This window comes from Oculina patagonica, chromosome 3 (genome assembly GCF_052425735.1).
Source record: "Oculina patagonica isolate OP01 chromosome 3, crgOcupat, whole genome shotgun sequence".
NCBI classification, from domain to species: Eukaryota; Metazoa; Cnidaria; class Anthozoa; order Scleractinia; family Oculinidae; genus Oculina; species Oculina patagonica.
The window spans coordinates 5,095,208-5,166,644 of NC_135760.1; the positions used below are offsets into that span (position 1 = coordinate 5,095,208).

Below are 71,437 nucleotides of genomic sequence, written 5' to 3' on the forward strand. Positions count from 1 at the left end.
GAATTCAGCGATCATGACTCACGTGCACCAAAGTCGAAACTATGTTGTTATTGATAATGTGGATTCAACTTACACGAAGATTTACTTTGCCGGACTTTTTTACTTTCAGATAGTAATCGCCGTCCCCTGAACGGTATCTCAAGGCGTCCGCTTGTTTGTCATCACTCTTTTCCATGTGGAATTCTGAAAAAAATCAGATTAAACAAAGTACAATGATTGGGTGGTCACGGATAACTATGACTTGCTGATCATATATGTACATCGTGAAAATTCGTTTTATAAAACAACTATTCACCAAAGTGGATGTTTTAGTATAGTGTAATAAAACATTAGTTATTGGGATCGTCCAGTGGGGTAGGGGGTGGGGGCTACCTCAACATTTTTTTTTTGACCGATATGGCTCCGCCCCAAGGACCTTTTCATACTATTAAACCTTAACTTTCTACCATATTTGACCTGAGAAGCCTAAAGGCAACCCATTTATATAGAGTTTTCCTTCAAATTGGCTTGGCTGATAACATTCTCATCCCCAGAGCCCACGATCCTTCTGGTCTGCACAGACCTGTAGGATTGTGGGCTCTGGGGACGAGAATGGGCTGATAATCGAAAAAGAACACTCTGCGTATGCTCAAAAGATCGAAACCGGCCGAAGGTCGTAATTCTTTTTGCGATCAGGTGTTTAAATACCTGTTGCGGGATCGTTCGGGTCAGTACCCGTGAAGTCCACATTGATTGTTTCCAAAGTTCTGTCAGATCCAGCCTTCAAAAGATTTCCGTAAGCTTCCCCACGCCTGACAGGCCGATCACGACGCAACACCGACTGAATACAACACGGCTGATCTTTTTGCGTCTAAAAAAACCATTTAAAAAAGTCAGGTCTTTCAAGTTAAACACATCAACTGGTGTAAAATAAAGCTAGATGTACCCTGGTCCCAATCGCTCTTTTTTTCCTTTCGTCCAAATTCAAGAGCCACAGAGCTGGGAAGGTTGCTCTTGTGATAAGGAAGTTGAAAGATAGCATTTGAGACAAGAGTATAGCACCTCGATGTGTTTGAATGACCCGCTACTTGCCTGCTACCTTATGTTCAACACCTGGCACGATTGGTAGTAAGTAAGTATTCCAGCCAGCCAGCTAGTCAGTCAGTCGGTCGGTCGGTCGGTCGGTCGGTCGTCGGTCAGTAAGTCAGTTAGTCAGTCAGTCAGTCAGTTAGTCCGTCAGTCAAACAGTCAGTCAAACAGTCAGTCAAACAGTCAGTCAGTCAGTCAGTCAGTCCGTCGTGTTCAACACCTGGCACGATCGGTAGTAAGAAAGTATTCCAGACAGCCAGCTAGCCAGTCAGTCGGTCGGTCGGTCGGTCGGTCGGTGAGTCAGTCAGTTAGTCAGTCAGTCAGTCCGTCAGTCAAACAGTCAGTCAAACAGTCAGTCAGTCAGTCCGTCAGTCAAACAGTCAGTCAATCAGTCAGTCAGTCAGTCAGTCAGTCAGTCAGACAGTCAATCAGTCATTCAGTCATTCAGTCATTCAGTCATTCAGTCATTCAGTCAGTCAGTCAGTCAGTCAGTCATTCAGTCAGTCAGTCAGTCAGTCAGTCAGTCAGTCAGTCAGTCAGTCATTCAGTCAGTCAGTCAGTCATTCATTCATTCATTCAGTCATTCAGTCATTCAGTCATTCAGTCATTCAGTCATTCAGTCAGTCAGTCAGTCAGTCAGTCAGTCATTCAGTCATTCATTCATTCATTCAGTCATTCAGTCATTCAGTCAGTCAGTCAGTCAGTCAGTCAGTCAGACAGTCAGACAGACAGACAGACAGACAGACAGTCAGTCAGTCAGCCAGCCAGCCTGTCATGGTGTCCCCCTCTTATGTCTTAAGACGCCTACATCAAATTAGTCCTTCTATGCCTGCAAGACATCTTCTCCCTTCCCCCTCTCCCATCCAACAGGGCGTTTCTCTCTCCCCTCCCCTAAGGTGCAGCTTATCATGAAAAGTATGATCGCGTAAGAACACTGAAGCAACTTAGAAATTGATGAACGTTTCTTACCCCGGTGTGAACATGATTGTGTGAAGACACTGGTTCTTGTTTGATTACTTGTACTTGTATCGACATGTTGGCCCCATCTTCTGAATCTGCTTTGGTTGTATCGACTTCTCCTTCTGCCATTTTCCTCTTCTCTGGACCTCCATTGCCGCCCTGTTCGCCACTTCTTTTTCTTGAAACTTGCTGATGTTGCAGTTGCACCACTGATGCCATTTTTTCAATGTGTTAGATTAGAGACTGAATCCACTGGCAGGTATTTCTTCAAGGCTGTAATAAATGCAGAGAAACTATTAAAAAACCCTTATGGGAAAATGAGCTTTTACTATTGTACCTTATTCTTACTAATTTTCGCGATTTTCGCGTTTTTAAAATAATAGCGAAATTTAATACGCGCGAAATTTAAACACGCGAAAATTAATACCATATTTTATAACAAAACAATAAATTTAGGAAGTGCAACTAACTATCCCGTGAAAATATCGTTCCGTCTTGTTTTTGACTACCACCCTTCCTGTGATGACTGTTTTCTTCAGCTTGTAAATTGACCAAGATATCTTAAAGCACAGTCACATAAGTTTCTGTTTGCAGTCTCCTTGTAGTAACAAGGAGTTAGACCTTTGTGTATCTCCAGTGGTTCCTTAGTCTTTCACGACTGATCCAGAAAACACTGACAAAATCGCGAAATTTAATACACTTTTGTTTTAATTTTTCTTGCAATCGCGAAAATTAATACTCGCGAAATTCGGCTCCCGAATTTTTGCGAAATTAAGTACGCGCGAAAATTAGTAAGAATAAGGTAGTGTAAATCGAGACATCTGCATTTGCAGCTGCTTCAGGTCACATGACATAACGTTTCCCTAAATTATAACCTGAAGAAACTTAGCTTCAGCACAAAAAAGCATTAGAAATGGAACGCCTGATAAACAAACAACATCGGTTCCAGGCGTTTGGTTTTTGGGGGAGTAGCGCGAAGAACGGCCAGCGAAAAAAAAAACCTCATACTGCGAACAGTCTCTTGGTCTCTTTTACTCTTTCCAGAACCTCGTAGCGTGCGACGCGAAAACACCAAGATAATGCGAATCGAAATCAAGCAGCGAACAGGAAGCGGCAAACTCGCTTTCTTCTCGTTTTTTCCGCTCACTAGCATAATTTATGCCTTTCCGATCACGTAGGGTTTCAGGAACAAAAGCCAACTGATCGCAGTCCACGAAGGCCTGGAACAGGCTAACAACATTGCCAAGTTTAGGGTTGCCAAAGTTGAAGTAATGTTCTGAGGCGTTTTGAATGTCCGAAGATCTAGATTAGCCCAGGTAGACTTGTATGGAAGTGAAATTTTGCAAGAGAGACCTTGTTTTACACTTCATAGCGCTCCGGTCCATTTTGTTGTATTCTGTGTTGACGTGATCTCCAGCTGCATGCAAAGGGCTTTTCGATCTTGCTGCTGTGACATGTGCCGTAATTATACTCATGCTGCGGAACAAGCGTATCTGCCTTTCTATTGGCCAGTCCCTGGGTACCCAATATAAGCTTTATACGCTGTTGTTTTGTGTTTCTTAACGACAATTTAAATTACTATGTTTGACACGTGTCGATTTGTTGATAACACGGAGCATTTTTTTTGTGTGGAAATGCGCAAAGCTGTCTTCTTCGCGTCCATCCACCCCGCCTTTATGAAATAATTTTTGGTCTTTTCGCTTTTTTATGCACCTTTGTTATATCATTGCCAATGCTAAAGATTTTTTAACAACCTGTGTTATAGTTCAAATGAAATGATTGTTGAGAATCTATAAACGGCGAAAAATTAAAGTGATCTGTAGAAGGAAAATCCTTCGGAATACTTATCGGCATGAATATATACGTGTTTAAGCTCAATTATTATTCTTTTGCGGTGTTAATATCGATCACTTTCAGTCACAGTCCGTTTATTTACGATTGAGAAGCCGGAACCCATAATGTAAATTCGATTGAAAGTTGAAATGGTCACTCATGCACACTGAACTAAATTCTGTCCGCTTAAATAATTTGCGCTCCGGTAAAAGGACAGAAAATACTGAAATTTTTCACATACGTTTAAGTCTGAAAACCCAAGTTTTTCCCTTTTGAGAACGAAGGTAAGACAAAGTTAAGTTTGTGTGAGCGAAGCAGCATTTTCTGATTTATGTGTCATACATGGGCTACTCTGGCATAACATTAATTTGTTTTACCTGAGGGACTACGCTTAGAACACGGAGAATTTATGCATTATTGGCTATAAATATGGCATAAAGACTAGAGCTACAGTAAAGGCTATTTTCACAACACTGACTTATTATGAAACAGAATCGTATTTACATAAAACTGCAAAAAGCTGTTGTACTTACTTGTTTAGCTGCTGCTTGGCCGACTTGAGTCTGTTGAGTTCAGGTGCTATGATGTATAATAATAATAAGTCAGTCAACAGAGCTACACATCCACAACAAGCATGTACCACTTGTGGACTGGCTAACTGGTGAAATGCTCTTTAATATAAATGCAAAACGTTTCACTACCTCCTACGTGCTGTGATTTTACCTTGACTATTTGTTGCGTACACGCGGTTATCAGACAACGATGTCAATATTGTGGATTTGTTTGTTTCGGGTCAATAACTATTATAACTGTTTCCGCTTTGATACCCTTCAGAAAGTTTTAAGTTGATATTTAGGGGTGGACCATTAACAATATCAGGGTTGAAGGTTGGATGCGTGAAATTTTTTCAAGCCATCGCAGCCCCACAGGTAACAACCTCGTTCCCAGGGCCTCTCTCTCCCATGAGTGTTCAGTTAGGGGCAACGTAACACTTGTATTTTTTGCCGCATTTTTTTAATTATTCTTTGCAGGGATATATTTTTGTGAAGTTGCCATTCCGATTTGGTCCTACCCTTTAACTAGACCGGCGTTAACAAAGGCGCGCGTGGGAGTCATAAATTAATATCTGCTAAAATGAGAATGCAATACGTGATACGCAATTTCACTTACCGCACAGTCATGCTAGATATACAGATATACGCATTTAAACCAGTTTTTTCGTCATTGTGGCACAATATAAATACCTGTTATCAATATCCATGTGAAATTTCTTTTGCATGTAACGGTTAATGCCGTTAATCAGCGTGCGTTGTGTGGCTAGATTTCAGTGGCGCGGCGTCGCCTAAGGGACCAGATTTTAAAGATAAAATTAAACAAACTGAAGAAATAGAGCTCAAGTAACTTGCAAACAAACTAGTCTGAACATCTTCCTGTTTGCATTTTTTTGATATTGTACTTTCTCTTTTTATTTTTAGCATTATTGTCGTCTGTTTATATCTGCGCGTTTTTGTGACGCGCTCATTCTTCCCACGCCCGTAATTGTGTTTTCATTTCCTGTTCCTTTGTTTCTTCTTTTACTTCCTGTTTTTGTACTTCCAGGTGGTGGCTAATTTAGCGATTTCGTCGAACAGATCTCATTCGGAAAAAAAGCTAATAAAAATTAAAAGCAGATATGGCTGCTGATTAAAAAAACAACAACAAGAATAAATAAACGAAAAGAAAACGCGTTTTAGTTTCAAAAGTTTCAGTTTTCTCGCAGGCAGCTGAGATTCCCTGGGAACGACGTCGCAAGTATTTCCACTTGCAAGGACCCCCTCGGGTGAGGATTGTGAGTCCTCGGGGTAGTACTGTGCAAAGTCCTGTGCGGACGAAAAACACATTCCACAACTTTCTGCATGCCATGAGTTTACAAGTACCGCGGGAAGATGCTACTTGTAGCTAAGGATGGGCCGATACTGGTTTTTCAAAACGATACGATATCGATACGATATTTGCCTTTTTTCTCGATATCGATCTCGATATCGATATTATGACGTCATTTCCGTCCTGATGTCATTGGTTTGTCACGTGACCATACAAAGGACAGACCTGCCATTATAAATGTTAACCAAGAATGCTGATTTTGGTCTTTTTGTTTTACTGTTGCATCAGCAATGTGTGGACATAAAGTCAAGGCAAGAAAAATTCAATTATTGACAAGAACATCAATATTTCTTTGAGCAAAATTGTATTTTTCAACCGCAGGTGCTGACCAGAAGACCGCAGGCTCAGGTCACGTGTGCAGTATCGAAATCGTATCGAAAGTGCGATATTTTTCGAAAGTATCGATACTTTTCAAAATTGTCAAAATATCGATGTATCGAATATTTGGTATCGAGTATCGGCCCATCCTTACTTGTAGCTAATCGGCAGTTTTCCAGAACAGCTCTTGTGCTGATAGTCGTCTGTGTAGGTAAGACTTTAAAAACTGTAATTTGTCGTTGTACGAAAGTCTTGATGAAGTAACGTCAAGCGAAATAAGTTCAAACGTGTTTGCAAAGTTCTCGAAGACAAGCTAATTTGCATTCATAACAAACAGGAATTCGCATGTTAATTTATGTTTCCTTAACTAGTAACATCTATAAAACTCGAGTGAAAAGCTCTCTGCTAAAGTTATTTTAAACACTAAGCAAATTTGAAGCGAACGTCAAGCAAGATGAGACAGTTTCGGTGACCTTCACGAACTTGCATGACAAACCAAAATTTATGGTCGACTCACACTTCAACACATTGCACTAAAGCGGAAAATTACTCTAGGCACTAATTGCTTTCGAGAGAAACAAGACACAGTTACATATACTCGATCGAAAGTTCGTGATCTGGTGTAAATAAATCAAATGTCATTTGCCAGGTTTTTTTGCATCAGTCAATTCCAAGCGAGTTTATCCCCCCGGGCAGCCCCCGGCATTTGACCGCTACTGAGGCCCAGATAGAGGGGAATTTGGTCGAACAGAAGCCCGGATGGTCGGGCATTTGACCGTTGAAAAAAAATGTGTCATAAACTATAAAACCCTAGCAAGCTCAAGCGTGTGAAGTTAGGCCATAATTCCAATAAAATGTTTCGTTTCCCATTGCCCCCAGGGGGGTACTTGCAGTATACATGACGGGGAGGTCCGACATATTTTTTTGGGTTGAAAATTTACACCCTCGGTATTTTTTTGGGTCAAGAGATCTGTCATGTATTTTTTTGGGACTTAAAGTCTGTTTGATTGAATAAATCAGTATCGAGGTGCTCGGTTTTGTATTTTTGGGGGTAGAAAATTTTGTTGCCAGGTATTTTTTTGGGTGTAAAATTTCAGGCTCATGTATTTTTTTGGGTTCGCAATAAGAAGCTCCGTCGGACCCCCCCGTCATGAATACTGCAAGTACCCCCCCTGGGCCATTGCCCTGTCTCTTGTGATGGTGGGTTGGTTGGTCGGGCAAAAAAAAAAAAAAGAATGAACACTTTAAGGGGTATGGGCTATTTTAGAAGCCAGGAGATCCAGAATTGAAAGATTTTTTTTCAGTCGATTGCTGAGGATGTTGGAACAATCGCTAATGCTCTTGGCACGAAACAGCCTTTGAAAAACTTAGTATCCATGTTAATTTAAGACAAGGACATCACATCATCACGCGTGTCATATATCAACCTAGTAAATGGCCCAGCTCACAACGAGTCTCTCGTAGCTCAGTTGGTTAGAGCGCCCAACCGGTATCTGGGAGGCCATGGGAGGGGTCATGAATGGTCCCTCAAAATGTCGCAGTGCTCGCAATGCTCGCAAATGCTCGCAAAATTTTAGTGGGTGCTCGTTTGCTCGTGCTCGCACAATTTTACAAGTGCTCGCATGCTCGGTTTTTAGTGAAGGTAGGTTTTTGAAAAGTGCTCGTTGCTCGCAAGGCTAATTTTTGTCAATGCTCGTGCTCGCAAAGAAAAAAGCTGTGCTCGCATGCTCGCAAATGCTCGCAAAGACCATTTGATACCCCTCATGGGTTTGATTCCCGTCGGGGACTCAGATTTTTTCTTTGTCCCATGCTCGTGTCATGTTGAATAATTTCTCCACTATAGCAATTGTTGTTAATAAAACAAGATCGTGTGCTTGTTAATTAAAGTACTTGCCTCTTTGACTAGTGAATCTGGAATTTTTTTTTTACATTTCGAAAAAATGGGTCGGTCGGGCGATGGGAAACGAAACATTTTATTGGGATGGCCTTAGTATTTGATTACGTCAATGTAAGTTTCAACGTATCTTTTGCTATTAAAATCGGCTGATTAATAGGGCATGAGTGTCCGTTAAGACCAAGTGTTAACAAGAATTCTGAAATTAAACTCATAATGACATTTCAGCCCCGAGCGGTGGGGCATTTGACCGTGTAACTGGCCCACATAATAATTTGTAGAGAATTTGATCAGACATTTGAAAAAAATCAGATGCCTGGGGGTTTGCCCGGGGGGACATGATCTTGCTTGGAATTGACTGATACATAACTCTTATGAATTGCCTTCCTAATAGATCAGTGTTGATTGTAAAAGTAGGGTAGGTAAAGTCTGTATTCTAGCCTAGTGGCCCATCAAGCCGGAGCTTATCCCGGTTTCAGTGGGATGAGGTGACCAGGAGTATTTCTACACCCTCCTGGATGGGATGCAAGTCCATTGTAGTGTTACCCCCCCCCCTCCCCAGCATTAATTTCACCGGTACTCATTAATTGCTTATTTAATACACCTGGGTGGAGAGAGGCATGATGAGAGTAAAGTGACTTACCCAAGAACACAACACAGTGGCCCAGCCAAGGCTCGAACCTGGACCACTCAATGCTGAGTCTAGAAAGCTAGCCATTTAGGCCTCCATGCCTCCCGTGTTTTTTGTACATGATTAAAAAAAATAGGAGAAGTGGGCTAGCAGCCCTAAGCAACTTTTACCATTTCAGCTTAAGCAGGCAACTTTTAAGGCTGGTTGACACTTGTGAGATAAGCACAAACAATAATTAAACACATCAAGCATTAAATTAAAGGGGCTATGTCATGCAATTTAAGGCAATTTCGGCACTCACCAACTGGTCATAGAATTAATTGAAATATTACAATAACAGTTTAAAACGGTAGAAAATTCAAAAGAAACACAGAAAGGCCAATGGGCAAATTCAAGAAGATTAAAACGGATTGCCTTTGGGTAAAATATCATGAAAAATGTCAGGCCAATGTTTTTCAAGATTATCTCAATTTCTATAAAAATGTCATTTACAATCTCAGAAATCATCCTTTTTTGTTATGTGGCTCTGATTTTGCCAAAAAAGACTTTTGATCTGCCAATTTGACATTTAGAGCTCTTTATGAATGGAATTATAAATAGAAATACCTAAAGTTGCATGACATAGCCCCATTAAACCACCAGACTGTGTTTTCACTCTTGCGATTAGCACATGTATGCAAGCACAAGACAACATACCCAAACATTATGCTTTAGAAATTCTGATGAACACTGAAGGATAGAAGTCATGTCAACTGCCAAATCTTGTATTTGTGCATGTGCTTTAATTTATTTCAGTGAAATTTTCAGTGACACAGGTGAAATCTGGGGTTTCAGAAAATAATTAATATTTATACCCTCCCTGAACCCATGAAAGGTTATTGGAAGTCCTTTTAATTAGGGCGTGAGAGATCGAAAAAGCCAAAATTATTAAAGGAAATTAAGTAGTATATCTTAACTGGAATAAGCCGGCAAGCACAAGAAAAAGAAAAAAACATGCTTGCAGTGCTTATTTTACCCCGGCGTATGACATAGAACATGTGCTTTAATTATCAAGAATTAGATACAATGAACTCAAACAAAAAAGATTATTTAATAATCCTAATTCCTTGGAATTTTGTAAACTGTTCATGTAATAACCATCTTTTCCATTAGAAAAGAATATGCTAAATTATAAATAAGCTATTTTGTATACAAAAATTATAATTGTACTGTGAAGTTGGCCTCGTGTACATCTTACAGCTTTAGACTCTGTTCTTTTCACTTCTATATAATTTTGTTGTTTATTTTGGTCACCTCCTAGTTTCATTTCACTGTTTACAGGGTTGGCAGAAGCTGAGCATGCTGCGGTCAAAATAATCAGTCCAGTAAGAAACCAGATCTTCAAGTACGGAAACCAGTCTGTCTTGTTCAACTGCACAGTGACGCAAGCCAATGGGTCGAATTTCCAATGGTTTCTAAATAACACAGCCATTAATCCTGCTGGTAAGAGGGACACTCGTTACTGGTCAAGTTTTAATCGCACAGCACAACATGAAGGGGAGTACAAGTGCCGCTTTGGTGAAAGTGGTATAAAGCCGGCCACTGTTAAAGTGTATCTTGCAGGTAAATTATAAACTTAGTCTAGTAAAGTAACTAAAGCATTGCTTTGCTTTCTGTAGCATAGTGCAATTATGCAATTATGATGTTGTGCAACATTAGGCTTATTTGAGAACACAATTACGTGAGCACCAGTAGGCTTTTATGTGGAATTTGATCTACATATATTGGTCTAAAAAACGTGTCTCAGATTTTTCTTTTCTTGCTCCATTTATTTTTTATAAATTTTTAAACTTTAAAATGGCATTTTTAGGGCTTCTTCTAAATAAATCAAGATAAAAAAATTCTTAAGCAAGGTGTATACTTTATACCTTTATTGGGGTTACCATTGATGGTTTGCACGCAATTTCACTTGTAACAAAAATGCCAATTTTCCTTCCGATGCCTGTTAACTTTTAAAGCAGCCTAAAGATGAACTGTTAGAGCGTAAGGTTGCAGTCCTTCAGTGCACGAGAATGGTCTTTACAGGGTCAGGCTATTTTGCCTACAAGCCACTTTAAAAATCCCCAATGTCGTTATTTCACTGGAGCATCTCGTTGTTCGTCGTCATTTCAGCTCCTTCATGTCGCCATTTCAGTTCCTTCATGTCGCCATTTCAGAGCTGTGTCGCCCGTCGGAATTTACCCTAACAGGGCCTTATGAACTGTACATTGTTTTAAGAAAGCTTCAATGTTCATCATGTCACTGGAAATATTTTAGGACAAAATTCTGGTATGTTTCAAAATAACAGTCCTGACTGTCACTTTTACATCCCTCCACCCCTCCCTAGTAGGTATAAGGGTTTATAAAGGGTTATTGGCATGCAATGTTGGATGTTAACTAGTGTCTGCTAGCCTGTAGACTGTTCACAGCCCTCTTTTTTTTTTTCGTCTTTTTTTTTTTCTTGCTTCATTTGCTTTTTTGCTTTGAAAAACGAAGAGGCTGTGGACAGTGTAGCTATAGTCTGGAGCTAGTGAATTTTGTGATCAGCTAGTGGAGTTAATCCATCACTTGCCCAACAGACAAGTGACAGGGTTCATATGGGTCCTGGAAAACCTGGAAAGTCCTGAAATTATTATTGTGGCACTTTCAAGGACTGGAAAGTCCTGGAAATAGACTACCGGTACTGCAGGTCCTGGAAAGTTCTGAAAATCTGTTAGACTCAAGTTTAAACACCAGAATTCTCAGAACTAGCATAGGATTATAAGATTACGGGCAGACCTTAAGGAAAAATAATGTAATTGAGATCTTGGGAGTGAAAGGTTAAATGTGAATTTTGGAGTCTTGGAAAAATCAATCTAAGTCCTGGAAAAGTCCTGGAAAATTGTTTGTAAAAAAGGGTAGGAACCCTGAAGTGAAGCATCATGGGAAATTTTTTTTTTGGTGGGGTGGGGGGGGGGGGGGCACTAGTAAAAATGACTTGCAGGTTAGTACATCCTGCAGGCTTCAATCAGCTTTTTTTGCACCCTGGTTGTATTGTTAACATCATGTACTGATACTTATTTACCTTTTATTTTTTGCCCATGATTCAACAGCAAAACCAATAGCAACATTTTATGACACTTCCAGTCCATTCTCTGTGAAAGTCAATGAAAGAACTACACTTAAGTGCTTTGCAACAGGATGGCCCATACCAAGTATCACATGGTTCCGAAATGGTCGAAATGTGGCTGAAATAAATCAGAACAATCAGTATGACTTGAAATTCAAAGCTCGTCTCTCAACACTGGGCATTATTGCTACTCAAAAGAAGGATGGAGGGGAATACATTTGCATGGCTAAAAATGCACTTGGAGAGAACAATGCTACCTTTCTGGTGCAAGTTGAAGGTAATTATGATTTTACTCAATAAAGGGAATGGAGTCACGGTGGCCAAATAGTTAGTGCGCTGGACCCTGGATCAAGTGGTCTGGGTTGAGCCCTGGCCACTCAAGCACAGCCACTGCCAGATACTCTACTCTCATAGTGCTTTATAATTTTTATAATTTATATAATTTACTTCTGCGGGTAACCCTGTGATGGACTAGCATCCCATCCAGAGGGAAGTAGAAATACACTTAGTCGCCTTATGCTACAGAAACCGGATAAGCTCGACCTGCCTGATGAGCCACTTGGCTCAAGGCTGACTAAAGGGAAACTTTTTCTTTTCTTTTTGCCATGTTAAATGACACTGGGAGGGGGGTGGGGGTAAACAGGGCTGGGGTTAAACACTAACCCAGAATTAAAAGTTGATCAAGGGTTCAATTTCCCTTGGATAAAAGTATTTTATTGCTTTTTTTTGGGGGAGGTTAAGATTAATTGACATCAAAACTGGAGGACAGAAAGTATGAACAGATCTAGAAAAACCTCACTGAAAAGTTAAAAATACTGAATCTATACTAATCCTGAAATTGCTTAATTGTGCTTTGAAAAACCCAAGAGGATATACCTTGCTTAGGAAAATGTCTGCACTGGGACAAATTTTCCACACTGCTAAAAACAACTAGGAGTATTTTTTTCAATCCATGGTATGGGACGCTAAACTACAGTGAAATCTCGATTTAACAAAGTGCCAAGAGACTGCGGAAATTTGTTTGTTATATCGAGGGTTCGTTTAATATCGAAAACCTCGAGACAATGTATTTGCGGAAAAACAACCAACATGTTAGTTATATCGAGGAACATGTATAGATAATAATAGTTTTTCACGCTGTGACATTGTACTACCCAGTATTTAATGATCTGAACGACTGTCAAAAATTACATTAAATTTTGTGCTTTTTAAATGTTTAATTTCCACGTAGGTATGGACATATGTCTTTGACGTTGTTTTCCTGTTAGGATTAAAGTATTTCATCCTTGTTGGTCTGTTCAACTTTCATCTTTTGTCGCGTGTTAACTGAAATTTCGTTATATCAAGGTACAGTTTACGTTTGGGCTTCTGGATTGTGTGCGTTATAACGAGGATTTCCTTATATCGAGGTTCGTTATATCTAGGTTCTGTTCCATACATTTTACTGTAACTTTGGCCCGGCTGAGGAATATCGTTCGTTATACCAAGGTCTTCATTAAGTAGAGGTTCGTTAAATTGAGGTTCCACTGTATTGCAGGGTTACCCCTCTGTGCACACTTCACTGGTTCCCATTTATACACCTGGGTGGAGACAGGCACTGCGAGAGTTAAATATGATCTCATTCAAGACAACGACACAGGGAACCTCACCCAGGGTGTAAACCTACGATGCTTAATCCGGAATCGAGGATGCTAAAAAATGGCTACTGTATTTTGACTTTCGCATAATTTTATACCATAGCAGTTAAACCAAAATACCTTTTAACAATTACCCAAGAACTTACAATGTTTTCTATGATATACAAAATTTATCGTCCCTCAGATTTTTCTGTACAGACCCTGGGGGAGACTCCCATATGAAAGGGCAGGGATCCTCGTCGAAAATTCTGAAAAGAACCCCTTAAACGATACCAATTTGGGTGTGGCTCAAGCTTTTCTTGACCCCTAAAGAGACCAAAAAACTAAGAATAGAATTTATATTATTTTGTATATTTCTTCCCGTGCAGCCCTAAATGAGACTATTGTGGCTAAAAATATTGGCGTTTTGCCCAGAACACCCTAAGCGAGACCAAAAATCCAAATTTTACACCCCTAAGCGAGATGACGAGCATCCCCGCCTCTTTCATATGTTCCCCCTGTGGGTACAGACTTCGCAGTGCTTGATCCATACATACATTTATACAGCCAAGTCCTAAGGCCAATAATTATTCTCTCTGGTGTACAGGACTGCAAATAACAGTCGGTCATTGGACATTGGCCGACCAAAATTTGCTCACGCCCGCCGAAATCCCAAGTGTGGTCGGACATGATATCCGGACAATTTTTTTTGTTTGTAAATCGTTTTACTGTAACGATGAATAGTAATAAGTAACAGAAGGGCAAAGAGATCACTAGGAAAGTGATAGCTCAGTAGTTTTAAGAAAATAAAATTCAACCTTTTGTTTTTGGTGATGTCCGACCACAATTTTGTTTTGTCCGACCAAGATGGTGTCTTAGTATCGATTAGTAGGACATATGTCCTTTTAAGTGAAAAAAAGATATTTGCAGCCCTGGGTTTATAAGATATATTCATAATTTCCAGTTGTAATTCAGATACAATTACAGACTCAAAGTATGGACTCTACTCACACAACTATTTGATCTGTAGATGAACCAGTTGAACCTAAAACAACAATGAGAGCAGAAAAGCCAAAATACACTGCTGAGCTTGGATCGAACGCTACTCTTGTTTGTATTGGTGATCAAGTCAAGGATGATCCTCTCACATTCGTATCGTGGAAATTCAATGGAACAAGGCTTCATAATTCCAGTGGCCACTACGTTATTACGATTGATTTCTTCACCATTGAGCAAGGGAGTACACCTAAAGTTCGCACAAATCTCTATATCCTTAATGTGAGGTATGCAGACAGCGGCAATTACAGTTGCATTGTTAATTCTGACAGAGTGACGGATGAAGGCGATACCATTACACTTGAAGTGAAAGCAAAAGGTATGAAACCGGTAAATTATGTATATAAGCCCAAATTATGAATATAGGCTAAAATATTTCATGCACTGTGGAAGATCAGATTTTATATTTTGTTGAATGAATTGAAATTTGTTAGTGTAAACTAAAGTCAAAACCATTTCATTGATATACGTAGATATTGGGCAGTCGTCGTAACTGTCCGTAAAAGATTCGGGGATGTTCGTGTGTTCTTCGGAAAATCTTCTGGAAAGGCCCAGAAAAGTGGCGGAAACTGTATTTTCAAATGCAAATAAGATGTGTTTTTTTCTCTTTCGCATAAGCATCCATATGGGAACACGAGATTCACTCACAGAAGGGATGTGTCTAGATTTGATAGAAATATATATTTCCGTCTGACTATAAACCATAGATCTTGCGAAGATAAAAGACCGGTTGATGATGTTGTCTTTGTGTTCAGAACTACATGAAGACCGAATGTACAGCTGGTCTTTAACGAGAGTGGGCTCCCGTAACGACGACACGGTGAAACAATAGAGGCTGATCGCTCAGCGGAGCTTTGAGCATAAAAGCCTTCTACTTCAGTCTAAGGGCAACAATCTTTCTCCAGCCGTAAATCATCTTGAACTTTTATTTCGAAGGCCACATAACTTGGTGATCAAGTTGTGCATACGGTTAACAAAGGGTTTTACTAGCACGAATTAGAATTTTTGGCTGGTCGCTTACGAAAGGAAAAGACCAGTTGGTAGTTCCCAAAGTTTGTTACAGAGTTAAAATTGACAATTCAAACGGGGTTTTTCGGTGGTGGTCGTAAGTAAAGCTTTTCGCTTAGTCGCAAGCCCGGGGGAGGGGGGGGGGGAGTTACTACCCTTATAAGGGCTTATCGGAGACGTGCGGCCCGATTGGGTATGGTTAACAGGCTTTTTTGTTTTGCACGGGGTATATATTTCACTGCTTTTTGTCTTAAACGGGGTATCTTTAAATGAACCAATGTTCAACACGATAGGTAAATTTATACAAAGTTAGCCACAAGCCGAATTTTCAAAATTCTGAATCGTATTGCTGACCTTCTTTGATTTCAGCCTCCGAGGATGATTTCTGCATTGATACTTAGCTTTATTCACGATTACAACAAGGACAGTGAGATGTACTTGTTTATGTCTTAGACGGGGTATCAAAAATTGGCATTCTGTCTTAAGGGACGGACCATTATTGTTTGGAGGGGGGGGGGGGTAATGGAAAATGTTAAAAAAATTGTTTGCAGGGCCTAGAAAGACACAATAAATTGTTTGCAAACACGATATGTAAAACAAAACATAGTTTGCATTTCGGAAAACAATGTTTGCAGAGGTAGGTGCATAAACTTAAAAAAAAAGTTTACAAAGGAAAATTTTTCATACTCCCCCCCCCCTCCAGAAAAATAATGGTCTGTCCCTAAAGGAAAATCAGAGTTTCGTGTCTTAAACAGGGTCAGGGTTTAAGAGGCCGGGCCGCACCACGCTACCCGAGATTATGTCCAGTGGGGGGGGGGGGGGGGGAGGGGGTCGCAAGGAGGGTTTCGACTATGCTAATACTAATTAATTGCGTTTTGATCCACAGACAAGGGAAAGAGACTGAAAACATGGATGATCATCGTCATTTCAGTGATTGCAGTAATTTGTTTCTTGTTGCTGGCAGCGGTCATCATTGTCATGTGCTGGCGAATGATGAGAAAGAAGAGGCTTTTAGCACTTGCTCAAAAATGTGAGTGACTTCAAGTCGAAATTTTAGCTAGTGGCATACACAGTACAATCCCGATGTCCCAACTTTCGATTTCTTGAACCTGCTGATAACTCAAACTAAACGTTGTTACCCTTGGATCTGCTTCGCTGAGTCGAACTCTTCAATTTTGTCCCTGAGTTTTCGAAATAATCTCCAATCAGTTTTCGTTTCCTTTGGCGCTTCGAGAGATCGGGATAACACTGAATAAATTCTGCAAGAGGTGATGCGATAGTCTAATGGCCTAAGTGCACTGACTTCAGATATAAAGGTTTTGGGTTTAAGCCTAGTCAGGGCCTCTCTCTCCAGCTAGGTGTATAAGTTAAGCGGGTACGGACCAATCAGATCTGGAAACAGTGGATTAAGAGCCACTCTGTGGATGTGCCACTGCAAATCTGTATCTATTCGAGGAAACCTCGGTTAAGGCCGGGATATCCCATTGATTGAATCCCATCCTACAAATGGGGATAGTAGCAAAACTTGCTGTCGCTTCTTGCTACAGATGCAAGCAGTAGTACAGTTCATTGACCTCGAACAGAGAGGTATGAAAAGGGAAAATTTGACCTTTAATACACACTTTATTTTTATCTGGATTTGTTTCTCGGTTGTCCCGAGTTCAAATCCTCGATCACGCTTTGTATATAGCCAACTGGTCTGCCTCCTGCCAGTTGGGATTTTTAACCTTGTTATGTTCATTTATAAATTATTTGTTTCCTCTGTTTCAGTGGCATGCCTGTAAACTAGCTATCTCGTTGAGATATGAAGCTAAGTGCATGACCACTATAAACACATATTTATTTATTTATTTATTTTATTTTTATTCAACATAGTTAACAAAATGTTGTCATTAACATTTCCTTGAACAGACGACCAAGAAGATAACCACGTTTTTGACAACGACTTGTTCATCTCGTACAGTACCAAAGACTACGAGTGGATTCAGGAGTCGCTTCTGACTGTGTTGGACGAGAACCGCATCAAGTACATCATTCATTCGCGCGATTTTGTGCCGGGGAAAGCTTGGCATGACAACATGGCGGACAGCGTGTACAACAGTAGAAAAGTGATCCTGGTCATGTCTGCGAACTACCTCTCCAGCGGCTTCTGCAAAGACGAGATGCGCATGGCAATGCACAGAGATTCAGCGAGGGACGATTCTTCGTTGATCGTGGTGCGAATTGACGACATCAAGTCATGTGACATACCAAAACCTCTTCGTCACAGAACCTTCATCGACGTGACCAGTAAAGAAGAGATAGCCACGTGGCAGCGAAGGATTCTGGAGCACGTGCGGTCAGATAACAGGTCAGAGAGTATGACCTCTGACGAGAGCGTTAACGTGTCAGATACAAGGAGTCTTCTTTCGCGATTAAAGTTGAAGAGGACGAAGAAAAATAACAACGTCGGAAGGGAGCTTGAAAATCAAGCTTGATGATGACCTTAACCTTGAACTCTGATTCAAATGGAGGTAGGAATACCCAATGGCACACAATGTCTAAATTGTGAAGAAATGTTGGTATATACACCTAATTGCAATAACGTAACAAAACAAATTTTCCTCGAAAAAAACCGTGCGCCTTATAACCGAAAAAATACGGTTATTACAATAACTTTTTCATAAAAAAAAGGAAAAAGGTAAATAGGAACCAATTAGCGTAGTTTCATAACTGTTAGCATTTACAGAAAACTGATGAGTTTTTATCTGCACACTTTTTGTCCACTTGTTTATTCTGTAACAAGATAAGTTGATTTATTCGTATTTGGGGGCATTTTGAGACCATCTGTACGAATAAATTTCATGCATGCATATGCGCTTTATTAATTCCTATTTGACTTTTTCCTTTTTTCCTTTTTTCTATGACAACCTCATTGCAATTAGGTGTATGCTAAGCTTGGTTGAAAAATGAAAATGATAAGTAATCAGTTAAAAACACAAGCTACTCGAAAAAAATGTCCAAAACTTCCGCAACAAGAGTAGTATCTATGACTACAAGAGTAGTATCTATGACTACAAGAGTAGTATCTATGGCCTTATGTACACGGTTGTCAAGGAACGCGTGTGTGGAGAACTCGCGATTTTTTCCCGGGTAGTCTGTGTCACTGAGTCATTTATATCTTTCTCAATGTCTGGATATTTTTAGTCATTTTCCTGATGTAAAAAATTAGTATTAAACTGAAGGAAACCTTAAAATAATAGTCTTTTTAAGGAAGAAAAATATTAATTGTTTTTTTATAGAATCGCTGTGACTATATATAGAGCGATTTTTGATCGAGTGTCGTAAAACCAAAACCAAAAAAAAGCAACCAGCAAAGCTTTCGATGGCAAAGTTTTTGAAGAGCGTTCAAATGCTAAGTTTACGGACCGCTAAAGCGAGAAATGCATTTAAAAAAATATTTAAAAAGAAAATAACTTTTTATAAGTGCATGTGTAAATTTTCATTGTCGAAAATGCCAAGCATTTTACGTTTATTTTAATAGTTGTTTATATTTTTGTATGGGCCGATATGTAACAGTTGGTAAATAAATAAAACCATTATTGTAGAGTAGGAGAAGACTGGGTTCTCTTGTGTAGGTATTATTTTACAAAATAACCGTAGGGTAATTGGGGTGGCTTTCTAACTATTTTGAAGTGTGAATTACGTATACGTTTTTGATCACTTAATGTATAAATTCAATAATAAATGCCAAGCCTGTTATATTTTTTGTTATAGTTTTTTATGTAATTATTGTCAAGAGAAGTAGCTTAAAGCTAGCAATACGATGGAACGTACTCCTTTGCCTAGGTATTAAAGAATGTATAAATACGCCACCAATTTTATTATACTGACGTTAAGTTTTTTTTTAAAGTGTCTGTTGTGTTTGATATTGAACTGGTTCGAAAGTTAGAGAGTGAATGAGAGTCTTTAAACAACACTCATTGTAATAAAATAACGGAAGATATTATGTGCGCTATGATTGGTGAATACCTATTTACAATGCAAGATACTTTTTACACAACTGGCAGAATTCTCGCGCACTCATTGGTCGAGGGTATGGTAGATGAGTGTATTCGCTTTTTTCACGATTCCATAATACACTTTGTTTATTCCTCCCCCCCCCCCCCCAAAAAAAAAAAAATAAATAAATAAAAATCACTGGGGACGATTGTACGTCATTGTAAATCCCAAGATAAATTGAAAACAACGCTTATGCAAAAGATTTGGGGGATGACAAGGTGTGAAGAAAGCACATGCACCGTGAAAATGACGTCATCAGTAACGCAACGCAAGGCAAGTTTCCGGGAAACTTTATAAAAAAAATTGTCTTGACTTTTCCATAAACATTTGGAGCGAAATTGCCAACGAGTTCTTCAGCTGCAGACAGAAAAAAGTGATCTTTCACGGCGTGAGGCGCTCGCTCTGATTTTTCCTAAAATTTGTAAAGAAAATTCGACTACCGCTCCATCCAAACAAAACTTTATCACTTTTGCACCTATCAGTGTTTTTAACAAAAATTTAGTGACGCCTAGTGATTTTTTTTACCATCCACAAATATATATTCCATGTGGTGGGGCATTTGAACAGAAAATACCCGGAAAATATGACCATCCTTTGCTCAGCCTGTATTCCCGACCGCCCCCCCCCCCCCCTCTCAGAAGTTGCGCTAGAAAAGCCTCTTGCAAGCTAACCTGCGATCAGGCGTTCTTTTTTCTTTTTCGAAAGGGAGAGGGGAAAATTAGGCAATTGACAATTAGGGAGGAAGGGCATGATCTCAGGTTACTTGCAAGCGTGAACAAACAAATGCGATCACACCTTAAGGATTGTTACACAACGTACCTACCGAAAAAACCAAACGCAGAACGCAGACCAAAATCTTCAAGGGCTCTTTGGACAACAACTTGCAGGCGTTCGACAGACGGAAAGCTGATATGCCTGCTAAAAAGAACTCTATGGACTCGTAAAACAAATCGGTGAACGTTATAATCTTTGTATACTAACATTTCACATGCAGTGGTTGTGAGTTTCTCCGCTTTTATACACCGTATCGCAGACCTCGCGTCGCGTTTTCAGCGTTTTCTGGACGTCACGCACGAAACACCGGAAACGGTGTAGAGTTGTCCTGAAACATGCAGAAGATTTATTTCTTTGTGCCAAACTTGATAGGTAAGTAGGAAATATTCGTAGTAAATGCCTAGACCGGATCCCCCGTTTTGCAAAAGGACCAATGTTAGATCACTAAAGATCTTTGACATGATAAGTACTGACAAAAACCTTAGCAAAGATCTTTGTAACACCTGTTCACGCTGTTGTAAAAATATTTGGAATGTATGATCTTTGACGAATTCCTTTAAGATTTTTGGCAAGTTTTTTAGTTCCTTAAAATTTTTTGTAAGATCCTCCAAAGATCCTTGTAGATCTTTGGATAGAATTCTGAAGATCCTGGCAAAGGGTCTTTAATAAAGGGCTAAATGGCCGTTTTTATTCTAGAGACGTTAAAGCTGTATAAAAAAACGGTAAATAAGATAGCTTTCAACGTCTCAGTCGTTAAAGGCGTCTAGTATAAAAATGGGACACCATGAACTAGTATAAAAACGGTAAAATTATAAGACATATGCCTTGAAGGTCTGATGGCTTTAACGTCTTTGTGTCCAGTGTCTTCCGAGTGTAGCACCCAGTCTTTTTACATTTTTTGTTTAATATATTTTTTTCTGAAAAGCCGTCTACTAAGTGCGTCCCGTTTTTATACCAGATACTTTTAATGTCTTAGACGTTAAAGACGTCTAGATGACATTTATAACATTTTGTTTTTGCATAGGTTATGTGCGTATAGTTCTAAACCTAGCTGCCTTTTACTTCATGCTGCACAAGCCATTTCTTACTATCATTCTTCATTTTACTGGTGGAATATTGCTAGATGTTGCTGATGGAGTTTCGGCACGGTACTTCAATCAGTGTAAGTAAACACATGCCCTGAAAGAAGGTCATTGATCTTGGAAACCTGGCATTTAAAAAAAATGGACTATCAGTATATTTACTCTATGTTTCATGCTGTAGAGATGCATTTCCCTCTACCTTGGGGGGGAGGGGGTAATCCCTATCGCGGACTATACAGAGAGGCACTAGTATACAAAAGGGTAGGAAAAACTGTCATTTAGGTATTTAAACAGCCCTTTCAAAATATCTTGAACAGGCCCAACGAACAGTCGAGTTGTTTAAGCATTTAAAGGGGTTATATCGGAAAAGCCCCCCCCCCCCCCGGTGCATAACTGAGCTAAGTTCAAGCGGTGTAGGCTAATCTTAAAAGCCATGGAACCTTGATTGAAACATCAAACTCTTTCCATTTCCATAACCTGCAACAAAGAAATTTTGGAAGCAGGCCTATATTGTTTCTTTGACTTGTGCCTAAATTTTTATTATAATCATACAGTTAAATACTAGAAGCTCTGACAGGAAGTTTTGTTTTTGTCTTTTACAAGGTTCCAGTTATGGAGATTTGCTTGATTTTCTTGTCGACAGGTATTTTTTAAACCCTTAATGCGATATTATTATTACAAATGATTCAGAAGAATGATGATTATTTAATTTCTATTTACAATATTGAGACATTGTCAATTCAGGGGTGACGAGAATAATGAAATCATCAACCAGGTTATTTCCAAGCTTGGGACTGAATTGTTGCTACACCTGAGACTTCAATGGGGGATTAGGGGGGTGAATAGGTTTGTGGATCAGATTTGCCCTTAAAAAGCGCACAGACTGTGGATTGCTGCAGTACATTGAGCGGATTCGAGGATTATCAAAATACAGTGGGTGAGAATTAGCTGAGAATTTTGGCCTGGATTCCGGACTTTTCACGTCAAGGAAGTTCAGATTGTGGATACTAAACAAAGTTCAGATCTCTTTGGTAGAATTGTCACAAAAACAAGCAATGAAAAAGGGCATAAGAAAGAACAAAAAGCAAAAACAAAAAACATCAATTTGTGTTCCCCCAATTACCCCCTTCCTCAATGGGAATTCAATAAATTTGCAGTTGGCAGTATTTTGATGAAATTGCTGATAAATTATGGAGTTATTAAGGGCTCTGAATATAACTAATTCAAGCAGCAAATCTGGAAAAATACATGACAGAAACTGTTTCAATCCAAAAATTACTACCTCTTAGGGGTGAAAATAAATTCAAGCCACACCCACAAAGTAAGTCTTGGTATGTTCATCCTTTTAGGGGTTGCTTTCAAAATTTCATATGAACACCCCTATCACTTTTATATGAGTCTCACCCCCCACCCCACACCCCCCGGATTAAAATCTCAAGGATCCCATATGAGAGCTCTATATCTCTACTTATCATCTTATTTTAATTAATTCATTTATGACTGACAGGTGCGGAAGGATAGGAATGATGATGGCACTGTGCGTGTTTTATCCTCAGTACTTGTTTGTTTTCCAGTTGCTTGTCTGCTTAGAAATTACAGGGAGCTTATCAAATTATTACAGGTATTACTTGTTTGTACTTTGTACCTATAGTCTATTTGTGGGAACAACAGTTATCAGGATGGAGGGTAGGAAGGGGGGTGCTTACTATTTTTTAAAATATGCTTGCAAAATAGTTGGTTTTTATCCCTGTTAGAACGGATTTCGTGTCTTTAAAATTTTGTGATTTAAATTATGAGAAAAGCACAAAATCATTGAAAAGACAGTACACTACACTCTTGACAAATATGTGATATAAAACAAAATAAGAAAAATGAACATCTAAAGTTTCTAAAAAAACAGGCTGTGCAGTACTTAGGGCCTGATTCATTATCAAAATGTTCTTAAAAGCTTACACTTAAGCACTGTGTTTATGTCCAAGGCAGTGCTATTGTTTTCTGTGTTTTAACTTTTCAGACTTGGTGGGGGGGGGGGGGCTTGTTTTGGGGGTTGGAGGCTTTTTATGGTGTATTGTTTAATACATAATTTTTTCTCCAACTTACAACAGATGTGCCCTGCTAACACATTCAAATAACACGTTCAAAAAGACATGCAGTTACGATCCCTGGTTGTTGAGGATTTTCTTTGAGGAAGTAAGAACAGAATTTATTTTCACTAATTATTTAATTAAGTCTTTTCTTTTGCAGACAGGTCCCTAGAAATGAGATATAATTGGGACTTGAGTGAAAGTACACATTGCATATATTCTAGGCTAGCCGTATTTACCAGTTGGAGAAATAAAATTCAGTAAATGATGATGATGATGATTATGATTCTATAATTTAGTCAAAATAAAATTATATTTTAGATGCGAACAACGGAAAACTTGTAACAAATTCCATTTTAGCATGCATGCATAACTTCTGACTCATACCAGTAATTATCTAGCCCTTTGCCTTGTACCCGGGGGGGGGGGGGGGGGGTACTCGAAAAAGTTTTGTACGGGGAGGCTCCGCCCGGAGATCCAACCCCTTACCCTTTTATATACTATTTTGATAGAAAAGGTACCCCTTTTGTATACCTTTTATTGCAAAAAGGCACCCCTTTCATATACCTACACTACATCACATTTACCAAAGACGGAAAGTTTTCTTGTCATTTTTATGTAGCGCTTAATAAATTAAGACGATACAGCCAAAAGTTGCGTCTGCTCGAAATATGTAATGTAACGGCCTTTTAAAATATTATTATCGCAGATTTCCATACCCTTTCATATACCTAAATTTGTGAAATCCCTACCCTTTCATATACCTGGAGCCTTAAAAAGGTACCCCTTTCGGGCGGAGCCTCCCCGTATAGGCCATTATAGGGAGTACCCCCCCCCCCCCCGGGGCCTTGTAACAGACATGTCACAGAGACCCAGTCTCTATTTATGTTTTGATTTTTTAATTATGAAATTATGCTTTTTACCAACTACAGCCCATCACGACCCTGGTCATTATTGGTCAAGATATGTGCGTAGCCATGTTTTATCTCCTTCACTTTTCGCCAGGACCGGCAGGTATGTGAAAACGTATCATTTTTTATCAGTTGTTTGAAGGCTTTTGGTTGCCACAAGTTAGAAAATGGTCAAGGAAAAATAAAATTCTTGAAGGTCAGGGAATTTTATAGGAAAATTGAGATTTTGAAGGAAAGTCATGGAAAATTGAAAGGGACGGAATAAACATTTCAGGTCATTGTGATCTCAGCGATGTTTTTCTTTTGAAAGCGAAGGCCAGAGGCCACGACTTTATCTGACATTTTGTATTTATTTGCTCATGGAAATCATGATTTTTATCAGGGAAAAGTCAGGGAATTTTGAAAATTGATGTCTGTGGCAACCATGGTAACGTCCGTGCATTTGGCTTTTTTTTTTTCAGTAACATTGGCTGGAACATCCTGCAGTTTATGGGTGCTGTTTGCGTGGATTTGTGCTCCGTTCCTGATCTACAGACAAGTTATTGTCTGTGGCCTTTTAGTCATAAACTCTTTTGGCGAAATTGCCAGGTTACACGAGCAGGAGGACTCAAGAAAACGGCACAAAAGCTGAATTATGACAATCATAGGCATTTACGCAAACCAATACCACGAGGGCAACAAGAACATTCCGAAACAAATGGTACAACAAGCCCTACGCGTGCAACATTGGACAACATTGAACCATTTTCAGCAGGGGCACGTGCATAAAATATCCTGCCTCGTCCTCAGGCGCCGCGCCGATCGGCCGGACGTTGAGGCGGTAAGGCGGGAAAACAGCATCAGGCCCACAATGCCAAGCGACCCGTGCACGTCAGTCCCACAACACCAAGCGAACCGTGCACTACCAAGGAGGAGGACGCCTGGAGACGAGGCAGGTTAATATCTGTTCGGATGACCTGTCATCTTCTCAGAATTTCTTTAGTGGAATGTCACCTGGAAACTTCGTCATGGGTAATATATCAACTGTTGTTTTCGGAGAGGTAAAAATGTTGTTTTGAGTACTCTACTAACTATGGTACGGGAAAACGCCAGCTACGATTTTCGGAAAGGTAACAGCAGCTCGCATCTCAGCTAGAAAAACCCGAAAATATTTAACTGTGTTAATTTACACAAAAATCCTTTTAAAAGGCCCTAAAAGATGCGGGAAATCAATACAACGACATTCCAAAACTTTGGACTGAATTTCTCGTTGGGTGTTCCTGTTTTTAACCGCTTTATGCAAAACAGCTGACGTGAAATGACCAAATTGTGCGTCTTGTGGAGAACGAAAACCACCACTTTTGATACAGCCTCAAATGTCTGTCTTAGATAGGTGTCATGTCCGCCTTATAGACCGTGGATGTACCGTAAACCTGAACGGCTGCACGATTAATTCAGCTCTGTTTTAAGTCCGGGGAGGCCCCCCAAGTTTAAAGTCGCTTACTTTAAGCAAAACCTACAAACTGGACAAAATTATTAGTGGAAAATTGACTCGTTGGTTCGTTGCAATCGATAGTTTTGTTTTCTGAAAAGTGAGCAGTACATACGTGTTGTTGCAAACTGTAACATGTCTAAGTATATCATATATTCGTTTGTTCAAAAAAACGTTCACGGCTTCTAGTTTAAAAAAATTGACTGTACAATTTGAACTGGAAAAAGGCTAAAATAATAAGAAGACCCTGGACCCCTTGTGTACCGTTGGACAAGGAAATAACCATTATATTTTCTATGCATGTTTAAGAGTTATCGGTTAGCTGTAGTTCGATGAAGTGTATTGTATTTGTCTTCTGTATCTGCTTTTGTTCGATTTTGTTCATTGGAACACGAGGATGCAGATGGTTTAATATTTCTTTTTGTCTAAATTTTTAGGTGAGTCAAAATATACGTAGTGAAGGATTATATCCGTAAATAAGGCCTACTCTGAGACCCAAAATCGCCCAAAGTCGCCTAAATTCGCCGAAAGTCACCCTTAGTCGCTCTAAGTTGTTTTATAGATAGTATAGATATTTTCTGTAACAATGCTTTATGGTGTACCATGATAATTCCCATGTACATGTATACCACAACTGTACTTAGGTCGGTCACCTAAATTTGCCTTAAAGGTCACCTAAAATTGCCTAAAGTCGCTCAAAATCGCCCAAAATCGCCTTAAATCGCCCTAAATCGCCCGTAATTTTGGACAAAATAAGCTTAAATCACCTTAAGTCGCCCAAAGTTACCGCGACTTTGGGTCCCAAAGTAGGCCTTAACTGAAATACCTTGTAGCCACGAGCATTCAATTTTTTCGTGTTTGCGTTTTTGCGTTGTAATAGTTTTTAATTCTCGTCAGTACTTTGTTCGGTTTTTTGGTTTCTTTGTTAGCGTAGTTCATTATTATGTATTTCTCTGCAAGTTAGTTTCTCGGTGTCGTATTATGTAATCGTTTATTGTTAATTTCATAACTTCATTAGCGCTATTGTTTGTTTTCAAATCAGTATAAAATTTCGTATGCTTTGGTTGTAAATTAGTTTTCGTTTTATCCAGAGTTGCCGTACAGATCTTGTAAGTAATCGTTATTCCTTGTATTTTCTCGATTCTTGTTGAATTTTTGTATTCCGTTTTATAGTTAAGTTTCAAGTTCTAGTTTATTTATTCTACTTTTTTTAATTTATTCTTTGTTTTACATGTATCCAAGTGAATCGCAAAGTTTTACGCAAAGTGTAATTAAAGGCGTATTCAAAACTGTACAAGGAGTGTTTGGTACATACCTTAAGGTTACTATTGTTAGCGGCTACTAATTTTAGCTATAGAGATTTTTTCTAAGCAACATTTAGCGACTATTTAATTAGCGGATTTTCAAAATTTAAGTGATCGTATAAACCAGTTTTTTTAATGAACATATAGCTAATTTCAAGATGGAAATAAATGTTCAGTACTGAAAAAAGTTACTTGAAATTGAATGAGCATCTACATTGCCAAAAAGAACAAAGTTACCGGCATCCATTCCGTAAGAATATTTTAAGTCGACTATGTTTCATTTTGTTTTTCTTTGGGGTGGGAAGGGGGGAGGGGGGGGGGGGGGTAGATTAAGTTAACAAGTACTAAATTTTACCGAGACAAATTTTAGCGGATACTAAATTTAGCGGTTCTCGCCCAACTCGCTAAATTCGCTAAAATTCAGTAGTTAAGGTATATTGATCCCAAAAGCCAGAATTTTTTAAGCGTTTTTTCTTTGCATAAAGCGGCTGAGAAGTGTATCAATAGCAAGTGCAAAGCTACTAATCATTTCATCCTTTGTTCCCTTCAAGATGTCTCTGACAACTAGTCGCGACAATTGTTTCTCAAAATGTCAGGACATTTGAAAACTTGTCCGCTTGTGCGAATCGGCCCCTTAGCCTCGCATTGATGAGAGAAATATTTTATTTAGAAACATGAGCACGAGGCTAAGGTTTTTAATTATATTCATTTCATTTTAATTTATATTAGCGCCATTTAATGAGGCCCTGTTAGGGTAAATTCCGACAGGCGACACGTCTCTGAAACGGCGACATGAAGGAGCTGAAATGACGACGAACGACAAGATGCTCCCGTGAAATAACGACAGCGACAAAGAAAAGAGCAAAATCGACAGCGACATCGGCGCTTTTTAAAGTAGCTTGTAGGCAAAAAAGCCTGAAACGACGCTCTAACAGTTCATTTTTACGTTGCTTAAGGTCGCGGGGGATACCAACAGCATGAATAAATTCATGAAGGGAAATTTTGCTTGACCTGCATCTTTCAAAACGCTTATTTCTCGGCTGTTATGGGTGCGATTAAGCTCAAAATTTACAGAGACATAACGAAATGATGAAAGATTGTGAATGTCATCTTTTATTTGGTAGATTGCATTTTACGGCGATGTTATAGCCTCGTTAGTGCCAAATTGGGAAAAACATGATTTTGTGGCAGAGTTTGCGGAACGAGTAGAAGACAGCACACTGCGATTTTGTCAAAAACTAATCGGTCAATACCTCTAGAGTGTCATAACAGAAGCGGATTTTTAAATTTAAAGTTTGCCAGCAAGTTATGGCGGTTTAAGTGCGCAAATTTGAATTTAATGTCTTCTACCTCTTTCTAAAAGCGCTCTTTTAAAATTCCGCTTCTGTTATGACACACTACAGTATTCATAGTTTACCTATCTGCAGTGGCAAGTCATGAAGTTCTGTATCCGCGCTGTATTCTCTGCCACAAAATTGTCGGAAAAGTCCAAACTTTGAGATTTCCGAAGGTGTCCCGACCTAAATACGATCATTTTGCCAAGGAGAAATGTAATTATGATAATTATATTCCACGCTTTTATGGTGAGAACAATGCGTTTTCAAAAAGGACACGATTGTTTATGCCGAATATTTTTGTGATTACTCTGAGTACACTAGTTGCAGAAATAGTCAAATTTAAATAAAAATAAGCTCAAAAACTTCCTACAATCTATATGAACGTATATCGCTAAGTGTTGTTTTAAATTGGTTAAAATATCAAAGAAACAGGGATTTTTTACAAATCACGCGCACGCGCCCATATTTTTCTCCAGTCATAAATATCTCGTAAAGTTGTCGATGTGAGTCGTTGTACTTCGTGCATACGCTTTAAATAAATGCATAATGATGAGCCTAAGGTGTCCCCCGCGACCTTAAGTTTATCCATCATTCTGAAAATAATTCACTCCGTGTTCTCTTTGTACCGGCTCAGAATAAAGTAAAACACGTCTCAGTTACTTCAGTTTTTCAAAATTTTCTGGGGGAGCATGCCCCCCACCCCCCCTAGGAAGGTGTCTCCTTCGTCTGTGCCAACAAATCTAATAGTCCATTTTACAGTTGCCTGCCAAGTGACCTGGCCTTTGAATGGTAGTGAGGCTGGAGGCGACCTTGCATTGATACAAACCTCTCTGCTTTATCATGTAAATGCAAACTAATTAGCATCAAAACAACATGATTTACAAAACAAAAGCAGTGAGGTCTGTATCAAAACAAGGTCACCTCCAGCCTCACTTCCATTCAAAGGCCAGGTCACTAAGCAGGCAACTGTAAAATGGTCTATTGACAATTTGGGCGACAGAATTACGAGAATGCATTATTTTAGGTTATACACTCCAGACTCGACCATTTACGAATTCGAAATTTCGACAGCGACATGCAAACCTTTTGAAATTGCGACATGAAAAGGTTTGAAATTCAGACGGGGGACATGAAGAGCCCCCCTAACAGGGCCTCTTTAATCGGTCTACTGGTTAGCTGTAGTTCGATGTAGTGTATTGAGTTATCATCAAACATGCAGAAGGTTTATTTCTTGGTGCCTAACTTGATAGGTGAGTGAGAGATATACGTAGCAAATAAAGCCTTAGGATCACATTCGTAAATATTAAGAAGGCGGCGGAACACCCTACGGTACCGAATGGAAACACCACAAAAAATTTTAACACAGGTGACCTATACAAGCGGTATGAGTGCTTGTATGTTCGAAATGTTAAGAAATGTATTATCGTAAAAAGATTGGGCTAGATTTCCGCAGAGCACCACACACAGTTACGCATATAATTTTGTAACTCTCTTTCTGTTTATGACTGCGTTCGTCATGGTTCGTTTGTGAACGATTATATGGAATAATTTGTATGCATAATAAATGCATGGCGCTCTGCGGAAATCTTTTCAAGTATTGCGAGTAATGTCTATATGTAAGCTCAAAATAAACGTAAATCTACTTCAAATATATGGTGAATTTGAGCGATTTGAAGAGCTTTGCGTTGACTTTTATATATTGACCCGAGGGCATTAATCAATAATGTTGAGTGACCAAGGTGAAGTGGAATATTTTTGACCGCACGTTGCGAACTAAATTTGAAAATTCACAAGAAATTTCGGTTGAAAATCCATTTTCAACCGAAATTTCTTGTGAATTTTCAAATTTAGTTCGCAACGTGCGGTCAAAAATATTCCACTTCACCTTGGTCACTCAACATTATTGATTAATGCCCTCGGGTCAATATATAAAAGTCAACGCAAAGCTCTTCAAATCGCTCAAATTCACCATATAATAATGTTCATTGTAAAATTTGTCAGCCGTAAAATCAAAACTGAAACCTGGACAAAACGAAAAAAAGCCTTTTCGTTTAATCTTGAGCGTTCGGACCATTATTGGATGGGAATGTTTTTGTTAAGGTGGCTCCGTAGTTATTTCGGGCGTATTCATCAGTGACATACTTTGCGTCAGAACTTTTTCGGCTTTAACGCGATGGCTTTGAAACTTTGGGAAAACTTTCATGTATCATTTAGCAATAACATGATAAAGTTTGATTGCAATGGAGAAATATATTTTAAATGCTATTGGCGTTTAACTGGACCCATGTTTTTGAACAAAATTGAATCCAAAAAAAAATTTTGCCGATATATTTTTGCTAAATTTCTGGAATAAGCTATATAATATTGACTTAACACATGAGATAACCAAGTTTCAAGAAAATCGTTGGAGTAGAAATGAAGAAATACTTGGAAATATTAAACTCATCTAAATAAAACTCTTAAAATTTACTGTAACTTTATACACTTGCCGCTTCTTCACGAAATAATCTACAAACCCAATATTTTGCGAAAAGCCTCCCCAATACTTGCTAAATAGAAGTGCCTAACCGATTGTTGATCGAGCTAACCGTTAAAAAGTATTCGCTAGTTCTGTAGGTCTCTGTAAACATTATAAAATGATCGAAAATCCTCGCGGACCTCCAAGGTTGCGTTCTGCATTTATTTTCGAAAATTATACCGCAGTTTTCTCTCAAACTCCTGTCACGTAAACTTCAGGGCACTACAAAAATTTTTGCATCGACTTTTGCTGCTGTGCAGTGCTGTAATTTGGAGAATTGGCGTTGAGATTGTGAGCTACTCCACAACTGTTCTTTGGCGAAGCGAACGAGCAGTTTTGTTTATATCATTATGAATACGAAATGAGCATGTGTGACATTCATGACAAGAATTCGCACTTTTGAAAGGGGGTGTCATTTATATGCACGCCGACCATCCTTGGAGGGGTGGGAAGATATTTGTCGCATTGGAGTAACATGAGGTGCGTTAGTATTAAACGTGGGGACTAGTCAATTCTGTGATTCCAGCTTTTTTATATTAATAATCGAAGTGGATTTACAATTTCTCCAACGTTCAAATTTACATTTTTTATAACAGATTTTACAACTGTTGCACCGTTATAATCTGCTCAAACAATATCATCAGTGATCTGACGCAGACACCCCCTCGACCTGATGATATCGAGGAGCTGTGTGACATTGTAAAGAGAGTATATCTTAGGTGTACGATGTTTTGAGCGGTAGCATAGTCAAGCTTAACGCACCTCATGTTACTCTAATGCGACAAATATCTTCCCTCCCCTCCAAGGATGGTCGGCGTGCATATAAATGACACCCCCCTTTCAAAAGTGCGAATTCTTGTCATGAATTAATGTCACACGTGCTCATTTCGTATTCATAATGATATAAACAAAACTGCTCGTTCGCTTCGCCAAAGAACAGTTGCGGAGTAGCTCACAATCCCAACGCCACTTCTCCAAATTACAGCAAGGCACAGCAGCAAAAGTCGTTGCAAAATTTTTTGTAGTGCCCTGAAGTTTACATGACAGGAGTTTGAGAGAAAACTGCGGTATAATTTTCAAAAATAAATGCAGAATGCAACCTTGGAGGTCCGCAAGGATTTTCGATCATTTTATAATGTTTACAGACACCTACAGAACCGGTCGGTATAAAACGCAGACCATGCAGACTGCAGACTGCAGACTGCAGACTGCAGACTGCAGACCGTGCAGACGGTGCAGACCGTGCAGACCGTGCAGACTGAGTAATTTTTTTTCTTCTTTTTTTACATTGTGTTTCACAAAACTTTTCACGAACGGTTTCCGAAGTTCGTTTGAAATTCGCGAAGTTCGCTAAGAACTTTAGGGGGAATTTCATTAAGTAGTTGTCAATCAAATTACGAACTTCGAAACGAAATTGTGAATTTCACGTGCAGCGAAGTTGAAAGGTTGAGGAGTTCGCAAGTTGAGAAGAAGTTCGTCCAGTTTCGGTTTAATTTGGTGAATTGAATCCGTTCACGGTACAAGGAAAGGCAATTTCAAGTCCAGGAAGGCAGGAAATCATCTAAAGTTGGCTTCAAGGTCAAGGATTATTTTATTTAGCTTCCAGCTTGTTGAGTTTTCATCTACTGTCAGAGAGCGCTTTACACTGTAAACATTGGAACATTTTAAGTTATAGGTAAAACGAACTGGTCGGATATAGCAGTTTATTTGTTAAGTTCAGGTTTCTAGTTCAATTTTATAACGTAAACAAATGCTTCGGTTGGTAGTTATGCTTTGGGAATACAGGGTTTTCTTGAGAAATCCCTCAACATTTTTTACACTGTCCTTAATAAAAAAAATATAAGTAATTCGTAAATAAATACACATTTCAATTGTTCCAAAGCAAGTGTTGTTTATTAGTAAAAAAAAATTTAACCAAAGCTTATTTTTTTTGCAAATATAAATTATTTCAGAGGAACAGAGTTTATCACGAACAGACAGATGGCATGACTTGCGTGTTGTGTAAACACAGAAGTATAATAACAACACGGAATTGAAAAGTTCTGATTTTCCGCAGATTTTCCAAACTGAATGATGTGTATTCAAAAAGGAAAACGTTTTTTTCTCTTAAGAAGATTTTTACGGCACACACAAACAGTATTTTTATATGTAAACCGGTTCATCTGGTGAAATTTTTCCCTTCGAAACTGCACACGGCAGAACTTGTAATCTATTTTTAGTTGGGTGTCGGGTGACATTGGGAAAACTCAGGGTGCGTTTCTTTGGGAAAATCCAAAATTGGATCATTGATCTCAGATCACACGGATACTTTGCTCCCAAAGAAACGAAGAATCCGAAAACGGATTTTTTGCCATGACAACCCCGTAAACACATTTCGCACAGAACATAAAATATCAGCACAAATTTATTTTTCGTCGAATGTATCCTGGCTAAAATAATTTAAGCATACAAAATCTTTTACAAAAACCACACGTCGAAGTAGATCTTCTTTAGCGTTAGGCACAATGTGGCGAGAAAGCATCTGAGAGCGAAGAATGATTGCGAAATGATCAGTGCAAATTTCACTCGTGACAATTTCAAAAGGATATAACTTCCGTAGGCACTCAGTGGCTGTTCTAGAAAACCTGTATCTCGTTTAAAATGATACTACATACCTATCTGAAGCTACCGTTTCCTTTTATCGTGAAATATGTTTGCATTTTGATCGAAGTAACCGCCTAAAACTTTCCGTATGGCAGTGTTTACAAAGAGCGGACCTGTATTTTCACAGCAAAGACCGCTGGGCCAAGGTACTTTTTTCGAATCCTTTCCCAAAGAAACGCACGGATCATGAATCCTAAAAATCCGGATTCAGATATGATCTGATGTATCCACTCGAAGTGTGGATTCTTCAGATCATTGATCCAAGATTAATCCATTTTCGGATATAGGTAAAGAAACGCAAAATCCGTTTTTGGATCAAGAATCCGGATTTGGATTTTTCCCAAAGAAACGCACCCTCAGTTGTAACATTCACAAACCATTTTCAGGGCAGCCTTGTTTTTTAGTCCGTTGATGTCCTGCCTTACTAGACTTGGGATTGCTTTTTGCTGTACTGGGAACGGATTCATTTCACCAATTAAACAAACTGGACGAACTTCTTCTCAACTTGCGAACTCCTCAACCTTTCAACTTCGCTGCACGTGAAATTCACAATTTCGTTTCGAAGTTCGTAATTTGATTGACAACTACTTAATGAAATTCCCCCTAAAGTTCTTAGCGAACTTCGCGAATTTCAAACGAACTTCGGAAACCGTTCGTGAAAAGTTTTGTGAAACACAATGTAAAAAAAGAAGAAAAAAAAAATTACTCAGTCTGCACGGTCTGCACGGTCTGCACCGTCTGCACGGTCTGCAGTCTGCAGTCTGCAGTCTGCATGGTCTGCGTTTTATACCGACCGCTACCGAACTAGCGAATACTTTTTAACGGTTAGCTCGATCAACAATCGGTTAGGCACTTCTATTTAGCAAGTATTGGGGAGGCTTATCGCAAAATATTGGGTTTGTAGATTATTTCGTGAAGAAGCGGCAAGTGTATATAAAATTACAGTAAATTTTAAGAGTTTTATTTAGATGAGTTTAATATTTCCCAGTATTTCTTCATTTCTACTCCAACGATTTTCTTGAAACTTGGCTATCTCATGTGTTAAGTCAATATTAGCTTATTCCAGAAATTTAGCAAAAATATATCGGCAAAATTTTTTTTTGGATTCAATTTTGTTCAAAAACATGGGTCCAGTTAAACGCCAATAGCATTTAAAATATATTTCTCCATTGCAATGAACTTTATCATGTTATTGTAAATGATACATGAAAGTTTTCCCAAAGTTTCAAAGCCATCGCGTTAAAGCCGAAAAAGTTCTGACGCAAAGTATGTCACTGATGAATACGCCCGAAATAACTACGGAGCCACCTTAAAACATCGCCTGAAGGTAGGCCCACCAGAATAAGTGAGTTAGAACAGTGTTAGAAGATCTGGAATACATCTAAAGTAGGAAAGAACGACAATAACAAAATCTAGTAAATTGGGGACAATGACGGACTGTAAGCCTCGAGGAAGAGGGTTCTCTCTCGCAACTTTTATTATTTTTTATTATTTAAGTGCATGCATGTTCTCTGTTTTGAGATGCGGTAATTAAATACCGCATCTCGCATTGCATAACATTCAGAATATGAGGTAAACGTGCTCGCGACCTCGACCGTGCTCAAACAACAGAAATTGTAAAAGAAAAGTACCTCAAAGATAAGGTTCTAATTTTCACTGTTCAAAGTTCGAAACTTTACCAGTGTCCTGATCTTTTACTAATTTTTTTGAGCTTTTCTTAATAGCTGAATGCATTTATTTTTCCACTAACAGTAAACAAAGATGTGTTTTTCTTCTGCCTAGATTATGTGCGCATTATTCTCAACTTAGCAGCCTTCTATTGCATGCTGTCCAAGCCATTTCTTGCCATTGCTCTGCACTTCACTGGTGGAATAGTGCTTGATGTTGCTGATGGAATTTCAGCGAGATACCTCAATCAGTGTAAGCAGTTTCACAATGAAAACTGGGGACAAATAAACTTTATAAATATGGACGACATACGACACTGAACGAGATATGACCCAATGGAGACCTTAGGGGGAGGCATGTTCCTGATTAACCCTATTTAGACTGGACTTTGTTTGGATCTTCTGGGACCGGGGGGGGTGGGGCGCTTCAGAAGCCCCCCTATGTAACTTCTAGAATATTTAAGCAATCACAATGAAACTTATAGGATGTATAGTATGGCCGGACATCTTTCTTTTGGTATAAGTCACGTAGGATGATGACGTAATATCACGTGACAATTACATCATGATGTCAAAACAGCCGCCATCTTGGATCCGCCATCTTGGATTTAAAAATTTTTCCAAAATGCCAAAAACCACCTAAAATTACTGCAAAGTACATAAAATCAATAAAACTGTGCTTAAAAACCGTAAAAAAGGGTTTTATTTCACTGTCAAAAACACCAAAATTATGCACTAGAAAGCAGTTTCTTTGAGCTTGCTTAATTTTCCTTAATTTCCCACTCTCTTCCTCCCCCCGTTCTGTCAGCTGTGTGTGTAACCAGGTGGCATTCTTCTACTGCCAGTAAATATTGACACCTAAAGTAGATGTAAAATTTTAATAAAAAGTAGTTGACTTGAGCTGCAGCTGCAAATGGCCAATTCTCTTGTGACATGTACTTGGATTTTGTTAAGTTTTATTCTCGTTTTGTACAAGCCAGGTTCCAAATATGGGGATCTGCTAGACAACCTTTTGGATAGGTATGAAATGATTCTAATCTTAATGCCGGGCCAAACGTCGAACTTTACGTGAGACGAACTAAACTGAGCGAATTAAGTTCTTGATAAGTTCGACGTTTGACTCAGATGAGTTCGTCTAACTGAATTAGGATCGACCAACATGTTCTATCCGTCTACTTCAGACGGGTAGAACGTGTGAAGATCGACTGTGGGACAATCGTCGATTTTTTTCATGAAATGAACTTAATGAATAAATTTAAAAAATGTATGTTAATGGTTTTTAGCCTCGATATTCATTCTTAATTGTTGCTCTCAATTTGGTTCGACGGTCGGTTCGACAAATTATGTTCGACATTTGACCCAACGGTGGAGCTTTACCTGTTTGGGTCGACGAAAATTTCAATTTAGTTCGTCTCATGTGAAGTAATCACAGGTTAAAATAAGTATAAAGAAAAATCGTTTAGTATTGTGCAATCAGTATGATTAGCTTGGACAAAGAGGGTATACTTTTGTTCCTCAGTGGGAATTAAATTCTGCTGAATTTGTTGTCGGCAACAATTGATATTGTTTAAGTGAATTGATTCCACTTAAATATAAGTAGTCATGACTGACTCTGGGGGTACTCCGGCATGTTAAAGGGGTGGGGATGTTCATCAACAAATTTGAATGTGATCCCTTAAAGAGATCAACCTGGGTTCGGCTCATGCATTGTTTGACCCTTAAAAGACAGACAGACAAAAACAGGATATAGTGACTTAAATTATGAAAAGGCTGAATGTCACTTAACGCTTTTACCTTCAAAGAAATTGGAAAGATTTAAATGTAACTCTAAAAGATACCTTGATGGGTAAAAACATTGCATTCTTTCCTGAAAACCCTAAGTGATGCCAAATTTAGCAAATCACACCTGTAAAAGATATGACAAAGATTCCCACCCCTTTTTAGGGGAGTTCTCCCCCTGGGAGTTACGTGTAAAGTGTGATAGAAAAAACGATAAACATGATCTACAAATGTTGTTACTTGAATACTTACTTATTCAAACATAAATCTGTGACATAAAAGTGGTATAGCTGGAGACGCGGTGGAGTGGCCTAATGGTTTGAGCGCTGGACTCTGGAGAGAGCGGTTCGCATTCGAGCCCAGGCTGGGATCATTAAAGGGACTATGTCACGGGGATTTCGCAGTTTTTTGGTCTAAAAAGTTCTGAAATAAGTGGTAGGCAACTTTACCCATGAAAAACAATTTGTCTTTGAACATTTAATGGAAGATATAACCTTTATTTGGGGATATAAATCAAACTTTGGCTATAAATATCGATTTCTTTTTTTGAAGGCGCGCGGAAACAACTTGAAAACGTTGGCTAACGTTTTCAAACTGCAATCCATTTCCATCCGCAGCCAGTTTTGGTGCTCTAATATAGCAATTGTTAATAAAAATGGACCATTATTTTTAGGTTTCTTACGACACAAATATAAATTTGGGCTGTTTAAAAATCTGTTAAAATCCGCGACATAGTCCCTTTAAAAAAAGTGTTAATTTCGTTATAGTTACAGATTGACAGTTTGTAGAAATTACTCAAATAGAAAAATTAAGTTAAGTCAAGAGAGAGTCCTTTACTAGTGCTTTCTTGTTATGATTGACAGGTGTGGAAGAATAGGAATGATGATGGCATTGTGTGTGTTTTACCCTCAGTATTTGTTTGCTCTTCAGTTGCTTGTCTGCTTAGAAGTGGCAGGGGGCATATCAAATCATTACAGGTAATTATAACACCTGGGTTGGGTTGTTTGACTGAGCCAGTTAAATAGAGCGATTTTCGATCGAGTGTCGTAAAAATAAAGCCCCTGGCCAAACGGTAACGCAAGTGAACGCAAGTAATCGCAAGTTGAACTCGCGTACAGACTTGCGTTAGGTGGCTAAATGGACACGCAAGTTTAGTCGCAAGTGTACGCAAGTTTGCAAAAAGCCATTTAAAATGCAACGAGGTGCAATTCAGTATTTGAAGTAAACTGTAAAAAATGCGTTGACTTGCGTTGGGTGGCCAAACGGTGAAAAACTCGCGTTTACTTAAGTGCAAATTTGATCTCGACCAAAGTTAACGCAAGTCAACGCAAGTGCCTGCAAGTCCTGGCCAACCGGAGACGCAAGTTTTTAACTTGCGTCTACTTGCGTTGCCGTTTGGTCAGGGCTTAAAACCAAAGTACTCGCTCTGGCCAATCACAAGGCACAGACAAGCCAGTGGACCAATCAAAACTCTATTACATGTAGCCGGCACAAAGCGCGGGAAAACGTGCGCGACCGAGTCACGATTGGATCTGGCTTAACTTCTGATTGGTTGAGAAAGTGGTGCGTGGTTTTTTAAACCAACCATTAAACGTAGTAATGCAAAACCAAAGCAAATGCTACTACTTTCGACACTCAAGTTAAAACTGCTCTAACACTAATCCAGGATATTAGAGCGATTTTTAAGTGAGTGCCGTAAAACCAAAACCAATGTAATCACTCCGGCCAATTACAAAAGACACAGACAATCTAGTTAACCAATAAGCCATTTCCGAGTTACCCTTTGCCTCTGTTTCAAAACGAGTCTACGTGCGAAACCATTCAAATAAATATGAGTTTGATTTGCATGAAAATGGACCTGTAGGTAAAACTCATTTTCATATGAATGGTTTCGCACCTAGACTCGTTTTGAAACAGAGGCAAAGAGTAACTAACGTGCACGAGTGGGTCATGATTGGTTTTGGTTTTACTTCTGATTGGCTGAGAAAGTGGCGCCAAATCTAAATGAAAACTGCTTTAAAATTAAAAGTGGTAAATGTTACATTTTCTCTGTATAAAAGTGTTTTTCATCGCTTATTGTTTTGTGGAGTTTGACATTAATTAACACCAAAACTAGAGGATTGAAAATATAAACAGAAAATCTCACTGAAAAAAATATGAAACTGAAATCAAAATTTACGTTTACCCTGGATTAGCTTATTCGTGTTTTGAAAAAACGGTTTTGATGTACAGGAGAAAGCTGTTTGATGGCTAGCGTATGGAAAACACTCCAAACACGTGATATGGAACAAAATAAGTTCTAGCCATTGGATAAATGTTAAACAAGTCTCAAAAACAAAAATGACAAGTTCAAGTTCAAAACTTGAATTGCTTTCCTGACAGGCAACTCTCACAATTTGCTTGCACGGGGCAGTTATTTGCTTATACAGTCGAAGCTCTCGTAAGCGGACACCCTCAGGACGCGAAAAAAGTGTCCGTAACTGGAGCTGGCCGCTTACAAGAATGGTTCTCGTAAGCGGCCACTAGAGGTGTAGGGGAAAGATGGCCGCTTACGGGAGCTTGCCCAGCTAACAATAACCGGACGAACGTGGATGACGACAAAAAAAGCACTAAAATGTGGTCCTGTAATTACTGTAAAATCATTGTCACAAACGGCGACGTGAATTTGATTGATAATAACAGGATACAGAGGTTGTAAGTAGGATTTTCTTTCGGGTGTCCGCTTACGGGAGCTTAAAAACAAAGAAAAAGTCTAGGTCGTAATCTCTGAAAGTGTCCGCGGCCGGTTACGGGAATGTCCGCTTACGAGAATGTAAAAATACAGAGTTTGTATGGGAGTTTAAACGGGGTTTCAAACAAGGTGGCCGTAAGTAGAGCTGTTTGCTTACGAAAGTGTCCGTTAAGAGAGCTTCGACTGTATCTAAGTTTACTTTCTGTCTTTAAAACATAACTTAGTCAGCAGACGGCTTGCCTGCACCCTTGCCTATCAGGCATTAAGTAAAAATGAAAAGTTACTTTTCCAACAGGAAAATCTACTTGGCCTGGAGGACCACTGAGACGGGACTTTTATAGAGCCCTGTTAAAAGTTTCTGAACAGACTAGTCAACACTGAAAATAAATTGGCTCTTCCACAACCCCGTACTAATTATTTAGGGAAGTGGTCATAACAAGTGTACTCGACGACGACCCACCTTGTATAGGGGAAGGGGGGCTATGCAAGACACCACCTGTCTGATTAGCCAAATGGACAAAATTTATTGCCCTCAAAATTCAAGTTGAGACTTTCATATTCGGTGTGCTTGAAGCTTGCATTGCTAGAGAAATGGCACAAGGAGGTTTGAATCTTTTTCTTAGTTTCTACCCCTGATAGAGTGGGAGCTATATAAACAAGACACCATCTTTTAAGGTGGGTAAGGAAGGGTACATGAAGAGGCAACTTGTCTGTTTGCAGAGTGGTGGGTCCTGTCTGAGTACAATAGTTTTGACCATTTCCCTTAAAGAAAAGCTTCTCTTATAGAGGAGATGAGTTGTGGAACAGTTGTGGATCTACGATCTGCGGTGTCTTTAAAAGATTGTAAACGTAAACTGCGTCACCACTGCTTTGGATGAGTTCCGTACACGGCATCCTCGAAAAGCAGCTTAGTGTGTAATTAGATGTAATTCTGTAATTGTTAGCTAGTTTAGTTAGGTAGATAGATCTTCATTTTATTTATTTCTATACTGTATCCTGAAGGATTTTTTAGCGTGTTTAAATAATAAGTCATCTTATCGAATACCTTTTTGTACAACTCATAACAGGTGTTCCCTGATGACAGATCCAAGTTTGCCAAGTGATAATTATGAAAAGGCGCACTGTTATGGTCCCTGGTTGCTGAGAAATTACTTTCAAGAAGTAAGAATAACATAAATTAATTTACTTTCATTGATTAATTGATATGTGGGTTTTTTTTCAGTTTTAACGTAAAAAGTAAAAGTGAAAATTAAACTTTTGAAACGCTCCAAAAGTGGTGGTAGAGAGTGGGGTGGAGATGAGGGGCTGTGACCCCAGAGGGGGGGGGGGGGGTACTTGGGATTTCAAGTGACGGGGATGATCGAATGGGGGCAAAAATCAAGACCCAAAAAAATCCCTAGGACTTCCAACAAAACCCCAAAAAATCCCTGGACCAAAAATTAACCTCCAAAAAAAACCCATGCCGAATTTCTTGCCAAAATACTTGCCAAATTTTCCTACCCAAAAAAATCCCGGAATCAAAAATTTCAAACCCCCAAAAATCCTTCGATCATCCCCGTCACTTAAAATCCCGAGTACCCCCCTGGGGCTGTGACATTGCCTGGGGGGTGGGGTGGAGGCGAGGGGCTGTGACATTGCCTTATTTTTGTTCAGAAGAAGACACGTCCCAAAAACGAGACTAGAACAGCTAGGTCAATATAAAATTATTTAAAAAAGTTTGTTAGTAAAAATAAGATTGTATTATTTTAAGATCTGGGGGTGGGGGTACGGTCATTAGAGGGTGTTAAATAGCAGCTTCATTCTCACCTCTCCATCTCCATCCTGGGCTCATTTTGTGGAAAGTTGAGCATGTATGTAATGTTGTTCTGAGATAAGCTTAAGGTCATTACCCTGAAATAGAACTGAACATAGATTTTTAACCAAACTTCGCCTACTGGTTTATTACTTTAAGGGAACTTAAATTTTGAAATAAAATAGGGGGTCACCAGATTCGTTTAGGAGCGGGAAGACCTTGTATATTCCATATAATTGCTTTAAAATTCCTCTGCGAGTACTAGCAAAGTACACGTTTTTAGCGATAATTTAGTTTTCAAACACAAGAATTGATCTGTTTCATTTTACAGAGAGAATTTGATCGCTACACCCAAAATATGAGAAAAAATTGATAGGTCACCAGACTCGTTTACGAGAAAGCGACAATTTACTTCTCTCGCGGACTAAAGCCGCATAGAAAAAAGCCGCCATTTTGTTTATGTGCGCGCGCCAATTACGCGTAAAATTCTGCGCAGTAAGGATGCGCAATGCAATACAGGGCAATGACCTTAATCAATTCATAATGACTACCTTCACGTGTGTGTTAAGTGTGTTCAGTGTGTGACGAGAAGTGATCGGTGTTTTTAAAAGAAGGAAAGTACATCATCTTTATCGAACTTTTAAAAGCGTATAGCAAAGTATAAAATAAGTTTGTGTTGGCATAACTGCGCTTATACACGGGAAATCTTGCTGTAATGTTTTCCCAAAATGAACCTTTTTACATCGCATGAAAGCATCTTAAAATTGCACGTTGTTTGATATTCATAGAAACATTCCTTTATAAATAATCTGGATGGATCGAACCTGGGAACGTCTTGAGAATTGCAGCCGCTTGCAACTGCTCCTTTTTAAGATATTGCCAGTTTAGTGTTTGCAAAATAAATACTTGGATCCTGCTTCTAGTCATACAGTAAAACCCGCGAGTAAGAACCTAACATTTAAGAACCTGTTAGGCTAAAATTTGCAAATTAGATACCATTTTTATAAATAAGAACTTATTTAGCCTAAAATTTGGAAACAGGTTCTTAATTTCTTAAAGAGATTAAAAATGTTTACTTTTGAGAAAATTGTTATGATTAGTCCTCCATTTTGACATAAACACTATGTGGTATGCAAATTTCATACAAGAAAAAGGCCGAATACTACTAAAATTTCTATGACAACATTGACATTTTTTCTTCAGAAATTAAGAACCTAATTGCCTAAACTTGTGTTAATTTAACCCTTTATGTAAGAACCTGTTTAGGCTAACCTTAAAAACAATAGGTTCTTACTCGCGCGTTTTTACTGTATCTCAAAGGTGTGCAAACTCGCTAGAGTACCTCCACTTCCCATGGCCGCCTGCCATGGCCCAAAACCTCTCCTTCCAAGCCCCTTACAAGACATATACAACTGCAGTCTACAGTCTATCTAGGCCCGCACTTTCTAACCTGTAGTTACCACTAGTATTATTTTTAGATTTGGGGGTTGGGGTTCGGTTCAGTAGAGGGTGTTCAATAGCAGCTTCATTCTCACCTCTGCATCTCCCTCCTGGGCTACCACCATATCTGGGCACTATACTCACTATACTAGTTTGCCGTTGGGAATTCTACCAGTTATATTCTGTGCCTTTTAGCAGTGACATCATGGATACCTGTGTTTTGGTTTTTCATGTTGAAATCTTATCTCTTTTTTTGACCAAAATTAGCCATTCTTAACCCTGGTCATCATTGGTCAAGACGTGTGTGTAGCCATGTTGTATCTCCTTCACTTTTCGCCAGGACCAGTAGGTATGCCAAAGCGTATCATCTTTAATTTTTTGAAAGCTCTTGTTTGCTATAATGATACCCAGAAGCTTAAGGGTACTCTCTGAAAATTTGGGTGCCAGGGCGCGTGGGCCACTTTCTGAAATCCTTACTCTTTTTCAGACCAACATCTGTGATTTTCTCTTCCCCTGCCACAGAATCAGTATCCCAATTCAGGTCTGTTTGTACCCAGGCACAGCTCCAGTTTGCGTTAAAATTGTCAATGGGCTTGAAATGATTTCCGACAGTTTTAAATTGCACTTCTTAAGGGATGAATAATAACAATCATAAAAAAAATCTTCCAAAAATTTCACCAACATATAAACTGCTGATCAAAGTGCATGAACCATACCCCATGTCATACCAATGGTTAAAACATGTACCCGATTTCAGACCAAAATGACTCGAAAACCATAGACTTTGGCACTACACATACATATTTATGGTAGCTTATTTTAGGGATCGAGTAATCCCCACCGTAAAATTCCGGTGATGACCCCCCCCCCCCCCCCCTGGCCTTGGTTATAGGCCCATCTACTTGAAAACAAAAAAAACACATCCGGTTATAAGCTCCCCGGGATATAAGCCCCCCTCTGCTAGATGACACTTCTGAACAGGGCTAAATGTTGCTTTATTATGAAAATGTATTTTGATCAACACTGACGTGGCTCGCTTCGAAACGCTTTTATATTCCGCTTATAAGCCCCCCTCCCCCCAGATATAAGCCCCTCCGTTTATAAGCCCACCCAAAACCCCTTATGAAGTTGTAGACATTCTTATTCTTAGGCCATTTTAACTTCAATAAAAAATAACAAACACACTGCGGTGACAAACATGACAAGACAACGCATGTCGGAAAAAAAACTTTGATTTAAGAACTTAACGTTTCGTATGTTACAACATACATCTTCAGAAACTCGGCCGATTAAAAGATTACAATAAGATTTAAACGTGAAATAAAGACTGGTCCCTAATCTAAAAATAATGACAATGTTGTAAATTAACAACAAACAGACTTAAAAATCTGCAGAAGAAAAAACAAATATTATGGCTAGTAGAGAAAAAGTTTCTCACTGCCAACGTTTTCATTTAAGGCCGGTTTTAAATCACGAATCAACAATGTCTCCTTTATTTTACAATGAATATCTGATCGTCCTGTTGCTAGAATGTCAAAGTAATCCCATTTGATTGTTTTTCAGTATCATTGGCTGGAACCTCCTACAGTTTGTGGGTGATGTTGGCGTGGATTTGTGCTCCGTTCCTGATCTACAGACAAGTCATTGTCCATGGCCTTTTAGTCATTGACTCATTTAGAGACCTTGCTAGGCTGCACGAGCAGGAAAACTCGAAAAAGAAACAACACAAAAATTGAATATCAATCATCACAGACACGTTCATAAACAAGTGTTAACTCAAATTGTAATTTTGCTGAAACTTCAACTGTACTTACAACATTTAAGAAGGACTTTAAATAAAAACCGCGCTTGCACTGGCAGAAAATTGAAAAATCAAATTCCTTCATTTTTTTGCTCATTAATAGCTTTTAGGTAGATAAGAAACCTGATGTATTTTGTTCCCCCCAGAAGTCTTCTAATTTCGAGAAAAAACCCAAAGTCAGTTTTCGTGATCGGAGCCTCAAAAGTGACACAATTTTCAACCCGAAATTCGCTATCGTTAACTCTCGTCGCGTTAACAAACAAAGCCACATTGAGAACTTTGGATGCTTTCTATCAACAGAGACACTCTTTTCAATTCGCTAAAATATAATTTCAGGGCTTAAGCAAAACTCTTCGAACTGAAATAATTAAAAAGGTGGGGAATACTTTTCACGATACTAGAAAGTCGAATTAAACGGCAGTTTTCAACGGAATTATTTAATATGTGGTATAACTCCAAATTTTCTCAATTGTCGTTTAAACACACATGTAAATGTTTATCTAAGACATACCTGAGGATTGGCTCGGGTTGTTGAAGGCAGCATATTTACCAATGCATCGTAGTCCCACAAAATGTTGTGATATCGATCAAAATAGCCTAACTGACAGCTACACATTTCTTGGCTCCAAAATACAACAAAGCAACTGTTAAGCGCGAAATTCCTTTTGCATCTTCATCCTTAGCAATTTTACTTCATCGTGGTTCTTTTCTCTTGACGAAAGTGTGTACAGAACTCCAGAACGATCAATTTGCTTCCTCAAACTGCGTTGGCGGTGCTGGAGAATTGTTTTGCGTTATTTTAACTCCGTGACATTCTCGACCCCAGAGCTCTTACTGCGCAGACTCACTTACGTCACAATATCGTGTTTCATGTCACATGTATTATGTCACGTAAGTCACAAATGTAATCTTGTGGGATCTTGTGGCAAAATGGCGAAGAGGTTTTGCGATCAAAATGGACCTCGGTTGGCTTTTTTATCTCACTCTTCCGTTGAAAAGGGAATTTCGCAATGGAACATTCGGCAAGAAGAAGGAAAGACGAGCATTTGGGGTTAAAACATTCATTATCGTGGCGTTTGGCAATTAGAAGTATTTACACAGTCGATACACAGTTTACGGTCATGCTGCGAAAATTTGCCGAAGTTTGATGCCCTCTAAGTGAGAATCTTTCCAATAACCCGAGCCAATTCTCAGGTATGTTTAATAAGAATATCTGTATGCACGTTTGAGCAAGAATTGAAAAAAATTAATGTTATACCACATGCTAAATACTGCCGTTGAAAATTACTATTTCATTCAAATTTTTGTTATCGTAAAAAGCATTCCTCGTCAGTTCATTTTTTTCAGTTGGAAGAGTTGCGCTAAAGCCCTGAAATTATATTCTAGCGAAAGAAAAAGAGCTTTTATGTTGATAGGAAGTGACCAAATTTCTCTGCGCGGTTTTGTAAGCGAACGCGAGTAGTGTTCATAATAGCTTATTTCGGGTTTAAAAGTTAGGAAATTTGTGACTTCGACCACCGAAATCGATTTTCTTTGTTTTCTTAAAATTAGAAGACCTCTAGGGGAAACAAACTACATCAGGTTTCTTATCTACCTTACAGCTAATAATGAGCAAAAAACGAAGAAAAATCGATTTTCCAATTTCTGCCAGGAAATCAAATTCTTGCTCGGCCGCTCGTAAAAGTCACTCTTAATACTTGGGTTTGTATAAGTTAATGATAATAACTACAACTTGTAACTGTCAATACCAAAGTGAATATTAAGGTAACAAGTATACAGTTAACTCTCTCTAAAACGGACACCTTCGGGACCGCTCCAACTGTCTGTCTTAGAGAGGTGTCCGTCTTGTAGGGAGTTTAGTTACAGTTAAATGACTGAAAAACGGCAGGGACGGGACCAACACCAGGTGTCCGTCTTATAGAGGTGCCCGTCTTATAGAGGTGTCCGTTAAGAGAGAGAGTTGACTGTATATTGTTTGTAACAGTTGTAAGCTTGATGTAAAGGCTAGGGTCATACCCCTCTCCTCCCAGAGGCCTCTTTCATGCTGCCTCTGCAGAGGAGAGTGAGTCGTACTGTGCATAAGATATTTTTATTTATATAAAAGGCTTGGAATTTCCCAGTTTTACAAACACACAATGGATAAAGTATGGCCTAGTAAATAAGGTGGTCTTGTACAACAAACACATTTTTTTCTAGAACTGATATTTCTGTGAGATATACCTTGATTCTTGTTAGTTTGTTTTCCCCGTGTTTCGATTTGGCGCGCTTAAGTTTGCGTTGTTCGCAAACAGACTAACACAGATTGTTTAAAGTCACAGTTGAATCTTATCTTGGTAGCAGCAACTGTTCTTTCTAGTTTGGGCACACAACGGCGATAACACCGCCGACCCCTTACCCTGTTTATTGATCGTGAACCACACTGGTACACACGCAGGGTCAAAGAGGCAATTCACATAAGACTTCACCCTAACAATATCAACAGGGATAGTGGAATTGAAATTCCCGAAGCATGGATGCCCACGATCAAAAAACACAACACTAGGAGAGCTGAACGACAGCGGACCCGTGAGGGAACAACAGCATCCCGGAACAGCGAGGATCGAAATGTACCAATCACAGCTGTTGAAAACCAACCAATCACAGCGCAGCAGCGTGCTTTATAGGTTACACCCGACCAGTCGACCTTATCGCCTGATGAAGACTAGCAGTGTGCAGTCGAAACTTCGTGATCTACATCACAAGTGACACTACGTCGCGAGACAAACGGAAAATACTTTATCATTAATTCGGAAATACTTCGAGTGCTTCAACAAAGATTTGCCAAAACTGGCTTAAAAGGCACATATAATGTAAATTATATCATTGATTCGGAAATTGCTAAAATAGTAACTTATTTTTCTCAATTTTGATGCAGAAATCATTGCAAATGGCCTTCTGTGTTTCTAAAGTCTCTTTTATTAAGGGAATTATTTAAGTCGTTACCCTCCTCTGCACAATATGTAGTATTTTTTAGCTGATTTACTGCGGTTTTCGCCAGTGTTTTAACGCTTGAATTACAACAGCCTTCGAATGGGCTCCAGATCAAGAATTACACAGGCTAAAATTACAAATGATCAACTGACGTGTAACGATAACTTTAGCGACCACTAAGTGGCGCACAAAAGCATACAAGCCCGGTAGTTAACACCGCCGAAACGCTTCAAAATTTAGTTATCAACAGGGCCACAGTAATGATATCATATATTATACACCTGTTATAGTACGCTCAGCAAAATAACTTGATTGTGATTGGACGAACGCAGTACTGATTACTCTTCTTTCCGATGTTGACACGAAGTATTCCGAAGTCGACCCGGAGTCTTTCGAAGATTTATGATGTTGGCGCTAAGTATAACGAAGGACGACTGAGGATTTATAAAGTTTACCGATCCCGAATGTTCATGATTCATAATACAAAAATGTGCTCGTAATTTTGTACTATAATTAACCAGGTGGGGTCTGGTGCCCCCCTGGTTCATAATCTACCCTGCTTTTTTTTTGGTCGGTAGGGCATTGAAGGTCACGCATGTTGATTGGCTTAAAACTGGTCATCTTTCATCACACACTTGTGCCTCGATAGGGAAAAGGGGAATGGGACGGAGGAAATGTTTTAAATCACTTTCCACTTGAGGGATTAAAATTACGTGCGTTATACGCGTATTCCATGTGTTTAACTCAACAAGGAATCCTCGCTTAGTCCACAGAGCAAAATAGAACTGCTGGGCAGTTAGAAATGACCAGTACGAGATATAAATGAAAGAGACACGTTATATGTTATGAGTTTTAGTAGTAGAAAGAAAACAACTCTGATATCTCTACCTTCAAAGTCTACATAGCGATCAAAGCGGCTTTGACTTTAATACTAGGGGTGGTGAATGGTCCTTCAAATACTGCGTGTCTCGCAAAATTTTAGCCAAATTTCAGGGGTCTCGTCGTCTCGAATTTTTCTTTGTGACGCTCTCAGAGTCTCAATTTCTTTTGCAATTGCGAGGCTAAAAAGGTCTCGGGCTCGCAGAAAAGATATTAGTCTCGCCGTCTTGCAAAGTCTCGCATTTACCATTCGACACCCCTAATACTGACGGCCAAGTATCGTATATCGGCTGTCACGCTTCAACATAACGATGGAGGTAGGGGAATGGGACGGAGCGATTTTTTAAGTTACTTGCCACTTGAAAAAAATTAATTTCGTCATGGGCTCCTGATTACGTGCGTTAATACCCATACTTGCCACTTTAGAGATTAAAATCGCCTGCGATGTGCGCATTTTGCATGTGTTTAACTCAACAAGGAATCTTCGCTTGCACCACAAAGCAGAATAGAACCGGGTAGTTAGAAATGACCAGTATGATATATAAACGAAAGAGACATATTATGTTTTATGGCGTTTAATAAACAACAATGACAGGAGAACGCCTAGGGACTAGGCTGGAGCCTCCTCTGGCTCAGCCAAATTTTACGCGTTCCAATAAAAAAAGGTATAAGGGATAATCAGGTCCTTTGTCGGTTGTCAATAAAACCCACTGCGAATGTCAGTTGTCAGTAAAGTTTTAGACGATTTGTCAGTTAAAAATTTGGCCATTTGTCAGTTGTCTGCACTTAACCCATCCAGACCCTCGCTACACGAAGAGACACATTATTATGCAAATGTTTTCTATTTTCGGGAAGCGACGTTTAGTCCAGAACGGCGACATTAGCGGCGTAATCATTCTCTCCAGTCTCTCTTCTGACAAACCAAGAACTAGGACTTCACGGAAACGTGTTGAGTTTAGTTATCATCAAACATGCGAAAGGTGTATTTCTTTGTCCCTAACTTGATAGGTGAGTTGGAAAAATACGAAGTAAATATTCATTCGAATCACTCTGTGAATGGAAAGAACATAACGGGCTTAAACGTTAAAGTTTTTTTAAAACTATTTTAGGGCTGTTTCAATGTTCAAATGTTTACGTTGAGGGGAAGTACCTCATAAAAGCACGCAATGCAAGAGTTATCTACGGTTTAATCGCCTATATGGCCTAGAAGGACTATAATGAAGACAAGCAAGCTTTAACATGCAAATCTAACGCTTTTGCCAGTAAATAGCTAGCGTTAACGAAGCGTGTCGCGGCATGGCTGGCCAAAATATGTAACGGTGATTTTATACTCCTTGAAAGACTACAATTTTTCCCTAATTTTTCTACTATTGTAGTCTAATTTACTTTATAATCAGATTCATCCACTCTCAAGGTAACTATGTCTTGATGTCCAAGAACACAGTTATTGCATAAGTCTTCTGATGCCAAACTAAAATAATATTTATTGTTGGACATGGTACATTAGCATAACCATTCAGCGAAAACTTTCCCAAAATAACCTTTCTTCCAAAAATATTTCTTTTGTTTGAAAGATAAACTAATTTAGATTAAATGGGACTTGTGGGGTTCGGATGTGAAAAGGGCAAATAGCCCGGCGTGACTGTTCACGCATTTTTATGTAATCTATCGAACAAGCAGTGTTTCATTGCCAAACACCGAGAAGAGAGTTCAAAATACAACGCGCAGCGAAGTATTTTTGACAAACTTAAAAGCGCTTGAAAATGTGATGAAATAATTTCTCGGCTGTTTTATATATATTTTCTCGATCGCAACTAAAACTTGGAAGTAAGCGGAGAAATAAAATCGTTATTTCCAAACCACCGTCATGGTTATGGTAATTCCTTTGTTTAAGGTTTCACATACACCTAATTGCCATAACGTTGTCATCGAAAAAAAAGGAAGAAAGGTAGGAATTATTAAGCGTACCTTATTACATGAAATTTTCGCGACACGTTTATTTCGCGATTTTGAGGTGCGCATATTTCGCGACACTTAAATTTCGCGATTTTGCGAAAATTTTGTATTTTGAATCACTTTAAATTCGCGTTTTTGAGTAAGACACAATTGACATTTCCTTGCCAATATTATTAACATGTCCTTAAATTAAATAAAACGACTTCATCAAAGGAACAATAACGTTAAAATTAACAAAAACGCAAGGGAGGGACTAATTCTCGGCAATAGCAACAACAGAGCACTTCATAGACTTCTTACAATGTCTACAAGTAGGTCATGTTTGTACGTGCATGAGTTATCGTTCTTGAGTCAATTGACGACAACATCCATTTACACTGAAAATCTTTCCTTCAGTGGTACTAAACTTATTTTTTTATTGTTGGTATAATGTGAGTCACTTAATTTTCGCGGCATGTTATGTTCGCGACACTTATTGTTCGCGTTACTTTAATTTCGCGATTTTTTCCAAAATGGAACCAATTCCAATTGGTTCGCAAAATCACAAAAGAAGAATAAATTTCGAACAATTTGATGTTTGGGATGAGGGTCGGATGAATACGTGAGGAATATCGCTTGTCTTGGTTTGGGATTTGGTAAATGCAAGATTTATTCCATGATAAAAAAACTAAAAATTTTAGTTCGTGTTACATCGCTGGAGCAAGCAGGAAAAAAAGTTTTTCCAATCACAGCGCCTGTAAAAAAAAGTGGTGACGGGTATTTTCGTGTTTCGTAAATGGCCTAATATCGATTTTCCTGTGAGATGTTAAACGGCTATTTTTTTTTTCTTTTGAATCGTGATTTCGTTATAAGCCGTGAACCGTGATTTTCCAAAATAAGTTTCCGTATTTATTCGATTAAATAATAATCAAGTTTTGAGCAGGACTCAAAACTATTTTCCTTGATTGTAACTGCATCTTAAGATATTGGAAATGTGGTTCTGACTAGTCATATTATTTTTGACACCCATTATTACGTGCAGAACAAGGAGCGGATGCTAGTCCAAATTCGCCGGTACCCATTTATACACCTGGGTGGAAAGAGGCACTGTGAGAGTAAAGTGTCTTGTCCAAGAACACAATACAGTGACCCCGACCAGGGCTCAAACCAGGACCGTTAGATCTGGAGTCCAGCGCGCTAACTGTTAGACCACCGCGCCTCCCGCTTTCGGTCAGACGTTCAACGAAAACTCCAGCAAAGTAGACTGAGATTTTCTATACTTATTCAGAAACTTGCAGTCGATGCTGCTTGCGACCCGTATAATATACTTCCACGACATTTTGCTAGCTAATGATCTGCAACCAACAGTCCAGTCTGCATTCTTATTGGCTAAAAACGTATCAGTTTATTCCTTACCACTGCAGAAAAGCGAAATTCAGTGCAGAAAGTAAAATTCAGTGCAGAAAGTGAAATTCACTGTGCAATTTTAAAGTTGAAATTGACAATGGTAGACGATAATAGCAGCTTGATCAAGCTAGGACCAACAAAATGGCGGATAAAAAAAACGATTAAACTAAATAATAAAATTTTTATGCAGACTTGAAATGCAAAGTACAAAAAGCAGAGCAAAAATTACCATAATAATTTTAAAAAGGTGTAGAGAAAACTAGCAGCAGCAGACGACTGTCATTTCAAGCTTAGAGAAAACATTAAAGCAGTGAGGGCAAGACATAAGATTAAACTTGAAATTATGCTGGAGCCGACGGCGTTTTAACATAACAGGGAGGACAGGGGTTATACGGTGCATGGTATACAGGGGGAGGGAGGCGGAGTGGTGTAAATTGAGTATATGGTATTTTACACTGAATTATGGTATATGGTTAGTTTTCTGCCACTTAAAGGAGCTCAGTCACGGACAACTCACCTTGAAAAAACTGGCAAGTTTTTTCAAGTTTGTTGTTCGTAATCTGTCTTAATCTTCGTCAGTCGAATCTATCCTTGGTTATTTTCTCGTTTCGTTTACTCCTTTTTTGTTTTCCTACATTACACAACTATTATTTTGAGGTTTCCTTCAATTTGGAAGTAATCAGAAAAACGACTTAAAATATCGTGACCATGTTCCTTAAAGAAATACAAAAATGTGTTCTGTTTTGCAATAGGTTATGTGCGTATAGTTCTAAACCTAGCTGCCTTCTACTTCATGCTGCACAAGCCATTTCTTACTGTCATCCTTCATTTTACTGGTGGAATATTGCTCGATGTTGCTGACGGAGAATCAGCTCGCTACCTCAATCAGTGTAAGTGTGGGACTGATGCAAACATGTTAAAGGGATTAACAGTTTGTTGATAAAGCCTTAGTGTTTTTGGCTTGAGTTTACGGTTTAATGTTATGTTCCAGCTAAGTTGTACATGAATGGTGGTTTGGCCAGAAAATTATGCAACCCCATGAATGTGTATTAAACTGTGTTCTGAGCTGACACCTTTATGCATGGCCTTATTGTGTTCCTTAAAGAGAGAAACGTTGAAGACCATTACGTTTTATATACTTTCGGACTTGTACTTGGATTTTGTTACTTGTATATTACATCACCGAAAGATCAATTCTAAATCATTGACCTGGGGTTTTCTGAAATTCAGCAATTCTTGTCTCATTCAAGGTTCCAGATATGGCGATTTGCTTGATGTTCTCTTGGACAGGTCAGTATTAAACCTTAACTAACATGATTTCCACGAACTGCGATTAATATCTTATTGTCTCATCAGTAAGTTTAAGGGGCCTTTGTCACGGATTTTAACAGATTTTTAACAGCCAAAATATATATTTGTGTCGTAGGAAAGGTAAAAATTATAATGGTCCATTTCGATTAACAGTTACTGACTCTATTTGATTACTGAAACTGTTAACAAGCGACTGGCTGCGGATGGCTAGGATGGAAATGAATTACAACTTGAAAAATTGAGGCTTAACTTTTGAAGTTGTTTCCGCGCGTTTTCAAAAAAATCGAAATTTATAGCCGATGTTTGATTTCTCTCCGCAAACAAAGGTTGTATCTTCCTTTAGATGTTCAACCAATAATTTCAGAAAAGTTTGGACCAAAAATCTGCAAAAATTCCCGCGACGTAGCTCCTTTAACAGCTTTAAACAAAGAAGAATTCTCTTGGTTTTATAATAGGGACCTTCAGATTAGAGTTAGAGTAAGAGTTCGAGTACAAGTACGACTTTCGAATTTCAAGCAAGTTCACAGATCGGGCCCTCACTCCTCCCTGTTGCTGACCAGTTGAACAGGGAACAAATGGAATGAAGAATGCTACGAGATTGGTGTGAAATGTGGACATTGTGTCGTTTCAGCGAATACCCATTAAAGGTTTTTGGTCAGTTGATCGCCTAACCCTCTGGAAATAACAGTTTTGCGTTATGATTTCCTTTACATTGAAATCTCTATTGAAATCTTTTTCTTAGAATTCCCAATAAGCTTTCTTTGGAAGGATTAATGGATGTTTCCTGGAATTGCTCTTTCAATGATTCATGATCAAGAGGGTGTTATTAAGAAATTTTCGTGATTCGTGAATCGCCTTATTTCTTTTTCTCGTAAATCGTCATTTCCTTCATAAACAGCCGTAAACCGTGACTTTCCAAAATCTAAAAGATTTTTCCGTGAAATGAGACTGAAATAAATGATTTTAAAATTCGTCATTACTCAATAAACAATTTTCCGTGGTGACAGGCTTATCTTCGATCCCTTTGAATTAGTCTTTACCCAGTTTTTAGTAGGATGTGGTTTTGTTTTTGTTGCTCGCAAACAAGGTAATGATGTCATATAAGGCACCACTTTGGACGTAATGTTTAAAAAACTCACGTGTTATAGAAAAAGGTGTGGAAAATGTCCCTCTTTTTACGCCCAACGTGAATTGTGAAAGAACCGTTTTATTTTCTGTGAAAAGTAATTCAGACCCCCTTTTTTTCAATCGATATGTCAGCCAGTCAATCAATCATTTACATGTGCAATATTAATTTTAGAGCTAAACTTAGCATTGTAACTTTGGCAGCAATAAGAAAATACAGCGAAGATTTAGTTGTGGCTACACTATCGGCCATATTTAAAAATGATTTGTTGCAAACATAATAAGTAAGTAACGAAAATGAAGTCTTCTAGAATTCAGTGGAGATCCTATCTTATTTTGATTGACAGGTGTGGAAGGATTGGAATGATGATGGCGTTGTGCGTGTTTTATCCTCAGTATTTGTTTGCTCTTCAGTTGCTTGTCTGCTTAGAAGTGGCAGGCTGCTGGTCAAATCATTACAGGTATTGGGTAAAATGATTTCATTCAGGGACGTACCATTATTTTCTTGGAGGGGGTGGGGGGGGGGGTATGAAAAATTTTCCTTTGCAAACTTTTCTTTTAATTTTATGCACCTCTGCAAACATTTTATTCGAAATGCAAACTATTTTTTGTTATACATATGTTTTTGCAAACAACTTATTTTGTCTTTCTAGGCACTGCAAACACTTTTTTTCAATATTTTTCATACCTCCTCTCCAAACGAATAATTGTCCGTCCATTACTGTACTATTAGCTGTAAACGTTTCGTGAGTATAATTGTTATATCTTAATACCTTTTTGTCCAACTCACAACAGATGTGCCCTGGTAAAAGATCCAACAAATACTTTCAAAAGATCACGAAGTTATGACCCCTGGCTGCTGAGGATTTTTTACAAGGAAGTAAGACCTCTAATCCATTATTTATAATAGGGTGTGTTTACAAGAAGTGGGATTGAAAAGTGGACAAGGTTTTCTTTCGTCTGAGCTGGAACAACCTTGGTCACTGCAGACGAGTTCATACATTACGGTTTCATAAGAGCATTAGAGTCTCAAAAGGGTTCAGGTCTCTAGGGCTCCGGGCCAATATAAGATATTGGGATCCATGGCTCTAGGCCCCTAAAAAAAGGCGCTCCAGGATCTGTTGCGAACGTATTCAGGGCTCCAGACTTTGCAGCAATATAAGAATAGGAATCTACACAGTTAAATCATGGGCCTCTGGGCTCCAGAGCGACATGTTTTGGGCTCCCAGGCTCTGCGCTTTTTTTCGGATCATGTACTTATTCCAGGTTTTTTTTAATTAAAATCAGTGACAGGGTCAATTTGCTGAAGAGGGCGTTAAATTTCACTTTTTACCAAAGGACCTCTAGCTGATGTGAATTACTAATGAACGATTGCAGCGTGGGTCCACCCCTGATTTTACTTTGTAGTTTTGGGAATTGTCTCGTGCAATCAGTTGCACCCAACAGTTTGATTAGGGATGAACACACACACAACTTAGACTGAATTCGATTCACTGTGTGCCCGAGGCCTTACAGTTGATTTAAGTTTACTTTGTCCGCCCGCTTTGCGAAGTTCGTTGGGAAATTGGAAACTTTGTTACAAAGTTGCCAATTACGTTGCAAGTTTGCGAATTAAGTTGCGAACTTCGATACAAAGTTCCCAACTTTGGCCCGACTGAACTTTCAAAGTTTGGTAGTCGAGGAGAAACAAGACATGTTGTAAGGTTTTTATTGTCGTCGGTATATTTGTTCAAACAAGTATTTTTCAACTTGAGCTGCAAGAGTCGCTGGGATATTCACACTGCAAACTTGTTTCCTTTATAATTATTGAGTTCAAATCGCCATGACTTCCGAGCAGCATGTCTTGTTTCTCCTTAACTAGCAAACTTGCGACGTTTATTCGGGTCGAGGTTGAGAACTTTGTATCGAAGTTCGCAATTTGATTCGCAAACTCGAAACGTAATTGCCAACTTCTTAACAAAATTTCCAATTTCCTGACGAATGTCGCAAAGCAGGCGGCCAAAGTAAACTGAAATCAACTGTAAGACCCTGTTGCGTTTTTTTCCAGTGTGGGTTTTTAAGTTTTGAACTACTATTTTTTGCCAACAACAGCCCATCACAACCCTGGTCATAGTTGGTCAAGACGTGTGTGTAGCCATGTTGTATCTCCTTCACTTTTCGTCAGGGCCAGCAGGTATGCCAAAATATCTTCTTTGAGGGGCTCTTTTGTTTGATAAAAATCGTTGTGTGAGTTTTCTTGATTGCCTGTAAACTGACACACAGCTGATCATGGGATTAAAGTTAATGGTTAAATTTATTTACGTTACATCACATTGCATTTATACACCTTAAAATACGTTACGTTACATTACATTACACTTCAAAAAGAGAACTAAAATTATACATTGCTTTTCAAATAAAGTACTAGAAATTTACAAAAACAAAACATCATACGCTACTAGCTTTACTACCATTTCATTACTAAAAGTATTACTTACTTACATAAATGGGAGCTAAATCCCGGGAGCTAAATACAAAGTTGCTAATCTAATTCCTTAGTTCACTTACTAGAAAATTTCCTACTATTGAATGCTTATTTACACTAGGTTAAATACTGCACGAAAAGAAACTCAAGTTCTACTTAGTCGTCGTTACAGAGTCCGGGGGGAGGAGGGGGTACTCCCTTTAATGGCCTATACGGGGGGGGGGGGCTCCGCCCGAAAGGGGTACCTTTTTCATGCCTCGGGTATATAAAAGGGTAGGGATTTCACAAGTTTAGGTATATGAAAGGGTAGGGATATCGGTCATTTAGTAAAGGGCCTTCCGATTAAAATATTTCGAACACACGCACCTTATTGGCTGTATCATTTAAATTTAATGAACGCTACATAAAAATGGCATCAAGACTTCCTGTTTTAGCTATAGGCATATGTCATGTCTTTTTGGTATATGAAAGGGGTACCTTTTTCAGTAAAAGGTATACGAAAGGGGAAGCTTTTCTGTCAAAATGGCAGATAAAAGGGTTAGGAGTCGAACCTCGCTGCGTAGCCTCCCCGTACTAGTGAGTAGCCCACCCGGGTTACAGAGTTCCTGTGCTAAGTCAAGGCAAAGATAAGAAAGTGCTTTATTAAAACTTTATCTGAAAACACGATATCACATTCATTGGGTGTATTTCATAGAAATGATATGGTTGGTTAAAAGCTATTGTTATTCTAACGTACGCTGACTAAATAAATTTTCTTCTTATTCTTTTCTTTTCAGTGTCATTGGCTGGAACTTCCTACAGTTTATGGGTGCTGCTGGCGTGGATTTGTGCTCCGTTCTTAATTTACAGACAAGTCGTTGTCTGTGGCCTTTTGCTCTTTCGCACATTTGGCGACCTTGCTAGGTTGCACGACCAGGGCTTGAGAAATGACGCAAAGTCTAAATGACAACTGAGAACGCAGCCGTTATTAACAGTGAATCAACTCTAATTAATAATTATAATTTTGTTTAAACTGCAGCTAACTGTGACTGCCTGCATCGTCGCAACCTGTTTTCTAACCTCAAAGTACAGAACAATAAAACAAAACAATACCTTGAGTTGTTTCAGGAGTACGGTACTGCCATAAAGATTTAATCTAGTGTTCGGGCACAAGAGGGTGTTCATTTGAAACTAAGCACGTTTTGGCTTGCTTAACATCCCAAGCTAATAAACCATAATTTAAAATGTCCGTCTCCCTTTATGAGTAAAATTTAGTTTTAAGAACAAGAAAAAAAAACATGTCCAATTCTCAACCAAGCTGAGCATTAAAATTGGAAGAAAGGTTAATATGAAATGAGCGTTTATTGTTACAAGAGCACGAATATTGTTGTTGTTGTTGTTGTTTTCTTTTTCGGGAAGGGGACAGGGGTGTTTGAACTGACTGTTTGAACTTAAGTAGCTTTTGCAATACTACCAAATTCCTATGTAGTCATGCAAATAAAACTTGCTGTTGTTGTTGTTGCTTCCCGTAGCTTTTACTACGGGTTCTATCCCGCTGCTTCCTTAGTGGTTCCACCTCTAAGTGCCATTTCAATTACAAGACACAATGCTGCGAAAAAATTTCATATTCTTCCCGGCGCCAGCCACCTTGAGAATTCCACTTTTCGTTCTCTCTACTCCCCCCCCCAGGGCCCGGTCTCTACTCCGGAACTACCGGTTCCCGGTAGTAGGGTCGTAGTAATGACGTTTCAGCCCGTTCATACCAGTCACAAGAACGGAGAGTCGACCACTGCTATTCTAATATGTATTACCTGTTTCGATAGAAAGTAACCCGCAGTTTCTTCGCGGCTTAAAGCGGGGGTATACCCGAATTATGTGAATGGAATTTTAGGAGGTTTAGAGAAAGGCCAGTCGAAGAGAGAAAAAAAAATTGAAACACCACAAGACAGTTGACCCCCGGCCCACGCAAGAGCACTCCAGGTTGTCAGGGGGGACTGTCTGGTGTCCGTCTACCAATTTTTAACTTCAAATTCTAAGTTTAAAATCACATTAAATCTCCAATGTTTATTATTACTCTAAATTTTACTAATCCTTTGAGAAAAACTATCTCCTCCAAAACATCCGCAAAAATCACCCAAAAATTTACAAAACACCACAAAACATAGATTCGTGTTTTGAGCATAGAGATTATGATTGATTGAAACGCAAACAAAGTACAGTCGAAGCTCTCTTAACGGACACTCTCGTAAGCAGCTCTACTTACGGCCACCTTGTTTGAAACCCCGTTAAACTCCCATACAAACTCTGTATTTTTACATTCTCGTAAGCGGACATTCCCTTAAGCGGCCGCGGACACGTGCAGTGATTACGACTTAGACTTTTTCTTTGTTTTTAGGCTCCCGTAAGAGGACATCCCAAAGAAAATCCTAAAAACAACCTCTTTATCTTGTTTTTATCAATCAACTTCACATCGCGGTTCGTGACAATGATTTTACAGTAATTACAGAACCATCTTTCAGTGTTTGTTTTGTCGTCATTCACGTCCGTCCAGGTATTGCTAGCTCGGCAAGCTCCCGTAAGCGGCCATCTATCCCCTACACCTCTAGTGGCCGCTTTAATACGAGAACCATTCTTGTAAGCGGCCAGCTCCAGTTACGGACACTTTTTTCGCGTCCCGAGGGTGTCCGCTTACGAGAGCTTCGACTGTATAGTATGTAGTTAAGCGGAGGATCCCTGACGGCTTTCAGGTTTAACCTAACTGCAGAATACCGAAGCTACAATGAACTATCGCTACAGTGGACACGCTCGGGACTTCATTTAGTGTCCGCTTTAGAGACAGTCCGCACTAGCAGGAGTCATTTCCAGTCAAACCTCTTTTGCCGGGGATCTGGATTTTGTCCGTAATAGCGAGTTTCCGCAATAGCGGGGTGTCCGCAAGGCGAGAGTTGACTGTATTCCTAAAACAGTGGCTACATTACGCGGCTTCCTTCCTTTTTCTCCCTCCCTCCCATCCGTCGGCTGCATCAGTTTGGAGCTGACATATATTGCGCTTAGCGTTACCCTGGGTGCCAGAGGGTTTTTTTTCCGCGACAAAGAGCGGCGAAGCCGCGATCGACGATCGCGGCTTCGCCGCTCTTTGTCACCGCAAAAAAAAAAACCTCTGGAACCCAAGGTAGCTTAGCGTGTGAAAAGAACTCAAAACATTCATCCAGTGCAAAGAGAAAAGAGTCAGTTCTCGAGACCTAAGAGGCAACCTGAGAGGGGGCCTTCACAGCGGTCAAACGCAAAAATTGACGTCACATCCGGTCTTCGCCGCCTCGAACTTTTAACTCGAAAGTGGGCAAACTTTTGCAAGAAATTGTTAAAGAAATAGTACGGTGAAAGAACAGTTCAAGCTGGGACACTCAGTGGAGATAAATTATCAAATTTCCAATCCATGAGCGACGTATAAACCTTAACTTTCCAGGGACGGCGTTAACTTTTGGCTTTAAAGCAAAAGTTTACGGAAAATTTAAGACTTTGTATGGAAAATTTTGGCGGCAATTACACATGAACTGCGCACGCGCGCTGTGTTTGACCGCTGTGTGGAGGGGGCCTGGAATTAAACACTTCTGGTCAGCAGATACCACCTACTTCAAGGTAGCCATGTGGTGTATGCCACTTCGAAGCAAGTGTCTCGAAAGCGCGATTTGGATATTTCAAATCTTTATAAATTTGACTTTGTAGGAGTTCTTAGTCTTCACGTTTCACTCGTTTTGCATCAGTCACATCACAGACTCACGATTATTTGCGTGTTCATGAATGCCATTTGATCGAAAGAAAACGACGCGATAATCTTTCTAAGGCTTTACTGACCAGGAGACACGTGTCACCGAATTCATTCTGCGAGCTTTCACAATCTTCAACCGGCAACATGACTAGTTTGTGGATGGGAGATGTAAGCCACAAATTAATGACTTATTTTATTAGTTTCAGCAACAGATAGATAGGTTTTCAGCTCACCAGAAAAGCGTTTTGTGTGTTTACTTTGTTTCGATCTTTGACAGCTCGACACGTATATGGATGAAGCTTTCATCACCAGTGCATTTGCGGCGATGGGAGAGGCCGTTGCTTCGGTGAAGATGATTAAGAACAGGGCTACAGGGTAATGTATTGCATGTATAGTTTAGCTTTGATCCAGTTGTGTGATCCTCTGGTACATACTATTGTATGGGCAAGTGTGTACAGAAGAGTGATCTAGGCACTATTTTTAGTGATCATGTGACAATAAACATAAAGCACTACAGTATAGAGGCCTTTCAAGGGGTTTTGGTGACTGACGACATTGCTCCAAAAAAGCTAAAAAATGTAGCGATAATCTTGTTCCAGGGCACTGAAAGGGTGTATATTTGCGACAGCGTCAACGTTTCCCTACCCAAATATAGGCAACAGGTGGGTTGGAAAATTATGAGCGACAAAGCAGCATCAGAAACCCCCTTGGAAGGCCTCACGATAGCAACTGAATGGTCCCAAAAAAAAACAGTGGGTGAGATCCTCAAATCTCAAGGTGAAGCTGTCAGGGAAGCATGGAGGGTCCAGTGAAAATAAAATTATATTCATGTTTCCTGTGGGGACAGTCATTATTTTGTGGAGCAGGGATGGCACAGTCCCAGAGGGGGTACTCCGGCTTGTTAATGATGGGGATGATCGAAGGATTTTTTTGGGAAATTTGTTGCCTATATTTGGAAAATTTGGCAAGTATTTTTTTGTATCTTGATTTAGATAGGGAATTTCTTTGGGTATTAAAAACGAACTATGTGCCTTGGCGTAGCCTTGGCGATGAATAAACAAAACGAGCGTTCTTTGTGTTATTTTATTGCACCTCCTGGCAATTTAGGGGTAATTTGACAAGCCTGAGAAGGGATTTTTTGGGGGGTTATTTTTGGTTCAGGGATTTTTTTGGGTAATGTCGGAAGACTTAATGATTTTTTGGGTCCTGAATTTTGCCTCCATTCGATCATCCCCGTCATTTACAAGCCGAAGTACCCCCCTGGGGGCACAGTGCCGTGAGTGGGGATTGTCCTTGTTCTCAATGCCAGCCCCCTTTTCCCACCCATGTGCCCCATGTGCCCCAGCATCATATGTGAGATGTGTTTGTTCTTGGTTCTTGTCCTTCCTCTGAGGGATTTTTCTTTGAGGCCTTCCAAGGGGGGTAGCAGCCGAGTTGCAATGTCGCATGTTTCTGAGATCCCAGAGATTGGAGATGGTACTAAGTATATCATGTGAACTGATGTATAGTGTATGTTTCACAGCGGTCAAACGCAAAAGTTGACGTCACATCCGGTCTTCGCCGCCTCGAACTTTTGACTTGAAAGTGAGCAAACTTTTGTAAGAAATTGTTAAAGAAATAGTACGGTGAAAGAACAGTTCAAGCTGGGACACTCAGTGAAGATGAATTATCAAATTTCCAATCCATAAGCGGCGTATAAACCTTAACTTTCCAGGGACGGCGTTAACTTTTGGCTTTAAAGCGAAAGTTTTCGAAAAATTTAAGACTTTGTATGGAAAATTTTGGCCCGAATTACGCAGGAACTGTGCACGCGCGGTGCGTTTGACCGCTGTGAAAGTGTATGCAGGGAAGTATGCAACTGCCTACCAGAATTTCCCAGATTTTTTTATGTTGTAGAAGAAATGCAAGGGGTGAAGCCGTGTAATTTTTTATGTGTTGTGTGTAAGTTCTTGTTTGTTTATCTGTTTGTTGTTGGTTTTTCCTTTTATTGTTACAAACTTTTTTCTTTAAAAACTAAACTAAAAGACTGGTAGTTGAAAGCTCGTTTTAAACAAATTTTTTAACCAGAGATTGCTTTTCAATTTTTACCAAATCTTTCTGCCATGTTTGGGCCATGATTAGGCATTTTCATTAGATTTTGTGACTGTGCATTATGTTAGTTTTGTTGACACGTGAGTCAGTGGTGCATTACTAAGTATAATTATTTGTATAGGGTGTACCCTGCCAACTACCCCCCCCCCCCCCCACTGACTTAACATCAGCTTGACAAATATAACACTAGTTTTCTTTTTACAACCTCATTAGCAGACAAAACATAGCTGCTATTTGTCAGCCAGTTACTAAAAGGTGCTTCCAATGCTTTTTCTTTTGCAGGAGTCCAGCTGGGTACTGTTTTGTTGACTTTGGTGACTATGCCTCATCACAGAAAGTCATGAGTAAACTCAATGGATTACCAATCCCTGGAAGCAATCCAGTAAGTGGGGAGCAGTTCAATCCCGCTATCTCAATCTCTCAAGGGCAACTAAAAAAAGTTTGGCAAAGTGAGGTGCTTGAGATAACGTATAGTAAATGACTGAAAAAAAAAATAAATCCCAGAAGATGGATTAGAGTTTGAGATAGCAGGAAAATGGATAAGGCCCTGTACACAGTGACCCGGGTAAATTTGAAAATGCATCTTTTTTCCCCAGTTTGGCCAACCGTCCACACTGAAACGGCGTTTTCGGTCACCGAAAACGGAGCTTTTCAAAAACGCTCACCAATGAAGCATATCATTTTCACATTTACCCAGGTTAATGTGGACGGAAAACATTTTACGCAGCATTTTCAAATTTCTCCATTTTCAAATTTACCCGGGTCAGTGTGGACGGGGCCTAAGATAGCCAAGTGGAGATAGTGAGGTTCAACTTTAAGTATACATAATCACAGGTTACAAGCTCCAATACAGACTGTATCTTTTAGACCTCTTACTTATTAACTTATTCATTATAGATGATAGTTTTTCTTTCCTTGATCAGGCAGAAATATCTTGAAAAGTCGATAAATTATGAGATAAAAAATTCAGATTTTTTAAAGCATGTAGGTGTACATGTATTATTAGTATAGCTGTTAGTTCCGCTCTAACCCAGAGAATTTTTAAAATTAATGGCCGTTTTTATACTAGAGATGTGTTACCGTCTGGACGAGCTTCGGCAAAAATTTTGTTGCTTGTCTGGTTATGCGTCTCCAGTATAAAGACGGGCATAAGACGAGTTACCCGTCTAAACGAGCTACTTTTTGAAATGCGTCTTGAAAGATGGACAACGAAAGGAAGCTCGTCTAGTCGCGTAACGCGTCTTGTGCCCGTCTTTATACTAGAGACGCATAACCAGACGAGCAACAAATATTTTGCCGATGTTTGTCTAGACGGGTAACGCGTCTCTAGTATAAAACCGGCCATTTGCATGTTATATAAAATTTGACCTATCCAACACTGTCAAAGTAACCCTTCTCTCACACCAGTTGCTGTCATTAAAGCGTGATAAGGAGGATCTCTGATAACCTCATAGATAGCAGTAACGACCGACTAATCACTTCCCTTCCATAGATAAAAAGGTTCAAGTTGAATTGGGCTACTTATGGCAAGGACTCATTTGGCCAGTGAGTACTCATTTAGCTCTATCATTGATTCAAAAAAGTGTTATTTGGTCTGCTTGTCTGTAACATGTTAAACAAAGTCTTCAAATCACCGAGAAATGTATTTTTTTTTTCAACATTGATGAACAAGTACAACATAAGATCTTTCAAGAAGTGCATGGCTATGAGAAAATATGACAGAATGCCATAATTGAATGACAGGGCAGCAAATCCAGAAAAACATTAACTAAAAGAAAAATGCAAATTTTAGGATCTCTTCATCTTAAAAAAAACATCAGTCAGGTTTTGAAAACTTGGATGTTACAAAACAGTACATCATGCAGTGGCATATCTTGCGGAGGGCATTTTTTAATGACTCGCCCCGCTAAAAACTTTTTGGCTGTAGACACACAAAAAAATCCCTTCCCCCAGTTCAAGGTCTGGATCTGCTACTTTCATGTATACCTTTAAGCCTGGTTTCCATATGATCGCAGACGATCGCAATGGATCGCAGACCATCACAGAATTGTAGGTTCTGTTATCTGTGATCATATGGAAACACGCATCTGCGATCGTTTGCGATCGTCTGCGATCGATCGCAGAAAATAGAACCAAGTTCCATTCCCTGCGATCGTCTGCAATCGCTTGCGATCGCCTGCGATCATCTGCGATCGTTGGGATCATATGGAAACACAATTGCGATCAATTGCGATCGTAAACTATCCCATAATTTTGATAATCGATCCCATCATTCAACACCATTCAACACTTCTACAATGGTCTGCGACCTTTTGCGATCATATGGAAACAGTTCGCTCTGCGATCGTTACGATCACACGGTTCAGTAAATTTCCGCGATTTTGCGATCGTCTGCGATCATAATTATGGAAACCAGGCTTTAGTCCGAAAAACCTGTCAGTACTTACTGCCCCTAGAAATCACTTGTATGTTTTAATCCTTTGGCAAGAAATAATAAAAAGAAAAAAGCAAAGAATCTCTTACTCAGATTTACTATAAATTTTGGGCTTAGTGTAAAGAAACTTTGTCACTTCTGTTTGTAATATTGCAGGGGACCAGAGTACTCAATATTTGTTGGTGATTTGTCTCCTGATGTTACAGACCATGCTCTTCAGGTTATTGCCAATACAATAATTTATTTTATTATACATTAGAATTACTTTGAAACATGTGATTGGTCGTAAGCATTCAGTCAATATACAGTAGCATGTGAACTTGACGTGATAACCCAATATCTGCAGGAGATATTGGGTTATCATGTCAAGTTCAAAGTCCGCCTAGTTTCCAAGCCCCTCGTCCGTGTAGTGCTGTCAAACTTTTGAAAATATGGCTGAGCAATTCGTCTCCGTTTTCGAAGAGAAATTGAAAGTTTTGATCGAGAATAAAGATTCTTAAAACACCAAGAGAACAACAAAAACAAGTGTAAAAATTTTGAATGATTATTTGAGGGAGAAGAACCTGGAGGAATCACAAGATAAAACCGCTTTGGCCAATGTTCTGACGAAGTTTTACGCCGGCGCTAGAAAAAGTGATGGCAAATTGTTTGAAAACGTATAATAAAACAGGTATTGAATTCGGTTTTCGCATGATATCGTGAATTATCAAAACCTCGTGTCTGTGTTATCTGCCTCAGACTTCTGCTTCGGCAGATAACACAGACCTCAGTTTTGATAATTCACGATGTCATGCTCAACCTCATCCAATAATTGCTTAGTACTGTAGTATCAAGTCAATCGAGAAATTAGAAAGCTGACAAATAATTAAAGTTTATATGCATCATGCATCGACGTATATGCATGCATTTACGCTTGTGTTAATTAAGGTATTTGTCTGGACCGTATCGCGAAATTGGGGCCAAAATAATGGAAATTAATGCTCCCCTAAATTAACCGCGCAGAAATTAACATTAACAAAAAATTAACTTAAATTAACTTAAATTAATGCGAATTTTTGAAATTCGCGTTGATTTCATGGAGCGTTAATTTCTTATAATAAGGTATTGGCACAAGGGCTTGACTATACATGCCGAGTACAGCAAGGTCTGCACAGAAAAGACGGGGGGGGGGGGGAATACTCTCTCAGTACAGTCCCAAGCAAGCTAAGATTATAGGATATTTACCCAGTCCAATGTGAAGAACATATTGCACCAACAATAAAGAACTGATTGGTTGGTTTTAGTTTTGGCCCTCTCAAATGTCTTATTCGCATAATAGATCACAATAATTCTGTTAGGCATGGTGTTCCAATGCTTTGAAGTGCCCTGGACTCTGGATTGAGTAGTCTGGGTTCAAGCCTGGCCTGGGTCATCTGCATCGTGTTCTTGGGTAGACACTTTTCCCTCACAATGCCTTCCTTAACCCAACTGTATATTAAATGGTAACTGGCAAATTTACTGCTGGGGGTAACCCTGCGATGGACTAGCATCCCATCCAGGGGGGAGTAGAAATACTCCTAGTGGCTCCACGCTACAGAAACCAGCATAAGATCCAGCATTAAGGACCACTAGGCTTGAATGCAGACTTTACTTTTAACTACATGTACTGTAACAGCGTAATGATTGCTATCATAAAGGTCATTTGCAAGTCATTTCCCTGCCATAATGTGATGCCCAGCACTATACAGTGAAACCCCGATATAATGGTCCTCGATATAACGATATTCCCAGTATAACGATGAATATGTCCCGGCAAAAGTTTCAGTAAAATGTATGGGACAGAACCTCGATATAACGATCTTCGATATAATAATATTCCCGATATAACAATGAGAATTTAGCGGACCGAATATAAAGTCTTCCCCGATATAACAATATTATCAGTACACAGTCACAATTAATTTTAAGAAAAACATTGAATTTAATACAATAACATAAGAGTAATAGAGTAATCTCTAACGTTTCTGACAACAGCTTAATACGATGCTATAAGAAAATTATACTGTATTCTAAATCTCTTTATCCAGTTAAAAAGTATATGTTGGGTTTACTCCGATTTAACGATATTTCAGGTTATTTTACGGCCATATCGTTATATCGGGAGTTTCGATATAACAATACTTCGATATAATTTTACTGCTCCCTTGGCATATCGTTATATCGGGGTTCCACTGTAATTTAAACACCAACTGGTTGTTTAGCAGTAGCTTTTTTTCAATATAACTCACAACATTTTAATGTTTTTCTTTTCAGGAGTTCTTCCAGCGACAGTTTCCTACTTGCAAAGCTGCAAAAGGTGCTATTGTGGTTCTTTCATTGAGTTTACCAAAAACATTGATATGATAACTTAAGAAGTAGGCTGTATTATTTAAAAGAGTTTTTCTGTTCCTATCCTGACTTCAAATTTGTTTTTATTGCAGTTGTCTTGGATGCAGCGGGAAACTCAAGGTACTTTAAGATGTATTGAATTTGTTTTATAATGCATTATAAAATGGTTGAGGAATTGTGCGCGCTGTAATGCATGCTGCTTACGTCACGAGTTGAAGCGCGCGCAATTTCTTTAACATAATTTTCATAAAAGAAATAAAAAACTCTCTCCTCATACATTATTGAGTTACAGTCGAATCCCGATAACTCGAACCTTCAAGGGAATTCGAAAAAAGTTCGAGATATCGGGAGTTCGAGTTATCGAGGGTAAAATTAGTAAGAAAATGATCTGAAGGGGAATCGAAAAAGGTTCGAGTTAGCGGGAGTTCGAGTTACTGAGGGTTCGAGTTATCGGGATTCAACTGTATATAAGCACTTGGAAATTTTTAAAAACACTCGAGAAGTGCGAGAAGCACACGGCTGCGCCTCGTGCTTTTCTATGCTCTTCTCTCGTGTTCTTAAAAATTCCCCTGTGCTTATATAACTCAGTAATGCACTTGGGCGCGTTTTTTTATTTCATTAATAAATATTATTATTTGATGAAACTACATAAATATTTGTATAGAATGGTTTCAGATACAGACCTTAACAAAGTACATGTATCGCATTAGGTAATTGTGAACAAATAGTTAGAAGATACTCAATTTAAAAATTTGAAGATTTGTGGTAAGAAAGTAAAAAATAATGGTTTGAAACCGCAAGTATCAGTTACTGTCAATGGTCCCTTTCAAGAGTATCACACTTGATAGCATTGCCTCCATATAATTTCTAAAATTATCTGGCATTTTGCTTTTAAATCAATATGAGATAATATGCAGTGCTCCACAATCCCATCCAGTAAACACCTAGGCCATCTGCAATGCAAATCAAAGGTGTTGGACCCATGACCACTTGCCTTATCAAAGTAATGTTGATTTTTAGCAATCCCACACACCTTTCACAGCTAGAGTTATTCCCAAACCTTTCAACATTGTCTCCCTGGCCTCAAAACACAAAATGAAACATAATTACCAGTATTCCAAAGCTGTGCTCTTAGAATTATTGCAGGGTGCCCGAAGGTTCTTCCATGAGAAATCTTGGGTGACCAGCTCTTAAAAGCTTTCATGAAAGAGAAGTTACACAGGTCGCCCAAAGACAAAAGTGAGTCACCTGAGGCACCCGGGCACTGCTAGAGCACAGCCCTGTATTCATTACAAAGAGTGTAGGACTGAATAATTTAATGATTATTTGTTTAAGATGGTCAAGATTAGCAAATGTCCAGGTGCATTTAATTTTTTATGTACGATTTCTTTTTTGTAGAGGGTATGGTTTTGTGAGGTTTTCTGATGAGATGGAACACAGAAAAGCCATGATTGACATGCAAGGAGCTGTGGGCTGTGGATCAAAACCTCTGAGAGTCAGTGCTGCAACACCCAAAAGGTACCTAAACCGAGTACTCTACTGAACCCCTTTAGTCCCAAAATTGAAGTAGAAGGAATTTCTATCGAGTATTGTAAAACCAAAACCAAAATTAACACTTTGGCCAATCATGAAGGACACACACAATCCAGTGAACCCAGGGGGGTACTTGCAGTATACATGACGGGGAGGTCCGACGTATTTTTTTGGGTTGAAAATTTACACCCTCGGTATTTTCTTGGGTCAAGAGATCTGTCATGTATTTTTTTAGGACTTAAAGTCTGTTTGATTAAATAAATCAGTATCGAGGTGCAAGGTTTTGTATTTTTGGGGGTAGAAAATTTTGTTGCCAGGTATTTTTTTGGGTGTAAAATTTCAGGCTCATGTATTTTTTTGGGTTCGCAATATGAAGCTCCGTCGGACCTCCCCGTCATGAATACTGCAAGTGCCCCCCCTGGGCCAGTGAACCACCAAAACTCAAAGCAAATACATGTAGGCAACCACAGGAAGCACAGGTAAATGTATGCAATCGAGTCAGAATTGGTTTGGGTTAACTTCTGATTTGTAAAGACAGTTGCATTAGGTTTTTGAACCAATTACTAATTTGACTGACCCTTCTGCCTTCAGCTCATGTAGTAAGACAATAGTGAGACAGCTGATGACATTATTATACCACATAACACTCAGTTCATGTAGTAAATACTAAACAGCTTTCCGGTTAGCCTAATTAGCACTCTGGTTGGCCTAAATAGCACTCTGGTTTGCCTACTTTAGCTTACCTTGCTTGCAGTTGGCCTTTATAATAGGGTTAGGATTACTGGCCAAAAATTTAAGGGCTCTGGCAGCTTGTCATGGGTGGGCCAGTGGATATGGCAAGCCAACGACCTGGGTTCAATTCCTCTTGTTGTCAACTCTTTTTAACTTTAAAAAAAAAAGTTAAGTGTGTTTTATACCTCATGTATGAAAAATAAGAAGTCACACTACATGAACTCAGTGCAGAATAGTCACTTCTTTTACTAAGCATAGCAATGCTATCCAAAGTAAACACGACTTTCAACACTCAAGTTTAAATTGCTCTTATTACTCATTCTGGGAACCCAGCAATTACAGGTCTCCCATCTCGCCACTGCCTGGATTTGATCTCAGTAGTCTGAGTTACACTCCTGACATTTGCAATATGTTTGGTTATTGTAGCAGGCCTCAAACTAATGCAGCAAACCCGGCCACTTCATACGGCTCTGCAAGTGCCGCAAACCAGCAATACATGCAGCAGTATCAGCAATATCAACAGTACCTGGCGGCATGGCAGGGATACCAGCAACAACAACAGCAACAACAACTACAACAACAACAGCAGTACTATCAACACTATCAGCATTATCAGCCCTATGGACAGGCTGCTTATCAACAACCAACAGTAAGTGTGGGCAACACCCTTTTAAAGTGCTACTCTACTCGTAAGGTCAGGTTAAACAAAACTGATGATTAACAAAGAGTTCTCAAACTCATTAATAATTCATCAAGTTAAAACAAAGAAAATCATAACCGTGAAGGAAGTTTGGATACCTGGTCTTAATGAGCATAGATTTTTATGATTTTATTTCTCCATTAACTCCACAGTTTTTGTTTCGATTGAGAAGATATATCAAACACTCAACATAGTGTTACATCGGCTATCCAAACACCTCGAATTTCATCACAAATACCGTAAAATTCCAGTTATCAGCCCTCCCGGTTATAGGCCCATCTACCTTAAAACAAAAAAATACATCCGGTTATAAGCCCCCCGGATATAAGCCCCTCTCTGCTGAATGACGGTACTGAACAGGGCTAAATATTGCTTTATTATGTGTTTTTAACCTTAAAAACGTATTTCGATCAACACTCCCGTGGCTCTTTTCGAAACGTTATTTTATTCCGCTTATAAGCCCTCCCAGATATAAGCCCCTCCGCTTATAAGCCCACCCAAAACCCCTTACAAAGTTGTATAAGCCCAGGGCTTATAATGGCTTATAACCGGAATTCTACGGTACCCCGCTGCGTGTTTGTTTTGGATATCCTGTCACTCGTGTTTGTGTATATTACTTGAAGGATGAGAGTTGCACAAAAGGTTTCTTTCATAAAATCAGCTATCAGCACATGGTTTTATGAGCTGAGGGTACACACTGTATCAACCTGCAAAGCAAGCATTCCCATTGGCCATTCCGAGGTTGCGCAGGGGACTGGGGCGAAATTTTAATTTTAAGCAATCGATAATCGGACACCTTCACATGAAAGAACTCGGTGAGATTGGTCATTTGACTAAGTTTGACGCTTTAAGGATGAACAGAGACGAAGTTATGGGCCTTGAAACATGGTTAAAAATCCATACAAACGTCTCTTATTTTGAGACAGCATCTC

General features: G+C 39.1%; 4 protein-coding genes across 9 annotated transcripts in view; 3 read left to right on the top strand and 1 right to left on the bottom strand.

Moving 5' to 3' along the window:
• LOC144645161 (uncharacterized) overlaps positions 1–2,997 on the bottom strand; it is a 12,889-nt gene extending 9,892 nt beyond the window's left edge. Inside the window, exons 1-3 of one of the 2 annotated variants that reach the window (XM_078504642.1) lie at positions 2,038–2,941; positions 688–850; positions 74–183 (exon numbers count right to left, since the gene is read on the bottom strand). In XM_078504642.1, the coding sequence (XP_078360768.1) occupies positions 74–183; positions 688–850; positions 2,038–2,247 (483 nt within the window). In that variant the 5' untranslated portion in view covers positions 2,248–2,941. Of the gene's footprint in view, positions 1–73; positions 184–687; positions 851–2,037 lie in introns of both variants that reach the window. The other variant, XM_078504643.1, reaches the window with a different exon arrangement.
• A 2,732-nt stretch (positions 2,998–5,729) lies between these two features.
• Positions 5,730–19,457, top strand: LOC144645125 (uncharacterized). Of its 2 annotated transcripts, XR_013569227.1 has the most exons (8): positions 5,730–5,790; positions 6,254–6,313; positions 9,948–10,229; positions 11,738–12,031; positions 14,401–14,745; positions 16,321–16,464; positions 17,346–18,453; positions 18,497–19,456. XR_013569227.1 is itself a non-coding variant. In XM_078504604.1 (7 exons), the coding sequence occupies exons 1-7, from the start codon at positions 5,787–5,789 to the stop codon at positions 17,909–17,911; spliced, it is 1,695 nt and encodes a 564-aa protein (XP_078360730.1). In that variant the 5' UTR covers positions 5,730–5,786; the 3' UTR covers positions 17,912–19,457. The 2 variants fall into 2 exon arrangements, 1 of the variants encoding a protein (XP_078360730.1); XM_078504604.1 differs by having other exon boundaries at positions 17,346–19,457.
• A 906-nt stretch (positions 19,458–20,363) lies between these two features.
• LOC144645153 (CDP-diacylglycerol--inositol 3-phosphatidyltransferase-like) lies at positions 20,364–57,997 on the top strand. 3 transcript variants are annotated; one of them, XM_078504633.1, is made up of 12 exons: positions 20,364–20,621; positions 21,274–21,411; positions 21,935–21,974; positions 37,909–38,022; positions 40,844–40,937; positions 43,276–43,357; positions 52,753–52,890; positions 53,251–53,290; positions 54,784–54,897; positions 55,232–55,316; positions 56,528–56,609; positions 57,677–57,997. In XM_078504633.1, exons 1-12 carry the CDS (start codon positions 20,585–20,587, stop codon positions 57,844–57,846), a joined length of 1,134 nt encoding a protein of 377 aa, XP_078360759.1. In that variant the 5' UTR covers positions 20,364–20,584; the 3' UTR covers positions 57,847–57,997. The 3 variants fall into 3 exon arrangements, with proteins under 3 accessions (XP_078360759.1, XP_078360760.1, XP_078360758.1); XM_078504634.1 differs by lacking the exons at positions 20,364–20,621; positions 21,274–21,411; positions 21,935–21,974 and adding exons at positions 29,594–29,688; positions 35,382–35,519; positions 36,243–36,286; XM_078504632.1 differs by lacking the exons at positions 20,364–20,621; positions 21,274–21,411; positions 21,935–21,974 and adding exons at positions 29,594–29,688; positions 35,382–35,519; positions 36,247–36,286.
• A 2,622-nt stretch (positions 57,998–60,619) lies between these two features.
• The window catches only part of LOC144645174 (tRNA selenocysteine 1-associated protein 1-like), an 18,307-nt gene continuing 7,489 nt past the window's right edge, over positions 60,620–71,437 (top strand). For both annotated transcript variants that reach the window (XM_078504659.1, XM_078504658.1), the window contains exons 1-9: positions 60,620–60,816; positions 60,926–61,023; positions 63,022–63,121; positions 64,232–64,284; positions 65,330–65,393; positions 67,466–67,508; positions 67,633–67,660; positions 68,939–69,058; positions 70,232–70,454. In XM_078504659.1, the coding sequence (XP_078360785.1) occupies positions 60,793–60,816; positions 60,926–61,023; positions 63,022–63,121; positions 64,232–64,284; positions 65,330–65,393; positions 67,466–67,508; positions 67,633–67,660; positions 68,939–69,058; positions 70,232–70,454 (753 nt within the window). In that variant the 5' untranslated portion in view covers positions 60,620–60,792. The remainder of the gene's footprint in view (positions 60,817–60,925; positions 61,024–63,021; positions 63,122–64,231; positions 64,285–65,329; positions 65,394–67,465; positions 67,509–67,632; positions 67,661–68,938; positions 69,059–70,231; positions 70,455–71,437) is intronic.

Bases quoted from the DNA above. Each gene is read 5' to 3' on its own strand.
- LOC144645125 (XM_078504604.1), top strand. The intron at 6,314-9,947 runs GTAAGACTTTAA...CACTGTTTACAG, and splicing joins GCTGATAGTCGTCTGTGTAG to GGTTGGCAGAAGCTGAGCAT. The intron at 14,746-16,320 runs GTATGAAACCGG...TTTGATCCACAG, and splicing joins ACTTGAAGTGAAAGCAAAAG to ACAAGGGAAAGAGACTGAAA.
- LOC144645153 (XM_078504633.1), top strand. From the start codon at position 20,585: ATGCAGAAGATTTATTTCTTTGTGCCAAACTTGATAG. The intron at 20,622-21,273 runs GTAAGTAGGAAA...GTTTTTGCATAG, and splicing joins CTTTGTGCCAAACTTGATAG to GTTATGTGCGTATAGTTCTA. The intron at 38,023-40,843 runs GTAATTATAACA...AACTCATAACAG, and splicing joins GGCATATCAAATCATTACAG to GTGTTCCCTGATGACAGATC.